Source organism: Garra rufa, chromosome 4 (genome assembly GCF_049309525.1).
Source record: "Garra rufa chromosome 4, GarRuf1.0, whole genome shotgun sequence".
In the NCBI taxonomy this organism is placed as follows: Eukaryota; Metazoa; Chordata; class Actinopteri; order Cypriniformes; family Cyprinidae; genus Garra; species Garra rufa.
Genome location: NC_133364.1, coordinates 28,470,119 through 28,542,207, shown reverse-complemented (window position 1 = coordinate 28,542,207; position 72,089 = coordinate 28,470,119). Strand labels below are relative to the sequence as shown.

Below are 72,089 nucleotides of genomic sequence, written 5' to 3'. Positions count from 1 at the left end.
AAGGCAAAAGTCCATTTGAAAAAGATCTCGTAATGCGCTCAGACCTTGAGCTAAGTTTCAGAACCAATTCGGTTAGAGCAGTTACAGTGTGTCCATTTAAGAATTGATAAAACAAGTTTATCTCATGGCTTGGTTTAGGTTAAATGGGGACTTTCTGTATCTAATGAAGAATTATGCAACAATAAGGCCACATACAAAACAAAATACAAAAAAAAAAAAAAAAAAAAAAAAACTACATACAACATGCAACATATAATGCTATTTTTTCTAATTTAATTCAATAACTTAATTACTTATCTTTATGGCTTATGTTGTATTTATTAGTTCTTATTTAGTCTGACACTAACATGTTTTCAAAAGTTTTCTCTCACCACAAAATATTTATTTTGGTTTCACTTTGTTTTAATGGTCCCTTTAACACATTCTGTTGACTATAGGAAACATTGCACCTATACATCTACTAACTCTTACTAGAATGTTTAGTTGACATGTAATTGCAAAGTTACTTATACTCAAATGTCTGTTGGCAGTTCATCACAATAAAGAGTTAACAGATATTAAGCAGACAGTGTACCAACACTCTAATGAGAGTTTGTTGACGTGTAGGTGCAACATTGCTTATTGTCAACAGAATGTTCAAAAGGGACCACCAAAATAAAGTGTTACCTTTATTTATTTTCTGAAATGACTATGGTAAAAAATTGTCATTTTTGTTTAGGCTTTGCTTTTCTCTCTAATTTAGAATAAATGATAAATATCCCCTTTCTAACTAACTTCTTATTGCTCAAAGCACAAAATGATTTTAAATAATCAAAGTAGACATTAAAAAAACAATCTTTATAACATTACGGCAGAACTCACAATTTCATTTGGGAATGTTTTGATAATGATGATATTGTCAAAAGTTGAACATGGCACTGTCCCAGATACAACTTCTTCATAAATGATTTTTAATAAAAAATAATTAATATTTTCTCTGATACTTTATTATATGTTTTCTTTGATCTGATAGTTTTGCACTGTGATGTAAAGTATATCACCTTCGTGTTTCATGCAGATTTGAAGAGTTTGTCTTTCATCAAAGCTGATTGAACAACGTCAGTCTTTGTCTATTTTTAAGCCAAGCAATTTGGTCTTTATACAGAAGTTATTTGAGCAGTTAATGAGCTGTCGACAGACTGAGCGTTTAAGAGGCTAATGAATATTCATCAGGCAGTGTGCAGAAGCGTGGAACACAAACACTGATTCACTCATGTATGACAGCATAAAAACTGGTGACAAATGGGATGAGAACAGGTGAGATCTTTGTCTCTCCAGTTAAATGGAAATGATGGATGCGACCAGAGAGGTGTGTGGTAAAAATACTTGGGGGGTTTGTTCTATTGGGAGTTATGGGCCTCGCAAGACTCTTAACCTGCTAAACGGTTTAGCAGACTGCAAGATTTTCAATGATATATAAAAAAAAAAAAAAAAAGTATTTTTATCATTGTCATTTTATCATTGCTAAGTTGCTAAATGTTTTAATTAAAGTTAAAATTATTTTTAAATACAGTGGTCTATGTATATAATATAATATACTTTTTGTGTATTTGTATATGAAAGCAGCTACAGTATATGCTTCATTCGTATTATCATGGAGTGATAACGTCTAGGTTACGAAGGTAACCCTCGTTCCCTGAAGGAGGGAACGGAGACGTTACATGGGATCTTGCTTGAGAGACCAATCATCTCTGAGCCTTATTCAAAAGGCCAATGAAAATTGGCGAGTGGACGTGCATGTCGGCCACGCCCCCGTACATACGGGTATATAAGATGGCGGCGCGCACCACTCAGTCAGGCTTTTGCTGAAGAGCCGTGAGAGCCCGGCGTCAGCGCGACGTCAGGTCGTGGCAGGGGAATGTAACGTCTCCCTTCAGGGAATGAGGGTTACCTTCGTAACCTAGACGTTCCCCTTCAGTCGTTCCACTACGACGTTACATGGGAACATTCTATGGAACAGGCCACGAACCTGACGCCGCGTTACGCACAACCCCACGTGCTGGCAGGCGGACGTGTCAGTAGATGGAAATTGTAACGTAACCTTCCCAACGCCCTGAGGCCCAATAAGGGGGCCTTACAGGGATGCCAGTTGTACTGAAGCATGGGTTGGGGGGGCAGAGCACATGGAATTTTTACATGTGGAAATGAGAATAATTCAATATATCCATAAAGCTTTTTAGGGATACACGAGGGAAACAGCGGTCTCCTCCGCTGGAATATTGAAAAGTATAGCCACAACCTGCGGGGCGAAGGAGACCCAGGCAGATCTGCTACACGGTTGAGTTCTCCTGGAATGTGAATGGCACATAGCGATTTCAGCCACGTTTGACTCCAAAGGAGCAGACGGCAGGCGAGTTGTGACAGGCGAGGAGAGCGGAGACCGCCCTGGCGATTGATATACGCCGCCGTCGCCGTGCTTTCGGTACGAACAAGCACGTGTTTCTGGCGCAACATCGGTCGGAAGCGACGAAGGGCCAGAAGCACAGCCAACAACTCGAGGCAATTGATATGCCATTGCAGTCGAGGTCTTGTCCAAGAGCCCGAAACTGCGTGCCCGTTGCATACAGCACCCCAACCCGTGGTAGAGGCATCCGTGTAAACTACAACGTGCCTGGAGACCTGCCCCAAGGGAACTCCGGCCCGAAGGAAGGCGAGGTCTGACCACGGGCTGAATAGGCGGCGACACTGCGGGGAAACGCCAATCCGGAGTGTGCCATGGTGCCATGCCCGTCTCGGGACTCGATCGTGTAGCCAGCGCTGAAGCGGTCTCATATGAAGCAAGCCCAGCGTTGTAACCGTGGCCACAGCTGCCATATGCCCCAGGAGCCTCTGGAAAGTTTTGAGAGGGACCGCTGTCTTGTTTCTGAATAAGTCCAGACATCTCAGCACTGACTGCGCGCGCTCGTTTGTGAGGCGGGCTGTCATAATGATCGAGTCCAGCTCCACACCGAGAAAAGAGATCCTCTGCACTGGGGAGAGTTTGTTCTTCTCTCGGTTGACCTGAAGGCCCAGATGGCGGAGGTGCCGAAGCACCAGGTCCCTCTGTTCGCACAACAGGTCTCGCGAGTGAGCTACAAGAAGCCAGTCGTCGAGATAGTTGAGGATGCAAAAGCCCGACTGCCAAAGAGGGGTCAGGGCTGCCTCCGCGACTTTGGTGAAGACGCGGGGAGAGAGGGACAGGCCAAATGGGAGAACCCTGTACTGATACGCTCGACCTTCGAAGGCAAACCGAAGAAAGGGTCTGTGACGAGGAAGGATCGAGACGTGAAAGTACGCGTCCTTCAGGTCGATGGCTGCAAACCAATCCTGGGGACGAATGCAAGTTAGCATGCGCTTCGTCGTGAGCATCTTGAACGGCAGCCTGAGAAGGGACCGATTCAGAGCTCTGAGGTCCAGGATGGGTCTTAACCCACCGCTCTTTTTGGGCACGATGAAGTAGGGACTGTAGAACCCTGACTTCATCTCGGCTGGAGGGACTGGCTCGATTGCGTCCTATGACCCTAGCGGTATCAAGGGAGCGTTGACCGACGTGACCGCGGTGGGGCAGCCTGGAGGGGGAAGGGGAAGGGGAAGGGGAAGGGGACTGTCCCCAGAGAACGAAGGGGAGAGTCTGGGGGAGAGTCTGGCTGCATGAAGCAGGGCTTACCTTTTTCCCAGGTTCCCACGCTGGCGATATCGGGCTCTGAGCCCGGTTCCGAGGAGTGTAAGTGCTGCTCGAAAGGGGAACTCGGGGCCGAGGCCCCAGAGGTGAGGAAATTAGCTCTTTTTGTGAAAAAGTACACAAAGGCTCCCGGCCCATTGGCAGCATTGAAGTACACAAAGGCTCCCGGCCCTCCACCGGGAGTGGAGACGTTGATATCATTGTCCCCCGAAGAGCAATCTCCATCACCTCTGGTTTGCCCGCATCAGGGACGCTTCGCGGCCTTCTTACGAGTACCCTTGGCGGGTCCCTGAGAGGTGGGCGGCACCGCTCTCCTGCGGCCAGCTCTGCGCCGGGCAGCCAGCCTGGCTTCGTGGACCTCAGCGGGTGTAGGAGCTGGTGTTGTTTTTGGGGCCGCAGGGGGGCGCCCTCGGCGACGGGCAGGCGGAGGCGGGGCCACCGGCGGCGGGATGGAAGCTTTGCGGCGGGGCAGGATATGCTTGATGGCCTCCGTCTGCTTCTGGACTGCCGAGAACTGCTGGGCAAAGTCCTCGACAGTGTCGCCGAACAGGCCGCTCTGGGAGATGGGAGCGTCGAGAAAGCGAGCTTTGTCGGCGTCTGCCATCTGAGCCAGATTAAGCTCCTGAACCACAGCGGTGGACATCACCTGACCAAGTGACCGTGCCGTGACCTTCGTCGCCCACAAAGTCGGTGGCAGCACGGAGTTCCTGCATCATGTCTTGGTCAGGACCACCCTCGTGCAGCTGTTTCAGCGCCTGCGCCTGGTAGACCTGTAAGGTGGCCATGGCGTGCAGGGCGGAGGCAGCCTGTCCAGCGGCGCGATACACGCGGCCCGCGAGAGCGGACGAGCGCTCACACGCCCTGGAGGGTAGATGCAGCCGGTCCCGCCAGGTGGCGGCGCCCCGCGGGCATAAGTGCACCGCGATAGCGCACTCAACCTGGGGGACCGACTCGTATCCCCAGGCTGCCCCGCCATCGAGGGTGGCGAGGGAGGAGGAGCTTGGGCGAAGGCGCGAGGAAAAAGGCGCCCGCCATGTTTTGATCAGCTCCTCATGCACCTCCGGAAAGAATGGAACGGGGGGAGGGCGCGGCGGAACCGCAGGCGCCCCCCTCAGGAACCAATCGCCAAGCCTAGAGGGATCGGCGGGAGGTGCATCCGACACCTCGAGCCCGATCCCCCTGGTGGCACGGAGGAGCATTGTCGACAGCTCAGCATCCATGTCAGACGGGACAGCAACCACAGGGGGGCGCTGGCCCGGCGAGATGTTTGTCTCACCATTGGACTCTCCCTCTGACGCAGCAACAGACATCTCTTCCTCCAGTGGAGCGCCAAAGGAGATGCTCGGTCCGGATACTGGGGAAGCATACTGCTCTGGCCACTCAACGGGGCCACGCTGGGGTGCAGACGGCAGCGGGGCTTTAGAAGCCGGCGGCGCGTTCTGCACCGTAACCTGTAAAACCCCCCCGTTGCCTCGCCACGGCGGCCGAAAAGCATTGTCGGCTTAACGACGAGCCGCGGGGCACGGAGGGGAGTCGTCTCGCAAAAGAGCGGCGGTTCTTCAGCGTGACCATGGTCATGCGCTCGCAATGAACGCACAAACCATCCGTGAACGCTGCCTCAGCATGCTCTAAGCCCAGGCATGTGAGGCAGTGTTCATGTCTGTCCTCGGAGGTGAGGAAACTGCCACATCCAGCAGCGCACGGCTGGAAAACCATTCTGAAAAGAACGTTTCACAGCCGTGAGAAATTGCTCTTTTTGTCCCGGTCTGCCAGGGAGGAACTTCTTACAGGAACGTTTGTTTCTTTGTTAGGTAGGCTCGAGCAGAATGGCTCTGAAAGCAAAAGTCTGACTGAGTGGTGCACGTCCACTCGCCAATTTTCATTGGCCTTTTGAATAAGGCTCAGAGATGATTGGTCTCTCAAGCGAGATCCCATGTAACGTCGTAGTGGAACGACTGAAGGGGAACCACTGGTATGGCACCTGCAAACCGCTTTAAGACTGATGCTGCTTAAAGCTGATTAAAAAGCTACAAACCGAGTGGCAAACACATGAGCTGTATAAACATATGGGAATAAATCTGCACAAAGTGGTGTTGCTGGAAGAATAACATAATATCTTTACTGAATATGTTCTGTGGAGGAGTGTTTCTGGCTTATAAGAAAACCTAAACACCAAAAAGCTTATAAAGCAGCTTTTTTCATTCAAGTCAGAGATTTTGTTGTAAAGCTTAGTTTGGGAACTGAATGGTTTTATAGACTATTCTGTTGTTTTGGTGGTGTGATGGCAGACACAGTGATTACCTTCCCTTGTAGTATGTCACAGGCACACATTATTGCTGAAAAATTGTGCTGAAGATGTTAGGGTGCTATGATCCATTGTCTATGACCAGAATTGAGTGATAATCGTCTCCTAGACTCCATGATATTTCAGCTTAACCAATCGCATAAGCCTATTTTAGGACTTCTGCATCACTCTTATGTCATCATTTGTGTGATAATTTTAAAAGTATCAAGGCACAGTGAAAAATGTGTGCTCCAAAATAAAAACAGCATTGTGTAACATCAGTCGAACAACAAACCTGATACAGTTGAGATAGTGATAGTGAGATAGTGAAGAGATAGAGAAGTGTATACCAAGAAAAAAGGTCCTTGTGGAGCATTTTTCTTGGTTAACCACACAACACAAAGTTATTTATGTATGTGGGTATTTATTTATTTAGCAGTTGTAATCAAATTTTAAGTGTTATATATAGTTTTGATTTCAGTGGTTAGAGTAAGATGAGTTAATATACTTACAATTTAAGAGTTTTTAGAATTTAAAGAAGTGTCACTGTGGATGAAATGTGTTAGCTGTAAATATGAAGCATCTGCAAGGTTAGAGTGTTTAACTGCAACTAACTATTAATTAACTAACCAATTCATCTGTCAATTATTTGTTTAGCTAAATAATTTTTAGCATTTTATAGAAAAATGTCATTGTCCAAAATTATTTTTCAAGCAATGAACACTGTAAAAAAAAGACAGTAAATAAATACATAAGTACATTTTAAAATATAACACACACTACATGCCAGAATGTTTGAGTACACCTAAATTTTTTTTATTCATTAATTGTGTATTCCAGTAATTCCAGTAAAACAAATTAGACCGTGACATTTTATTGAACTTTCTTGCTTTTATGGAACATTTCATTTTAAAAGCATTGCAAAAGCCATTAAACCCTCCCTTTTGGGAACCCAGCATTTGGGAAGGCTTTCCACTTGATGAAGGAACATGGATGAAGGAATTTGCTCTCATTTAGATAAAATTGCTTCAAGGAGGTTAGGCATTAAACACTGCTCCACTACATAATCTAATGGAACTGGCTCCTCCCTTATTTTTTTATTAAATATTAAGCAAATACTAAATATGTATACATTTATAAAACATACTGAATAACAATAATAATTAAAAAAAAATAAAATTCTTATCCTCTATCTATATCCAATTCCACTGCCACTGCCACACAGTGTTGCTCCTAAGCAACAAACATATTTATGCAATTGCTTAAAAACATACTGTATATATAAATTATATTTACTCTTATAGACTCTAAATGTTTTAAAATTTATGTTGCAGAAGTTTACTCACTAACAAACGTGAATCATATTTGTGATGGACGAAAAATCAATAAAACATGCTTTTCTGAGGGCAGTTCTCCAAAACAAAAATGTGCGTCCAGCAAACAGTGCACCGTGCCAGAAAAGGATTTTTAAAAGTGCCAGCTTTGTGAATAAACAATGTCTTAAATTCATCTCTCATCTTTGTGGTCATCTCAGACCCTTTGACCACTCTCAAGTAGTTCCCAAAGGCATGCTTGGGCTGAAACAGCAGGAGCATGTCAATATAAGTGACAGGTGCTCTTTGAGTAACGCAACCAAGGACTGTTCATTGGCAATGTGTATGTCATCATCATCCTTAAGGTGATGCACCTGCTCGGCTTGCCTCATGCAGTCACTCCTGGACAGCTCTCCTTTAATTGCCATCCAGCTGATTGATGGATCACAATGGGAGTGTGTTACAGGCACTGCAGAGAAATTAAAAATGGACGCCCCCATTGTAAACACTGGCGAATGCTGATAATTGGCTCTAAATTAGCTGCAGACAGCAACATTGACAACACTGGGATTGTGATGCATCAGTCTTAACAAAAAAAAAAAAAAAAAAAGACCCATAATACAAACTACCAGCCTAAAGTTTTTCTTTCTTCTCACTGTATATTTCATACATTTCCTAGGCTGGATTTTCCAGTAATGTTGTAAATCACAACTTTAAGATCATAATAAATTGATATTCTGCATTCCAATTAAAAGATGCCCTAAAAGTATGCACTCTTTTTTGTGAAGAAAACTTGTATACTTTTGAGTATGTAGCAGAAGAGTAGGCATGGTTGTGTTTTTTAACAGACCGACTGTCTTCTTAACATCTGCTAACTTTATATTGTGATAGTCGCCCAGCGGACATTCTACTGAATATAAGTAACTTTGCAAGTACTTGTCAACTTATTCTAACCCTAACCCTACCAGTCTTGTCACAAATTGAGTCGTCCTGTCATCATAAACTCTTGCACTACACATCATGGACTTCATTCCCCACAAGCCACTGCACTAATCACTGCATTCACCTGCTCCTTGTTTCTCACTGCACTGATTACCGCTCACACCTGCACCTCATTTCTAGGACTGCATTTAAGCCACTCTCACACTCAGCTTCTTCATGAAGTCTTGTATTGCCCCGGCTGCATTTCTGAGCGTTTCTTCCCGTGTTTGTTTTCCCGTGTTTGATTCCTGGACTCCCTCCCGTGTTTGATTCTCGCTGCCAGCCCCGACCTTTCTGCCTGTGTTTTGACTACGATTTCTGCCTGCCCCTGTGTGTTTGTTTTGTTTTGTCTTATCTAATAAATGCTGCGAATGGATCCGCTCGTCTCCGACCGTCCCTGTGACAGAAGACTTCGCCACTACAAGGATCCAGCAGCTAGTATGGTGTCATCCGGTTCCAGCATGAATTCAACAGTACAGATCATGCGCCTCAAACAAGGTGAGCGGTCTGTTGAGGAGTATGCAATGGACTTTATTGAATTGGCAAATCAGTCTACTATGGATGAGGCTTGCCTGATGATTTTCTTCCGTGGAGGACTCTTAGAGCCATTGGCTTCACTCATGCCCATGTTTGCACCTAACTGGACTTTACAAATTTACATTGACATTGCTCTGCAAATGAGTGGCTCTCCTTTTACTGTGGGAATCAAAGAAGAGGACAACAATGTTCCCACAGTAAACTCCAGCTCAGAGCCACTACGCAAGATGGCTGCCACGCCAGAGTCTGCACACACGATGGCCGCCGATGTTCCTGAGTCCCCGGCCAAGATGGCCGCCGTTTCTGAGTCCCCGGCCAAGATGGCCGCCGTTCCTGAGTTTCCGGCCAAGATGGCCGCCAAGCCTGATTCCCCGGCCAAGATGGCTCCGTCCAGCCTCCCAGAGTCTCCGCTGGTTCCGCCCGGCCATCCAGAGTCTCCGCTGGTGCCGCCCGGCCTCCCAGAGTCTCCGCTGGTGCCGCCCGGCCTCCCAGAGTCTCCGCTGGTTCCGCCCGGCCTCCCAGAGTCTCCGCTGGTTCCGCCCGGCCTCCCAGAGTCTCCGCTGGTTCCGCCCGGCCTCCCAGAGCCTCCGCTGGTTCCGCCCAGCCTCCCAGAGCCTCCGCTGGTTCCGCCCAGCCTTCCAGAGCCTCCGCTGGTTCTGTCCAGCCTTCCTGAGATTCCTGTCTGCCCTGTTCTGGCCACGGAGGCCATGTATGGACTGTCTAATTTCCCACCCACCCTCCCTACTGCTCCAGTCCTACCACCTCTGTCTCCTGACAGTCCCTCGGCTCACCTTCAACCCACCTTCGGTGCAGAGGAGTTGCCGTGGGTCTGCCTGTCTCCATCGGTGTCCTGGCTGGAGGATCCCTCACCATCGCCTCCAGCCTCAGAGTCCTGGACTCCACCTCGGCCCTCCAACCCTGCGGCTCCACCCCGGCTCTCTGCTCCCTCGTCTCCGCTGTCGGCCGTCGGTCCACCAGCTCCACCGGGCTCCATCGTCCCTCCGGCTCCTCCCTGGTCGGTCGTCGCCCCACCTTCACCTCTGGACTCTACTCCTCCGGCTGCGCCTCGTCGCTCCGTCCTACCGGCTCTGTGGACCTCCTCCCTCCCGCGGGCACAGCCTCCGTCCTCTTTCGCTCCGGCTCCGCCGTGTACCTCCGGACCTCCATCTCCGCCTTGGTCGCCAGAGCCTTGGGTTCTGCCTTGGTCCTCCGGATCCTCTGTGTCACCCAGGACCATCAACTCTCCGGTTCCGCCTTGGGCTCCACCGGCTCCACCTCCGTCGGCCGGCCCCATGGAGGAGCCAACCCTTCCTCCACCATGGCTTCTCCCTCCGCCGGTCCCGCCTCAGTCCATAGCTCCATTACCCCCACATGGACCTGGCCCTCCATCCCTCCCCCTGTTCCGCCTCCGCTCCACCACCCTCCGGTTTCATTATGTGGTTAGAGCGTCTGGAAGCCGCTCCTTGGGGGGGGCTCTGTCATGAATTGAGTCGTCCTGTCATCATAAACTCTTGCACTACACATCATGGACTTCATTCCCCACAAGCCACTGCACTAATCACTGCATTCACCTGCTCCTTGTTTCTCACTGCACTGATTACCGCTCACACCTGCACCTCATTTCTAGGACTGCATTTAAGCCACTCTCACACTCAGCTTCTTCGCGAAGTCTTGTATTGCCCCGGCTGCATTTCTGAGCGTTTCTTCCCGTGTTTGTTTTCCCGTGTTTGATTCCTGGACTCCCTCCCGTGTTTGATTCTCGCTGCCAGCCCCGACCTTTCTGCCTGTGTTTTGACTACGATTTCTGCCTGCCCCTGTGTGTTTGTTTTGTTTTGTCTTATCTAATAAATGCTGCGAATGGATCCGCTCGTCTCCGACCGTCCCTGTGACAAGTCTAACCCTCTGAGAGTTAGTAGATATGTAAGTACAGCGTTAACAGAATGTTCAAAAGGAACCATCAAAATAAAGTTATTTTTATTATTATTATTATTATTTATTTATTTTTTATTTATTTATTTTTTTTTAATTTATTTATCTGCAGTAATCAAATGCATTAGTGTTAAGTTTTCCTTCATCTTTAGGAAAAAATGGTCCAAGGCTCTTGGTAATTGATGACCCACCATGCAATATTTTTGCATGTCTAGCGTTCTACTCAATTCTTAGAAAAGAACAGGCATTGGCTGTTGTAAATGTTGCTTGAAAATGTTTAATTCTGCCTATGTTTCATACATAAAAAATGGTTAATCACATTTCTTTACTAAATGAATACTGGATTTTTACAAAATCACATTCTGTATTTAGGGTCACAGGAGTGCTGGAGCTTTTCCAAGCATCTTGAGCCATAGGCAAGGAAGCACCACGAACAGGTGGCCAGTCTATAACAGGGATAACAGAAACGGACAGATACACATTTTCAGTCACTGTTATGGGCAATTTTAGAGTCACAAATTCATATAACTGGAATGTCCTTTGGGGAAAAGTAACTGGAACTATATGTAATTAAAATATTAAATCTTTGATGAATGGGTATGCCAATTTTTCAGATGGGGGAAAAATACTATACTTTCTCAAAAATACTTTGCATTACAGGAACCAGAACCAAATCTGTGTTTAGGTTAATCTATATAATACAATATTAAAATGATAATAATGCATAATGCGTCAAGTAAGGTATCCTGCTAAATATGTGACCCTGGACCACAAAACCAGTCATAAGGTTAAATTTGACAAAACTGAGATGTATACATCATATGAAAGCTCAATAAATAAGCTTTCTATTGGTGTATGGTTTGTTAGGATATGACAATATTTGGCTGAGATACATCTATTTGAAATCAGAAATCTGAGGATGCAAAAAAATCAAAAAGACTGAGAAAATCACCTTTAAAGTTGTCCAAATTAGGTTCTTAACAATGCATATTACAAATCAAAAATTACATTTTGATGTTTACAGTTGGAATTTTACAAAAAATCTTCATGGAACTTAATTTCCTAATGATTTTTGGCATAAAAGAAAAATCAAAAATTTTGACCCATGCAATGTATTTTTGGCTATTGCTACAAATATACCCCAGCGACTTAAGACTGGTTTTGTGGTCCAGGGTCACATATATCAGTAAGTCATGTAGGCACACAAACGGCGCAATTCCAATCACCCACTAACATACCGATGCACTCAAATGACCCTAAAGCCACGAAAGTTTGATTTCACGGTGTCTTTAAATTCTGCGGTGCACAACATTTCTGAAAGGTTGAGCGCACAAAAGGCACAATGAAAGAACTTAAGACTTAAACTCTGACGTCAGACTAAAGGAACATGCGCTGTGACGCATCCACCGGCGAGCGCTTCTCAAACGCGTCTCTTCAGGCGAGTGGAGGCGATGCATGCGTCAGAGCGGAGAGAAAGTGCGCTCGTTAAGAGAAGAATCAAACCCCAGTAACTGCACAGACGGAGGCGGAGATACAGACTCAACATTTTACCAACACCACATGTGTCGCGTTTGATTTTTTTACATGATCGTTCGAATTAATGCGGGAATTACGTCTGTTTGTAAGCTGACCTGTTTCTTCTGATACACAGCAAGGATACAGATGAGAGTGACAGTTCAAGCGATCAGCGCAGTTCTCGAAGTACATAAACCAGAAATGTTGGAAAGGATGACCGCACATCACTCGACTTAGATCCACGCAACAGCTACAGACAAACTGGAAATTGCTACGTTTTTGCAATGGGCGGTGAAAGCTCCAAAATATCAATTATATTATTTTCCTAAAGTTATCATCTCTTGAAAAAGAACGGATTCCTTTCTTCTGAATCTGTGAAAGAAAAGCGCAGCAAAGGTGTTGGTTGTATGGCAATAGAATGGAGATGTGTGGATGCTGAAGGCAGTCAGGATGCTGATGCTGAGAGTTGCGTGGGCTCTAGCGGGAGCGGCGATCTGCTGTTTTCTCATCATTCTTATCCACTCTCGTTTCCTACGAGAAGGTAAATGTGTGCTAATTAATAATATGCCGCATGTTTTTATTTACCTAAACTCGGAAATCGCACCTGTAGGGTCACTTTAGTTTTTTTTTTTTTTTTTTTTTTTTTTTTTTTTTTTGCTTGATGATTAGATTTGGAGGAGTATTGCAGATTTAATTTATTTCATTATTATTTGACAGTGCGCAATCCCACGTCCATATTTCCCTTTAATGTAGAGAATACTATTCGGAAGAAAATATATTAATGATAATCAGCAAAAGAAGGACCCGTAAAGAATACGATTTACCAGATAATATTCGAGCAAAACTGCCGTTTGTCTTATTTGATTGATGGATATTTATGAACTCGTCTTCGAAAGAGAATGTGAGACAGATCGCATGAGATGGAGCTGTTTTATGAGTTAGTGATTTATAGTTATGTTTTTCAATAGATGGCACTACAGTCTATCTAAAGGGTAAAGCTAAGGTCAAAAAGTGATTGTCTCCCATTAGTTTATCTGATCATGCACCTAAATGTAACATTCAGCTAGTATATAAAGTACATTATAAAGTATTCGTAATTCCACAGTGTGATAAATAATATGGCATAGTAATTGTAACCAAAGTTACACTATAATGCAGTCTATGTTTCAACTCATATAGTCTACATTTCTAAAAAGTATAGTGCATTTAAACATGAAATATGGTGTTTATGTTGTAATGTATTATATACACTTTAAAGTTAACTACACTGTTGACAAAAAAAAAAAAAAAAAAAAATTGTCAGGGAATCTAAAATTGTACTCCATGTGGTAATATTTCAGTTCACATCAAAATATTATGTAACATGATTAAATTGACCTGTGTACAAAAGGTTACACCAGCAAAAGTATTTTTTTTTAACATTTAGGCAGCCTAAATGAGCTTCTAATTTTGTAACAGCTAATCATTTTCCCTTTTCATAGTGTATAACTATGAATAAATATATGAATATGTAAATATAATATAAATACATTATATTATGCATAATTACTCACATAAACAGTCTAGGAGATATAAAGCATTTTTCATATTGACAGGCCTAATGTAAATTGTTAACCTAAAGTATTTTCTCTAACAATCTACTATCATATATTTAAATTTAGATCTGTTAAATATGTATTATTTATTATTGTGCATTATGTATCTTTAATTTTTGCAATTTTTGATGTCAATAAACTGATATAAAGTAGACCAGTTTGAAATAAACGCAGTAATGTACTGATTTGCGAACCATGCAGCTGAAGGGGTAATGTGTCAACATGAATGCTGAAAGGTGAGAAATGGGAGCCACACAGACAAGTCAGCTAGATACTGCTGCTTCACCTTTCCACACTGACACAGTAGATATAGGATGTCCTTTTCAAGAGACATCTATCCTGGCTTCTGCTTGTGCCTTAAGGGAAGACAAGAGCGGTTTGTTTATAGATGAGACAGAAGGTCAGCTGGTTTCTCTGCTTAGCTGTGGGGATTGGAGCGTGTTTTCAACCCGCCCATGTACTCCTGATGTAAATATAAAGATCAGTCTAAGAGGGGAAAAAAAACATTCAAGGTGAAGCATAAGTTAACAGTATTAACAAGGGGGTTTGGAGGGTAAAGAAAGAAAAGTCTTCACAGATAAAGAAATACACTGAATGTGTTAATTATGAAAAAAAATAAAAAATTTAGAAATGAGAAATTCTTTGGTTTTGACATCAACACACGAACAGACATGTGCAAACTGCCGTAATGCTGCTAAAATTATTTTTATGCTAAGAGAAATCAGGGTAAAAATGTGCCGATTGTTGTGTGTGTGTGTGTGTGTGTGTGTGTGTGTGTGTGTGTGTGTGTGTGTGTGTGTGTGTGTGTGTGTGTGTGTGTGTGTGTGTGTGACCTTGCAAACTGTGAGGTTATTAAGCATAATTTGTGTAAAATTATGCATGTCAACAAACGTTTAGTGACTTAATTCCATATCTAATGACAACTGCTCTTTCAAAAAAATTGCTTGTGTTTTGTGAAAAAAAAGGACATGAGTATTCTTAAAGGAATAGTTTTGACGCATTCTTGACTGATGCATGGTAAAAATGATGTCAGACTTGGCATGATAAAATTTAAGATTTGAAAGCTTTTTTAGCAAATAATGATCTACATTTAGTTATATATTTCACTAGAAGTTTATAGAAGGCTTAGAATATAGCCTTAGAATATTTGAGTTTAGTATGTTAACAGGAGTGGTTATTACAAACTGTCATCATATATTGAGCTGCATATAATGGTTACCACTCAAGACAAGCACTGAAACCTTCTGGTTTTAAGATGCCTGCTTCATTTCCCTTCCATTAACAGAACACTAACAGAGAAAAAAGTTCTGTGGAATAGAAGCCATGACCCATGACTGGGCTCTGTACATCTTTATCTCATTTTGAGTCAACAATATATCAGAATGTGTCTGATTAAAATTTTGCATTTGAACATTCTCGTTCATTTATTGCTTTGGTTATTTTGAGCTGGGAAACAAAATCAAAGAGATGTGCTTATTGAAACCTCTGCTGAAGTAAATGAGGCACAGAGGTGAGAGCGCATTTGCTTTGGCTGCAAGGTCGTTGCTCAGACTAGGCGGCGAGGTAATTTATACAGGCAAAAAATAAACTCCACTGACCACAGAAATAATGCAGACAAGCACAGGAAGTAATTTATTGTACAGTCCTTTGAAATAAAGTTGAAGTGGTTCTCTTTTTTAATTTGTTAAGAAAACCTTTGAAATGAGAGTCACCAGCATTCGTTTTAGTGCTCTACTGTGAATTATTGTTGGTATGTCTTACAAGAAATATGATAATTACAGACATAAAAAATGTACATCTCTTCTCGGTTTGGTAACTCACACTCAGACATTAGGTTAATCGACTATGCTCTTTTAGCCAGAATTATGTTTTACACATTATGATAACTGAAGTTGTGCTGGTGTAAAAAATAGCAGCAGAAATGTAATTATCTTTGTGCTGATATTCAGTGCAATTGTTAATGTTTGCCTTATTATTACAGAGCTACCTGAAATACTTGTTTCTAATTGGTCGATCAGAGCATCAGATAATTCCTATAATTGCAATGTTTTATATGAGGTCTCTGGTACCACTCTTCAGACTTGTGTCTCTCTCTCTTGCGTCTATTATCGGCTTTAGTGAAAATGAAGTATATAGTAATACTTAAGTATTGACATTACTGTAATACTGCAGCAGATTTCAGCTTTTTGCTTTGCAGATTGTTTTGTAGGTTGTAACAGACTAGTTTTGTTGTTGTTGTTTTTAGTGGAAGCTTTAAGATAATATACAAGTAAAATTAGAAAATAGTTTTAACTCAAATCAATATTTCATGTCCACATATTTATATACCTATTTGGTAAGCAGTTGGGCAGAACAAGCAGAACAATGCACAGTCAGCCAGTAATTATCACACAATAAAATCCAACAGGATGATCTGAATGTTGCTGATTCAAGCCCCATAAGGAACTATGAACTATCACCATTTCCCTTGAAACAGCACTTAGCGCTAGTATGACTGTTCTTTTTGCTATTCAATGTGAATTGCTTAAAATAAAAATGTTTTACTACTGTAAATTATTTTTGCCTTACAATCATTCTCTTTATTTGTACAACGGTTTCACTCTTTTGACCTCCATCTTTTAAAGTACACTCACCATCTTTATTTTATACTGAGTATATTGTAAATTCAAATAGATAAATAGTTATCTATTTTAAAGCCAGAACACAAATTCTGTATAACATTCCCACTTTTTAAACCAAGCCTGGCAGCATGATCTAAAAAAAGCAACAGTTTGGGAGGATTTGGTGATCTGAAATCCCTAGTGCTGTTTGTTTGCTGTGATGATGTACTGATTGCATAATTGTAGTGAACATACTGGTGAACAGTAGTGCAATTAGCAAGTGTTGGTTGTCTGGCTGGCAGATGGCAGGCTTATTCATCTAGCGGCCTTTTCTGAAGGTGCTTAACTGATAGTGTGGAAAAATTTAGCAATTTTGCCCTGGAGTGGCACGTCGGTCTGAAGTGGCACTTCAGTACTACTCTGCACTTAACACGCTGGTAATACCCTGCAGTGAGAACTTATGAATAGAGCAACCATCATTGTGGCATAAAAACTTTTTGTCAAACCCCAAACAAGATAGAAATAGAAATGTGTCAAACAAGTGAGATTAATCGTATTAATCGTATTTACAAAGGCGACGACTTGGTTGCTTCTGTGGCCAATGCCTGGCTGAAATTAATAAAAATGTATCCTGGACAGGGCAGTTTTATTTAACTCTTTTTGTTCAAAATTACTATATGGCTTAAAATTAACCCCAAATATGTTGAAAATGTATTCTTAGTATTGTTATTTTTTTATAGAGACATCAGTAACAATCAAAAGGTGAACATTTATTAATAAGCATTTCTATAAATGTTTATAATTTAATTATTAGTTCTTTTACTTATTAATAAATGCTAATTTCCAAACTATTTTGAGTTCATTTTAAGCAATAAATATAGTCATCTTTGAATAATAGTTGAGTTAAATGAAACTACCCCAGCAGGTTGGTCAAACATTTAACCCAGCTGCTGGAAGAAAACAAACAAACAAACAAACAAACAATCGCTGGGATTTGTCCATATGTAACCCAGCTTGGGTTGTTTTTATCCCAGCATTTTTTACAGTGTAAGAATAAACCTTAAAATATTACTAATTTAGCCAGTTTATAAGGTGATAAGCGTTTATCAAAACTAGATTTCCCATCATGTTCTGTGACGGAATCAAAATTATAAAATGTCAGTCACTTAAAAATGTGTCAATCACGTAAACAAAATTGCTTAAACACACCATCACGTTGTACAGTAGTTTCCCAGGAGGACTGGTAGGCAGCAGAACCCTTGCTCATCCTACTGCTAATGTCCCTTCACGGCAAGGCTGGTTCTAAAGGGGTGCTTGAGCATCCTAAGCACTCTCAAACAAAGTAAGAGTGCTCTCAGTTGAAACTGTAATAGCATTTATTGACAGAGCAGATTTCTTTGACTGTATCTGCAGCCAACAGACATGCAAAAAAAAAATAAAAAAATCCCTCATCAACATTAGTAATTGAGCATGATCTTGCAAATCAGTCTATTAATTTACATGAATTATGAGTATTCTCCTTTCATGCATCCAACATAAGCATGATAACATTTGATTTATGACCTCGCTCATGGAGAATTTGTGGCAGAATTATCTCAGTCCACTGCTACTGCCTCTGATTGTGGCACTGGAATAAATCAGGCTGTAAATACTGGTCTAGGACCAGTTTCCCATAGCTCAACCTTAATTATCAGCCAAGTGGGTACCACTTTAGATTAGGGAACATATATTCACAATTAAGAGTTTTCCTTAAATAAACTCCTAATTACTGCTTATTGATAGTCAGTAAGACAATTTATGTAGTAGTTATGTTGCATGGAGTAGGGTTAAGGGATCTAGAATAGCCCATTAGAACGTTACGCGGGTGCAAAATAAGGCATTTAGTATGTGCTGTAAATGTACTAAGAAACAACCAATATGCTAAGCATATACAACATACAGAAGTTACGACTTAGAAATTACATGAGGTCTTTCTGTGTGGAATTTGTAGGCCGCTTCTGTGTTAGTGAGGGTTTCCCTTGAAACAGGTGAATTTAAGACTTTAAGTACACCCAGATAAGTTGAATTTACTTAAAAAACATGAGGAAACTGGTTGTACTAAAAAAAATAAGTAATGTGAACTATGTGAAATAATTTTATTTACCTAAAAAATGTTTAGTCATATTAATTACAAAGTTCAGTTCATTTAACTTAAAATGTTTTGTAATATCAATTTGCAGTTAGTATAGCTACTCACTGACTCCCAGAGTGCATTGCGGCATGAATAAATTATGCAGTTGCTTTGTTTTACTGTTGTTGTTTTTATTTGCCAATTTTATTTGCTGTCTTGTGTCAGTAGCACAACAAAAAGAGCAAATAAAATGGTTGTTGTTACAGTTAATAAAAATAACTTTGTTATGGTTGTTGTTACCATTGTTGTGATTCGCGTGCTGAATGTTAAAATCTGTGTGTGACTCAAGCATATTATCGCAAATATTAAAGAACTGTATCAACCCAATTAAAAATTTCTCAAGGTGTTTATAAAGCACATTAAATAGATAAAGGTTCATTAGTAAACATGCAAAATACAACTAATGAGATATATAAATATATCTAATGATTTAATTAGAAGATAAATCACTTTTTAGAAGCAATCCACTTTATCTTTCTTTCATTGAAATCAAAGAACTCACGTCATGAGACATTTCTGCATCAATAGACAGAAAGTTATAACAAAATAAACAAAGTTCCAAGTGCCCAACCAAAGGGAACACTAATCACTATAATGGTAAGTTATTTTATTTTATTTTTTTAAATCAACCAATTTATGAAGTCAGCTTATGTGATGTTTTCTCAAATATTTCAGCTGTATTGAAAGTTCAACATTCAAGATGACTTTGGGAAACTAGTGAAAGAAAGATAACTGCAAAAGTCTATTAAGAATTGCCCTACCTCAAAAACCTTTCTTTTCTTCTTCTTCAAACATATTAGTGCACTGCTGCCTCTCACTGGTTTATTAATGTTGTTGGATCTTTTTTTTTTTTTTTTTTGGCTACTTGAATATTTTAAGTAAGCTTTACTCTAAGCTGTAAGTAAATTGTTTTTGAAAGTAGCTGTAAGTTAATAAAAACCTAGTAAGTATAGCAACTAAGTAAAGATAACTAACTATGTCTAAGTAAAACTATTGGGTTTTACAAAGTAATGTGGATAATCCAAATTTAGGCAAGTCTGTTTCAGCTTTTTTCTTGCTTGTAAAATAGGGTCCAGTCCAGTTCCTGTTTTAACAAGATACATTCTTAAAGAGCTTCCTCTAGTTCCTTGTACATGCTATACTATCCAGTTTGCTTGTTGAAGCCATTGCTTCCCTTGAAGTTTAAAAATCTATAAGTTCATGCCCCAACTGCTGGGTTAACATATTTGTTACGCATAAAGTTGTTTGTGCAAGCAGTATCTGATGAGGCACTTCCCACTGATTCATTGATTGATGGATGGATGCATTTCAGATAATATTCTATTAAGTGTCACACACTGAAAATACCTTATTTTTATTCATGTTCATTTTATGTTAGATAACAGTTCATATAACATATCCAGTCATTTCCTCTATAAATACAGGAAATACAATGGCTATAATGATTTTTTTTTTTAAATGAAAGATTAAGTGTGCTCTATTCATAAAACGTACTTTAAAATGAAAATTGTCCTTGTGATGCTTACTTAAGGTCTGCCATATAAGTGCCATAAAGCTTTTTTTTTTCCCTCTGTAGAATAATAGAGACATTATTCATTGTAACTTTGACTGTCTTAGTCATTGTCATTGTGGGCCATTTGTGTCGAAAAGCAATGGCGGAGTGATTACTATCGCCTGATTCGTAGCAAAACAACATCCACTTTGTCTTCCATCGCGCCATGATTGGTATTCTTATTTTCAATTGAAAATGGAATTAAAGGCATTGCTGTTTAATGAATACCTTATAATGCAGGATGTCACATTCCTTTAGCCTTGCATCCTTGAATAAATTGCATGCAACTAACAATTTTCTCTTGAAGCAGCAGAATTTTTCCCTCCCTTTTTTTATGAGCCATGAATAAAAAGGAGGAAACGCAATAAGGCTTTCTCTAAAGAATGTTTTCATTTACCCTCTTATTTTATTTAAGTAATGATAGTCTTGGATGCTGTTGTCCTACAAATGTTAGTCATATAGGACGGCAGTAAACTATCATTGTAAACTCAAACACTCGTATTAGACTGTAATCAGTATCCTTCTAACAAATAAAAGCAAGCTCAAATGAGATTCTGCTGGTGTTTCACTGTGCAAGAGATAATCATGTTCTTTGTAATTTGAGAAAGTTCTTTGGTCACTTGAGAAAAATTGTGGTCGTCCCTTGGCTATAAAGGCTCTTAGTCTCTCTAGTTACCTGCAGACAGTGAAGCACACAATTCTACAGTACTAGTTAAGCTTTACATATAATAAAAATTAGGCTATGCTTTAATTAATTACTTTAGCAGTGTCAAGACACATCCTTAAAATCCACATTCATCCTTAAAATCTATGTCAAGCTCATCAACAGATGATAAACAAAACTATCCCTTACCTAAATGTCATTCAGAAAGTAAGTGGGTGATGCCTCCATAAAACTAGCTTGCCGCTGGCAAGCGTTCAGTGATTTGACAGCAGCTTACGTTCTCACTGGAATTGCTGGATCTGGAGGAAGATGAGGACAGACTTTCCACTGGCATCATGCCAATTAATTTGTCTCTCAAACGACTTTCATTTATTGGAACACTTCATAACTCCCTTTATAATCATCTACATATAATTTTATAATACCTTTTATGACTGTCAATGGCGGACAAATCTATGAACGCTTAATATAAATAATTAGGATTTTTCTACAGATCTGAGAATATTTATCAAAGGTCAAAGGCCTTTGTTTTTATACACACACAGTGACAAACAATGTAGTAGTGCTAGCTAGTGCTAATTTTTAGATTTTATAGTTTGAAATGAAATATTAATGTGTTGCGTACAGCACAGTGTATGTATATATATTTAATATCCAGTAGTATATGAAGCAAGTTTATGTTAACAAATTTGTATTTTGCGACATGTTAAGTGTAACCAAATAATGATTAGTGAAGAAAACAACAACAACAACAACAACAATAATAATAATAATGATGTGTGTTTTATTTTTATTTTTTTTATTTATTTTTTTTTACTCTCTATTGTATACTGCACATTTTGGCAAATGTAGTGGATCTTCCCCTACAAAGACTTTGCATTCTGTGTACAATATATACTGTATAAAATACAAAACATATACGTAATACAGAAACAACACTGTAGTATGGTTATACTGTATGTGATTCTGAACATAGCCTATGAAACTGGCTGCTGGTTTCCTTGTTTTACACTTAGAACGAGATGAAAAATTGTATATGGCCAGAAGTTTGGCTTTTTGTGGCCCACCTTCTGTTTCAGATTTTTTTTTTTTTTTTTGTGAAATAATAAATGTTCATTTATTTTGCATGGGCCTACATTAGAAAGTTCCTAAAATAACATTATATTTAATTTTATTCAGTCCCCTAGTCCACTTATTCAAAGTACATAGATTTTTAATGATAATTAAAAGATTTTTCACACACTACCACAACTGGGATATGAATCACAGAAATATGTTATAGCACAGGCAAAAAGAGAAAGTGGAAAAATTTTAATAATGATATTTATTCAGCAAATGAAATTGCCAGGCTTGCAAAATTTGCCTGCTGAACAGACAATAAATTATACCTTTGGTGGCTCCATGAGCCCAAGAATAATATCACAACCAATGAGATGTGAGGAAGTGCTAGAGCTGGCTCATGTTCACATCAGAATAGGCGCTGGGGAGGAGAGATACATGGAGGTCCTGTCAGAGAACTTTGATTTAAACATACATTACACCACACACACACGCACACCAAACACACACCTGTATCTCAGCATTCATATGTATCAGCTTAGTTTCCACATCTTACATTCATAGATGAATAGACACTGCAGTAATGCCCAGAGGAAAATTCTAGAAATTCATGTGCTCTATGCTGACACACACATTTGTTTCACATGCACATCTGTACATAATAGCAACACAGGGCTCTGTCAAGCAATGTGAGATATTCTATGGCCACAGATTCAAAGATTGCATTAGTAAAGGCATTACTGACCGTATTTTGCTATGTGTAAGAGGTGGAGCAAGTAAGAAAATTACTATTACTATTACTATTACTATTACTATTACTATTAATCATCTCTTGCTTGTGAACTAATTATGAGCCAAGGGAGTGATTAAAGTTGTGTTGGTTTCAAAACTGTAGTTTAAAATTCTATATAAAATATATATAGAAAATGTATCGTTAGTGATAGTGTTTGGTGCTAAGAAATGTCTAAATATTGAAGTTGAAAACCTTAACATATACTGTAATTACAGTATTTTTAATTTCTTTACGATAAATTTCCCATGTTCCTCACATTTGTATACACACTAAACCCGGATAAGTTGATAAGTTAGTTGCCCTAAACAATTTAAATAATGTGAACTTAAAAAATCAGTTTATTTACCTTAAAATGTTTAGTCATATTAATTACAAAGTTCAGTTCATTTAACTTAAAATGTTTTGTAATATCAATTTGCAGTTATAGCTACTCACTGACTCCCAGAGTGCATTGCGGCATGAATAAATTATGCAATTGCTTTGTTTTACTGTTGTTGTTTTTATTTGCCAATTTTATTTGCTGTCTTGTGTCAGTAGCACAACAAAAAGAGCAAATAAAATGGCTGTTGTTACAATTAATACAAATAAACAAAAGTGAATTGTTACCATTGTTGTGATTCGCGTGCTGAGTGATAAAGTCTGTGTCTGACTCGAGCATATTACCGCAAATATTGAAGGACTGTATCAACCCAATTAAAAGTTTCTCAAGGTGTTTATAAAGTACAATAAATTAGTGAAGAATCACTAGTAAACATGCAAAATACAACTAGTGAGATATATAATTACATTTAATGATTTAATTAGAAAACACATCTACTTATTAGTTTAGTTTCCTTTAAATCTATTAACTCTGATTTAATCATGCATGTCTGCATCAATAGAAAGAAAGTTCCAAGTGCCCAACCAAAGGAAACACTAATCACTATAATGGTAAGTTTAATTATTATTATTTTTTTAAATCAACCAATTTATGGAGTCAGCTTATGTGATGTTCTCTGAAATATTTCAGTTGTATTGAAAGTTCAACATTCAAGATGACTGCAAAAGTCTATTAAGAATTGCCCCACCTCAAAAACCTTTCTTTTCTTCTTCTTCTGTTGTTGGTTCCTTTGTGGCTACTTGAATATTTTAAGTAAGCTTTACTCTAAGCTGTAAGTAAATTGTTTTACTTGCCTTGAAAGTAGCTGTAACTTAATAAAACCTAGTAAGTATAGCAACTAAGTAAAGATAACTAACTATGTCTAAGTAAACTATTGGGTTTCACAGTGTATTGATGCAAAAGGTTTCTCATTCAGAAGACCAGTCAAATAACATTTGATGTTTAATGGTTATAACGTTTTGGACAAATTAATGTACATGCAATGCAAAAATCTTAAGTAAGACTTAGACTTGATTTAGGGGTTAAATTTGACCCAGACTTGTCTTTTCTGAGATAAGAAAACCACAAGCTTGTATTAGGCGGATTAATTGTGTTGACTAATTGAGGAAACAAAAACCCATCACTGTGCGCTACAGCATGCAAAACTGCGAGGGCTGCGGCTGGTGACGAGCTGTCCAGACGGTAATGAAATAATTGGCACCACTGGTTACACACAGCTTGAATACATTGAGAAGCTTTAATGTTTTTTTCAACATTTACTAATCATTAATATTAAAAGTTGTAGCCGTTAACATTTGTGAGCTAACAAAAATATGAACAGCTGTATTTTCGTTAACTAACGTTAACAAACATTAATGTTAACTAAAGGAAGTTTATTGTAAAGCATTACCTCTATCTGAGAAAATGGGGCTTTGCAGATGATTTCATAATCAAGTATCTCTGTCAATTCATGTTCAAAGGAGAATAAACATAGAGGATGATGGAAATTTGCGTAGCAGCAAATATGCAGTTTGTTCTGGAAAACAGTACAATGTTTGTGTTCTTTCTACAAAAGACGAATCTATTTAGCAAATAAAACACTGTACCAATACTAATATGATGCTTTAAACTTGCTTGGATCATACGTTTCTGATCTATAAAGTCCATCACCCAGGGCTCTGGTTTCATTTATAGACATTCTGGATTCATTGCTAAGACTTAGTTTCATTTGGGATATCCAATATGTTTTTTTTTAAAGAGTTGACTGATTAATATTTGTTTCATTATTATCAAATTCAACTCCACAAACATGCACATTTTACTATTATGTCTTTAAACATAACATTGTGGGTGGGACTAACAGAAACTGACAAAAAATCATATTGACAAGCATATGGTATTGCATGTAAAAGAAAAAGAAAAATTAAGAAACTGCCTGTAATTGATCATGAAATCTTACATCTAATAAATTTTAAACTAAATATATAAAGTTATAGTGAAATAAAACTTTTATTATTATTATTATCGTTTAATAAATAACATCTCTTTGGAAAATTACCAGCTTCTCATCGGGTGCACTACAGTTAAAAGTTAAATCTGAACAGATTTTTGAACATGACTTTGTAATAGTCACAGGGAAAAACTGACCATCACACTCTAAACGACTGAGGATCAAACACTACTAGACTTTAAAGTTGTTTTCTGATCACAACAAACTCACCCACAGCTAAAATCAGCTGAAAATATCAAACATGTTTGATATCCTCCAACTGGACAGAATCATAGTCTATGTGATTTTCTATAAAATTTGTCAACTCAAATTTTCAGACTGGTTCTGACTTTTTGCAACTAGCGCCAACTTCTCCAGGCAGTAAATCTGCATAAAACTGGGGCAAAAATTGTGTAGTGTATTCTAGCCTTAAGGTAACAAGATGATTTGAATATTTCTTCAACTGTGGTACCTTGTACAAAATGCACTTCCTTCCATCAGTGTATACATGCATCATTGGAGAATCCTGTCTTTTTTTTCTCTGAATCAACAAATGCTATTTCCACCTCATTTTCACAAGTCTGGTCTGTGTCTGTGTTTGAGGACTCTTATTTTGTAGTTTTTGTCTCCCTTTGTTGACTGTCTCCCTGCCACTCTGCTCCCTTGTTTGTTTCTATGGACACTAATTTGACCACACCCACTCCTTGTTAGTTTCCACGGTTTCTAATTAGACCTTCCCCCTGCTCTGTGTATAAATAGTCTTTGTGTTTCCTCTGTAGTTTGTCGGTTGTTAAATGTGTAATGGTTGTTTTTCACCCCTGTCTGTGTTCCTGCATTCTCTGGAGTTGATTGTATCTTCACGGATTCTAAATAAACTACTGCATCTAGATCCTCATTCGCCTAGTCTCTTCCAGCAACGTTACAGAACAACCGACCATTATGGATCTAGCAGGAAGGTTTTCTAACCCAGTAAGATTGCTATGCTCCATTTTTCAGAATGGCCGTCTCATTGAGTACTATGTGGAGGAGTTTATCACATACTGTCATCTGGCACCGTGTGATGAGATCACACTGAAGGAATGTTTCTGGAGTGGACTCGACCCTGAGATCAGTTACAACCTACCTGAATAGGACCCCAGTTGGACACTCGCACAATTCATTGATTTTGTCATGTCATGTTGCAAATCTCCATTCACCGTAAGTGAGGTTGAGCCGGTCCATAAGATGACCTCCTCCCAGAGCTACAGCACAAAGATGGCCGCCACACCAGAGCCTGCTGCAAAGATGGCCGCCACGCCAGAACCTGCTGCAAAGATGGCCGCCACGCCAGAGCCTGCTGCAAAGATGGCCGCCACGCCAGAGCCTGCTACTAAGATGGCCGCCACGCCAGAGTCTGTCGCAAAGATGGCCGCCACCACGCCAAAGCCTGCACCCAAGATGACCGCCATGCCGAGATTGTTAATGAAATGGTAGCTGCAGCATCACACCCATACATTTTCGTGGCTCATCAGAGGCTAATGTCCAGCTTGGAGGATCCACCACTGCTGTCAGCACGAATAGCTGGTCTCTTATTATCAACGTCAGCCAAACCAGCACCTGCTAACGCTCCATCAGCCAAGCCAGTACCTGCTACTGCCACATCAGCTGAGTCAGCGCTCGCTCATGTCAGGTCAGCCATACCACAACCTGTTAAGTCAAGTCCCGTCACAGCTGCTGTTCCTGTTAAGTCAAGTCACGTCATCGCTGCTGTTCCTGTTAAGTCAAGTCACGTCACAGCTGCTGCTCCTGCAAAGTCACATCATTTCTCAGCCGAGGTCCCTGTACCAAGTCAAGTCAAAGGAGTTCTTTCAAGGCTAAGTTCAGTTGCAGCTGTTCCTTCAGAGTCAAGTCATGCAGCACTTCCTAAGTCAAACCATACAGCACTTCCAGAGTCAAGTCATGCAGCACTAGAGTCTATCCTAGACCCAGCTTCACTTCCTGAACCAAATCAGGGTCCCGAGTCACTTTCTGAGTCAGGTCAAGTTTCTGCTTTATATCCTGAGTCTAGCCAAGACACCGCCTTACATCCTGAGGCAAAACAAGAAATAACAGTACACCCTCAGTCGAGCCAAGACAATCCAACCCTTTCAAATTCTAAGCAAGTTACTGTAGTACTTTCAGAGTCACATCAAGACATAACAGTGCCTTCTGAATCATACCCTATTGCAGCTGCTCCAGCAAGGTCAAGTCAAGCCGCAGCTCTTTTAGTTAAGTCAGGCCAAACCACATCTGTTTTAGTAAAGTCAAGCCTCAGCTGTTTCAGTAAGGTTAAATCAAGCCATGTCCCAACTGAATCAGCAGGACCAAGTCACGTTACAGCCGCCCATTCAATGCCTAGTCAAGTCACAGCTGTATCAACCACGCCAAGTCAGGTCACAGTCATCCCTTCAAGCTCAAGCGAGATCACACCCGAGCGTCTAGACCTGACGCTTCTTAGCCTCACACCCTCAAGCATTATGGCCATTGCTCTTTTAAGTGTGTGGGCTGTACATTGCTCTTCAAGGGCCTTGCCTGTCCACGAATCCACTGCGCCAACACCTCTTATCGAGGCGGCGTTCACGGCGGAACTCCCTGAAGGGGCAGCTCCCTTTACAGATCCAACAGAAGGGGTGACGTCCATTTGTGAGCCTACGGTCCGTTCAAACACTGTCAGTGTTACTTCTCTGCCTGCACCACCAAGAATCCCTGTCTGCTCTGTTCCAGCCAAGGAGGCCATTTCTGAGTTTCCCGTCTGTCCTGTAATGGCAATGGAGGCCATTCCTGAGAGCCCTGTCTGTTCTGTTACGACTAAGGAGGTCGATCCTGAGATTCCTATCTGTCCTGTCACGGCTGTGGAGGCCGTTCCTGAGACTCCTGTCTGCCCTGTAAAGACTAGGGAGGTCGTTCCTGAGATTCCCGTCTGCCCTGTCACGGCTAAGGAGGCCGTTCCTGAGACTCCTGTCTGTCCTGTTACGACCATGGAGGCCCTTGCTGAGTCTCTGTCTGGTTCCAAGTCTGCTCCAGAGCTCCCCTTGGTGGGAGAAGTGGCGCCAATGCCTCCGGAGGTGTCAGCATGGGCTGTAGATCCTCCTTTGGAGGTGGCGATTCCCTCTAAACTCTCTGCTTCTCTCCTTATTCTATCTGCCTCCTCTGTCCTTGCTTCCCCAGGTCCCAGACCATAACGTGGGTTCCTGTTCAGCCCCGGAAGGTCGCTCCGCCTCCTGCTCCGCCCAGGAGGGCTTCTAAGCCTTCTGCTCCGCCCCGGAGGGCTCCTAAGCCTCCTGCTCCGCCCCGGAGGGCTGCTCCGCTTCCGGCTCCTAAGCCCCTTGCTCTGCGCCAGTGGGCTGCTCCGCCCCCTGCTCCGCCCTGGGGGGCTTCTAAGCCTCTTGCTCTGCCCCGGAGGGCTCCTAAGCCTTCTGCTCCGCCCCGGAGGGTTGCTCCGCTTCCGGCTCCGCCCTGGAGGGCTCCTAAGCCCCTTGCTCTGCGCCAGTGGGCTGCTCCGCCCCCTGATCCGCCCTGGAGGGCTTCTAAGCCTCCTGCTCTGCCTCAGAGGGCTACTCCGCCTCCTGCTCTGCCCTGGAGGGTTCCTGAGCTTCCTGCGCCGCCTCCGGCCCTGCTCTGGAGGGCTGTTGCCCAACCGGTTCTGCCTCAGTCTCCTGGTCCCCCCACCGCCCCCTGGACTGTTTTTTTTGTGTTGTTGGGGGGGGGGGGGTCTGTGTCTGTGTTTGAGGACTCTTATTTTGTAGTTTTTGTCTCCCTTTGTTGACTGTCTCCCTGCCACTCTGCTCCCTTGTTTGTTTCTATGGACAATCATTTGACCACACCCACTCCTTGTTAGTTTCCACGGTTTCTAATTAGACCTTCCCCCTGCTCTGTGTATAAATAGTCTTTGTGTTTCCTCTGTAGTTTGTCGGTTGTTAAATGTGTAATGGTTGTTTTTTCACCCTTGTCTGTGTTCCTGCTTTCTCTGGAGTTGATTGTATCTCCACGGATTCTAAATAAATTACTGCATCTAGAGCCTCATTCGCCTAGTCTCTTCCAGCAACGTTACACTCATCTTAAAATAGGTGTTATTCATGCTTGATATCATTCTGTGGTGAACTATCACAGTAGTGGAAATTACATGTTAAAGAATAAAAAGGCTGCCTTTGTATTTGTCTAAGCCAAATGCAAAAGTTAATATATTATGTATCTGAAAAACACAATTAAATAATAGTTTTACATATTTAGCTATCATTTTCTTTCTGAATGTACTGTCACATTTCAAAATTGTTATGTAAATATGTATATAAATCACATAAATATTAAAATGGTTAATGTATATTTAATTTCTGTATGATTAGTTTTAATCAACCCCTGGGACGTAAAAGTGCATGCAATTGAAGAAATACTATTTTGCTGATTTTTCCTTTTTTCTTTTTACCGTTTTGCTTTTTTTAAAGACGGATATTGCTGTTTCTTTTTGGGAAGTTGCCATGGAGACAGTAACCCATGAAAAGGTAATTGAAGGAGAGCATAGGTCGTGCTTTACTCTGTGTGAAAAGGGCAACAGAAAGAGAGAGAGATACAGTGACGGGGTGGGGGGGATTTAAGACTAGATAAAGGAAAATGAAAAAGAGAAAGTGAGATTTTCTCACGGGTTTCTCCGTTGCTCTCAGAGGAAATGTTGGATAGTTTAATGTGAAAACAGTCTTTAATTACTGACCACACAGTGTCATTACTAACAGCGGGGGACCAGTAGCCAGTTATTTGTGAATGTGAGTTTCAAAATAATTAACTGTCTTCCTGTTTACTAAGCGGCAATGCTAGTGAAACAGACAAGCTTCTGGGAGTGCGCCACAATAGAGAGACTGTTAATTATGAAGCAGACATGATCTGGGTGTAGCAGACCAGCGTGAATTTGAATACTGCAAAACCTGACAAGACATCCTTGGTGGGAAGCTCCTATAAAGCAAAGGTTAATGAAGGGCCACAATGATGAGAAAAGAAGGGAATGATAATTATTAGTGGTGCTTGCTAAGGCTTATGGTCATAGATGTGTAGCGATTTGAACAAACACATAACCATTTATTAAACTTCTGCATGTAACTCGTGTTACTGACATGAATGATACATCAAACTGAACTGTGCAGCTTGAAGCTTGTTGTTTCTCAGGCCTTGTACATTTCTTATATTAAGACAAATAGACGGGAATGTTGTGATGAGTCAGTGGAAACATAAAGACAGAGTGGTAAAATGCTCAAAACACCATATAGACAGAAAGAGAGAGATAGATGAGATGGATTGATGTACTGAGCTTTCTCATTGATTACTTTATAAATACACATGCATGTTTCCGTTTGACTCACAATAGCATCTGCATTATATATGGCACCATACTGAGCTAGCTGAGTCATTTAAACTTACTGTCATGTAAGGGAAAAAAATCTGAAAAGAAAAAATATATATCTGAAAGAAAGAAAAAAGAAAGAAAACATTTTCCATGGTTGTTTTCCTGCACATTTACTCAATTTAAGGCTTCACCAGAATCCCCCCTTTTCTCTTACTTATTATTATTATTATTATTATTATTATTATTATTATTATTATTATTATACAATTCTCACGATTAACTAACTAGCATGCCTATTACTAGCTCATTGACTGTTTATTATTACATATATAATGAGCATATGATATATCCCTTACTCCTACACCATACCTACATTTAACAACTACTAACTATTAATAAGTAGTAAATTAGAAGTTTATTGAGGCAAAAAAGGACCTCAAAATAAAGTGTAAGTGAATAAACATATTTTTTAATAATTTGCATTAGCCTTTAAATGCTAAAAAAGCCATTAAAAATGCTAAAAAAGTAAATGCTTCATTATTATTTAATGATACCTAATGCATTAACTAATGTTAAGAAACTGAATTATATGCAAAGTGTTTTTACACATTTAGAACATTTAATTAACTAGCATAAATTAACAATAGAAAATAAATGAACAAGAACCTAGAAAAGGTTCATACAGGTACACTCAAAAAAATGATTCTTTAAACTAACTCAATTCAATTATGGACAGTGGTTCCAAACAACCAAATTGTTTATTATTAACATATAAGGATTTTTTTCAATCTTTTCAAAATTATTCTGTTAAGACAACACAATTGAATTAGGAAAATCAATGTGAAATAGTAATGTCCAACCAAATCAATGTAATCAATGTCCTTTAACTTAAAACCATTAAGTTTAGTCAGCTTGTTTTGGTTTACTAAAAAATAGGCCAAAGAGCTCATAATTTATTCATGTCGCAATGCATGATGGGAGTCATGGATGAGTTCTGATTGGCTACAACTCACCGTTGGTCACCGTTGTTGTGATTCTCACACTGATTCTTCATGTCTGTGTGTCTAAAAGCAAAAAAGCTTTTTTTTTCTTTCTTCATCTGTCTCATAAAGCCAAAACTGACAGATCTTTTGTTCACAGTTCTCTTGAAATCTGTAAGGAAAACCTAAGTCAAGTACTTAAGTCACTATATGATGATAGCTATTTTAAGTACAGTCAATGCTACTTGATGACTTTTGTTCTTGGCTTGTCTAGCTGTTATAACTCAGTAAAAGCAGCCAAACAAAATCTAACATTGAAGATTTAAGGGTCAAGAGCCCAACTAATGCAAACATTGACCACTATAATGGTTGCTTAATTTTTTTTTCCCTCTTTTGGTGATTCTGCTTATTAACATCAGGTGTCTGTAATAATGATCAATCATGACGACGTGTCTTCATCAAATACTTTAGAAATTGTCACATCCCATTTTTGAATGGTGAAATTAAACCCTTTGCGTTACTTTAACAATTCATAATTAAGTAAAGTGGATAATTAAACAGCTTAAGTTATTTAAGCACAATGCAATAGTGTTTTGGCGGACAACAAAATATATATATGTTGTTTTAAAATAAAATATTTAAATAAAACCAACAATGGCACAAAACCATTTTTTTGAGTGTACCTCCTAAGGACTTACAAGGCACCATAATATCATGTCTGATCACCTAGAACAATTTCAAGCTTTAGTTACAGGCCCGTAGCCAGCCTAGCAGAAGGGGGGGGTTCTTTTTTTTTTTTTTCAAAAAGTGGACCTTTTTCAGTTCCCACCCATTTTGTATTTAATTATGAGGTTCAAATAGCCTACTTCATTTTGGTGACTTCTCATGCACGTTTGTGCTGGATTAGCATGTCTATTGGTATCTTAATAAGCATGATTTTTGATGCACCAAACATATTTACTACAATTGAGGTCAAACTTACCAAGATCATGTACTACCTTATTCAGTAAATATACACAAATACCTAAAGCAATTAATAAATAGCCACAAGAGACACTGTTAATGCAATAAATGCACAGATCCTTTATACTGACACACTTCCAATTGAGTTTATGTTTGTAAGATTTAAATAAAAAACTTGGCTTGAGCCAAAACATCAGGGGGTAATGGTGCTGCATGGTTGAGGGCTCACATCATGGTCATGTAGAATTTAGAGAGATAATGGTGGGTGAATGTGTATCCCTCTAGGGGGGTCCGGGGTCATGCCCCCCTGGAGAAAATTTTATACATTTTAAAGGTAAATCCATTCATTTGGTGCATTTTGAGAGTTCAAAAATAAGAGCAACAACTATGTTCAGTGTGCAAATTGAACAAGAATAATAAAAAAGTTGATGACAATTTAAAAAGGGTCCAGAACTGTCTTTAGTCAGAAAGTACCGTGTTCTTCCTTGACCCATGCTACACCACTGCACTGAGTTTTCTGGACCCCTTTCAACCTCTGGGCCCTGTGCAGTGTCCTCCTTTTCAAAACACAAATATCAAGAAAGGAGTTTTATTTATTTATTTAGGTCTACATGGTATCTGCAGAATTTTTAAATAAAAATTATGGCTTTTTGTTTCCTATTTTAAGACCTGCAGAAATAGAATTAATATTGAATGAGCGGGATAAAGCAATGTCAGGTAAAATATTAAACCTCTATCATGATTTACAGCTCAGATAATGTTCATAAAAAACAATAACATCTGTAAAAATTGTAACAAGCTCATTTTTGTATGGTGAACCCTTGCTAGTAGCATACATTATAACTAGTAAAAACACACACATAGGCCTATAGCACCTTAACACCATGGTATAAAAATTAACTACATATTTTCTATGTATTTGTATAAGAACAGTTGTCTAAATACATTCAGTATAAATGCACAAATGCTATAGATACTATAATTATATTACATTACTTTACAGTTAATACGTGTCTACATTAAAGGGATAGTTCGAGCATTTAAGACATTAAGTTGTATTCAATCCTTATCAGCACTATAGTGTATACACACTGACCCACACTGCGTTCACCTCCCTGGTCAGAGTTCTGGCCGCTGGAAGTTTTTCAAGAAAGTATACAGTCACGGTTAGTTTCCGGGGCCTCAAAACTGTGCGTTTTTACGTGAAAAAAATATATGCGTTTCAAAGCTTGATTAATTTACATCACAAAAAACACTCCTGACAAAAATCATACCTCGGTTTTAATCGGCACTATATTCTTTCCGTTTCCATCAATCCGCGCTGCTGTCAGTTCGCACGTTCCGATCAGCTGTTCCATTACACACTCAAATGACAACAACGTAAAAAGTAGAAAATTAACAATGGTGCGAACTTGTAAATTCCCAGGTTGTGACCACAAGAATGTGCAGGGATAGCCGTTCAGATTCCATCATTTTCCTGTTTCGGATATAGTTATGAGACAGCTTTGGCTGGTTGCCATCGGCTACTCTGCGGGAGCTAAAATATCCAGTATCAAGGATTTTCGTGTGTGCAATGCTCACTTCAGCGAAGACGATTACATCCCCAACCAAGGAGGAAAATTCAAAAAACGGATTTTAAAGATTTCTGCTGTACCAGTACCACGGGTAAGCTCTATTTACTAACTTTATGTCGCATACGACAGGTTTATTTTGAAACTAACGTCGGTTTTTAGGCTAACGTTACACTGAGAATATTCTAACCGGGGCAGTGATAGCATCGACAATAATCGACTGTCTATGTGGTGAGAAAATCGGCAAATGTCATAACTAATGAATTTAATATAAACACAACAAAATATGATCCTTTGCTATATTTGTTTTTGTCTGTAACTATGCGGAACGTGTGTCGTTATCATCGTGTTTATAAGTGTGCTTGAAGGTAGGTCTAAACCAGGTATCTCCAACTCCGGTCATCGTGAGCTACATTCCTGCAGCTCGATGTTTTCCTATGACAGGACACCTTTCTCAAATGAGACATTCTGTACAAGCCTGCTAATTACCCGTTGATTTGAGTCAGGTGTGTTGCATCAGAGAAAAACTAAAGCCAGCAAGACAGTAGCTCACGAGGACTGGAGATCCCATGTCTAAACTGTACAGTAAACAATCTGATGTTTAGACTCCTGTGGAAATCACGTGAAACGAGGTCTAATATAAAAATATATATATCGTCTGTTCCGTCTGACATTGTGCTAGAATTGGTTTCATCATCAGAAGTTTCGTAGTCAGACATGTTGTCAGCGAGTCGCGCTATCAACAGCTGAAAGGAATGTGCGAACTGACAGCAGCGCGGATTGATGGAAACGGAAAGAATATAGTGCCGATTAAAACTGAGGTATGATTTTTGTCAGGAGTGTTTTTTGTGATGTAAATTAATCAAGCTTTGAAACGCATATATTTTTTTCACGTAAAAACGCACAGTTTTGAGGCCCCGGAAACTAACCGTGACTGTATACTTTCTTGAAAAACTTCCAGCGGCCAGAACTCTGACCAGGGAGGTGAACGCAGTGTGGGTCAGTGTGTATACACTATATTGCTGATAAGGATTGAATACAACTTCATGTCTTAAATGCTCGAACTATCCCTTTAATATAATATAATATTGCGCATTTCTGCCACAATACCATGGTGCAGTTAGTGTAAAATAAATAGGCTACATGGTAAATGATTCTGACTGTATCGTCACGCACAGTGTTTCTTCTGTTTGTCGCGCTGTTTCGCCTGTTTAAGTCGCAAAGTCATTTGTGTTCTTTACTAAATTCAAGCGCTTCATTGTGGATCTTACAGTGCTGTTTAGTGCTCGCTAGTAAACGCGTCTGCTCTAGTGAATTTGCATTTATCTGAGCGGATAAACGGTCCGTGTGGCACGCTTTAAATGACTAGCGCATTTAATCCATAATGCGATTCTTGTCTTTCCTTGCCCAAATTTATGACATCTTTAATAATTAAAGCTTTTACACTAATTAAGGTATATACTTTGCATGGCTTTAAATGTCGTTATTTAAAAGAACACTTGTTTATAAAAAAAATAAAAAAATAAAAAAATAAATAAATTATGGACCTTTGGCAATATGGGGTGGTTCGTTCGAACCACCCGAACCCCCCACCCCCCCTGGCTACGGGCCTGAGTTAATAACCAAGCAAATATTTAACGACCACAATGCTTAATTGATAGATACATAATAATAAAATAATAATAATTAACAAACAAGCAAGTCCTTTTATTTACACTTTTCAATCACGTCATATGTATTTTTTCTTCTTTCCGATAAAACCAAACCACATACACAGAATTGTGGAATCTTTGGCAATAAAGTATATATAATTTACTGCCAAATGTATATATAAATATAATGTATATATAAAAATATACACATGCTGCCTTCACATTTCAGAATCAAGTAATTTCAATAGACAGGATGTAGGTTAACTTACGTCTCACCATGTCCCCGGACAAAACAACAAAAGTTGAACACCCAGCTATGACTAAGAACAGTTTTGAAAGCTAACCTAATTCACACTGTCTATTTTTATATCTTCTTTTCTCACCTGCACTATCAACACAGACGAGTACACAACAATCAGTGTCTAAATGTTAGTTTCAGTCACACAAACTGAACAGATGATAAAGTTTGATGCAGGGTTTTGAATGTCTATTTGCCACATTTTAGTGAGAGAATAGATGGGGGGAGATAGACTCTCAAGCTGTCAAACTCTACAAAAGCTCAAAAGTGAAGGAGAGAAAGTTAAAGCGCTGGTGTTGTACTTGACTGGAGGAGAAAAACAATGTCAGGCAATGTGTGTTTTTAAGGGAGTATAACAGGCATCGACTAACCTTGGAGTACAAAAAGTTGCATTGAAATCACAAGCAATGTGCTTTAAACTTGATAGACTTAAAAACATTGATCTTATGGATCTTCTATTTTATCACGTTAACTGCTCAGAAAGGCACATTTAAAAAAAAAATTCAAAAATTATGACACCAATTATGACCTATTTCCACATAACTTATTTATTTAAACTTAAATTAGATTAATTGTAATGATGAAATTCATGCTAATTTAATGAGATGATACCAATTTCATTTGACATTCTGTGAATGTTCGCTGAACATAATTAATTCTTGTTGATCCAACCAGTGCTGTTGCTGTTCAGACTAGTGCCCTTGTGCAGAGTTGCATGAGTTTTCTGAGTTTGCATTTTTATAAAAATGGAAAGACCTGTTAGAGTTTTAGTGTTTAATGTTTAGTTATTTTGAACATTTAAAAGAGATTAGTTTAAAGAGAACTAATAACCAACATAGCACTTGTTCACATGCTAAGTATAACTTTTGTATTATGTAAGTATTGATCAAGTAAAAATGTTCTTATTACTGTTATTAACACAGTTAAAACTCATTGAGAACAATGTAGTTTTAATTTATGTAGCCATAGCCTAACCTACACTAGCCTAATCTACACTTCATCACAATGGTAACCTCAACCTCGCCTGGTTATTGTACTTTAAAACCACAGTAAATATGTTTTATGCTTTGCATATTTCACAAATTTTGTATATATTTTTTCTCAAAAAATCAAAAACAATGTAAGTGGACTTGCCTATGCAAAAGTCTGTGAGTGGTTGCCAGTGGACTGAGTGGAGTGATTTTTAGTGCATTGCTATGTGGATGCTATGGGGTTCTAGTTGTTTGTTAAGTTGTTCCTTGCTGGCCCAAATCAAAAGAAACCACCCTGAAGCCTCTCATAAGTAAAAGCACACCTTTCCTCAACAAGCCACATTATTTGACACATCACGTCTGTACACTGTAAAAAACAACCTATAGAATCTACTCAATAAAATGGGGTAAACTGATGTAACAATTTGCACTGTTTGTTTGGGTAGATTTTATCCTATATATCTGAGTAAAGAATACCTGAATTGATTAGCTAAGACAAACAAAAAAAGTAGGTAAAGTCTACACAGCAAAAAGCCCAGTATTAAATGAACTCTCCCAATAGTTTGAGTCCATACTCAAGAGTATTAAAATGAACACTGAAGCAGTGTTAGAGTTATTGAGGTAATTAAGTTATTCATTGAGTGATTATTGACCATTATTAAAGACCTGATGTTAAAAAGCAGAATCACCAAAAGGAGAAAATCTAATTTTGTAAGTCACCATTATAGTGGTCAGTGTTAGCATTAGTTTAGCTCTTTACCAATAACTTCTTAACATTACGTTTTGTTTGGGTGTTATAATTGAGTTATAACGGTCAGACAATCCAGAAGAAGTTAGATTATATGGTGTTGAACATGCTTTGACAAAGTCATAATGTAGTGACCTGAATAACTGAGTTATATTTTATGTATTAATTACACTGTATTAATCAGACAGGTGTTATTGAAGCTTATTTTAACAAAAAAGTATACACATTTTTTAGATATAGACACACAGACATCACCAATCAGCATGAGAATCACAACCATGGTGACCATCAAAAATGTATGTTGTAGCCAATCAAAACTCATCCGTGTCTCCCATCATGCATTGCGGCATGAATAAATTATGAGCTGATGATTTCCGTGATGTTTAGAGTTGATCTGTTTCTGAATATGCTGTTTGTCACCATTGTTGAGATTCATATGCTGATTCCTGATGTCTGTGTGTGCCTAAAAGGTCAACTTTTAGAAGTTTTTGATCAGAGGAGCTTGTAAAAAGGCCAATCAAAAAAATTAAATAAAAAAGGCTTTATTATTTTTAGCTGCTGTGAAATCCCAAAGCAGTTATAATAAATAAAGGATATAGAACTAAAAGACTACACTCTAAACGCTTTCAGTGGCTCAAATTAAGCTTATTTTAAAGCAGAATTATCACCACTGCATGAGTTTTGCTCTTTAGCTTGTCTGGCTAGTTTAACTAAACAGCTAAACTTAATGCTAAAAAGCTACAGGTCAAGAGCCCAACTAATGCTAACACTGACCACTATAATGGTGACATAAAAATTGTGGTGTCTTCAATCATTTTCAATCATCACTCAATGAATCACTTAATTACCTGATTAGCTTTGACACTGCTTCAGTGTTGATTTTAACACTCTGAGTATGGACTCAAATAAACTCCCGGGAGAGTTCATTTAATATTGCGCTTTTTGCTGTGTAGACTTTACCTACTTTTTTTTTGTTTTTCTTAGCTGATAAATTCAGGTATTCTTTACTCAGATATATAGGATAGAATCTACCCAAACAAACTGTGTAAATTGTTTCCTGAGTTTACCCCATTTTATTGAGTAGATTCTTAAATTCAGGTATTCTTTACTCAGATATATAGGATAGAATCTACCCAAACAAACTGAGTGCAAATTGTTACATCAGTTTACCCCATTTTATTGAGTAGATTCTTAAATTCAGGTATTCTTTACTCAGATATATAGGATAGAATCTACCCAAACAAACTGAGTGCAAATTGTTACATCAGTTTACCCCATTTTATTGAGTAGATTCTATAGGTTGTTTTTTACAGTGTAGCACTAACAGTGTGGGACAAGTTACAGACCAAAGTTTAATATCTAGAAGGGAAATTCCATGAACTGCTCTGCCATTTTTGAACGCATTTTGTCAGAGCAAAAACCCACAGTTCAGTTTAACAGGTGCAGTGTTGAAATGTTCAGTGCAGAAATTGCACTGCAAAAACCAAACCAAAAACCAACCATCCACCACGAAAACCAAACAGCACAATAAATAGAATTTGCTATATAGAACAGTGATGTTTGAGTGTACTTTCTAGAGAATTGTAGCTCAGTGATAACATCATGTTACCACATTTAAAAAAACTAATATTTCAAATTAGAATATCATTGGTTCAGTTATTGTGTATGTACATTTCTTTATTAAAGTACACTGTAAACTGGTAACATCCACAACCACCTAAATTAACCTATAATAATGACTTTTGTTGGTATAAATTACTCATTTCCGAGATAAATAAAGTAATACAATTAATCACTATAATCTACATTCGCTAGCATGCTTTTGAGGAACTTTTTTCAAAGTAGACAACACACTCCACCTGAGGTCTGGAACATTATGTGTAGCTTGTTTTCACGGTTCTGGCAGCTTGTATTCTACCTTTTAATTATGTCCTATGCACAACCATAAATCTGCATCAACAGAGCCACTAACTCAATGCATATTCATGATAAGGACTAAATATTCATGAGCAAATGGCTGTCTGAACCTGTGCATAACCATAATTATGAAATACAATCACATGCCAAAGTAATATAGATATATGGTGCTGAATGAATTATATGACCCCACCCCACTGCTGACTCACCATATGCAAGAATACAGTCACTATAGAATGAGCTGTCTTCCAGTACTGTGGCTGGATGCATTTACATTTATTTATTTAGCAGATGGTGTTTATTCAAATGTATAATAGATTTTATTTGGTGTACACATCCATGCAGCATTGACTGATTATTTAAGTTTTTTTGTTATTATTCTTACTTTTTTATTTAATTCATATTATCATAATTGTTTGAAATGAACATGCAGTGTTAAAAATTAATGAGTTAACTAAAAATTCACCATTTCACAACCCCATAATTTCATTAGTTGATCTGTGCACTGTGGTGTTTGAGTCTTGATGGATTTAGAAGTGATTGTCAATGAATCTCAGACAATGATCTGATAGCATGATCTGACAATTTTCTAATGTTTGTGTCACTTTTAGCAATGGATCCATCATGTCTTGTTGAAACTTTCTGTCCAGTACAGTTACAGTTATTTTGAGAAATCTACAACTAGTTCACTAGAACTACATCATTAACTATCTACACCATCATTCACTTAAGGCAATGTAAAATTAGACCTGTTAACCCCCACCTCCTTAGAGAAACCTGGAACACAGTCCTTTTGACTTTCGAAAATCTATGTAAATGGAACTTACAACTAAAAATTAAAATTGAAAATCAGCTAGTGGGATGGCAACCTTAGGAGGTAATGAGCTACTCAGCAGAACAGTGATTAAAGCAGTATTACAAATGCTGCAGCATGCTTTGCACGTCATACAGACGTGCACCATTAACAGTGCAGTCATGGTTATTAAAGTTCCCATGAATTAGGTTGATGAGCATTTTCCTTTATGTGATGACATATACATCATTTGGGTTTTTTTTTTTTGTCTAAATATATAGGGTGACCATACGTGCCACGTGACCATATGTGTATTTCAATATTGTCTAAAATATCCAGGTTTTGGCTTTAATTGCACAGATCGATCGGTGTATGACATCAGTGAGAACTATAGAGAGCAGACCTCTCCTTATCCTTATGTCATACAGAGATCAGTCTGTGCAGCGCTGCTTGAAGATGAACACACCTTACTTAACTTACTTAAATTAACTTTACCGCGCAATTAGTTTGGGTCCATACAACGAGACTAAAACAAGCTCAGTTAAACAAAAATATTAAGTTGATTTAACAAAATATTATTTTTTTAAATTTAAGTTATTTTAGTCTTTTTGTATAGACCTGGGCTGCATTTCCCAAAAACATCTTAGGGTTAAGTACATCGTAGACCAGGGGTGCCCAACCCTGTTCCTGGAGATCTACCTTCCTGCAGAGTTCAGCTCCAACCCTGATTAAACACAACTGAACCAACTAATTAGGATCTGAAGGAGCACTTGATAATTACAGACACGTGTGTTTAATCAAGGTTGGAACTGAAGGAGAGTAGATCTCCAGGAACAGGGTTGGGCACATTGAAACTAATGGAGCTACAATCAACTTAGGCTAACAATGCTTATAGCCATGAGCTATTTGAGTGGAAAAGCCTTCCTTAATTTAAGTTCAGTTAATTTAAGTTCACTAAACAAACTATTTTGTTTATTTGGATGTTAGAGTTAATAAAACCACATGTTATAATAAAACCACATATCATTTTATTTAACATTTTAGCATGTTAATGACAAGCCTGGATAATAATATGTACTATAAAGAATCAACAAAGAAAGCTAAACTCAAAACTGGCATTAACACAGTTATTGTTCATTAAGTAAATCATTACTAAACCGCCAGCACCCTAAGCATGAGCGCTACTCTTCTGCACAGTGGTAACCTCAAAACTTTTTGAAATCTCCAAACCTCTTCTGAATCTCCAAAATGTAGTTTTCTTTAATTAAAAACACTTAAAATGGCAAATGCTTCCCATGCAAAGCATGCACATACAGTCAAGCTCAAAATTATTCATACCCTGGCAAATTCTGACTTAAAGTTACTTTTATTCAACCAGCAAGTTTTTTTTTTTTTTTTTTTTTTTGACCGGAAATGACACAGGCTTCTCCCAAAATATAATAAGATGATGTACAAGAGGCATCATTGTGGAAAAAAAAAATATTTCTCAGCTTTTATTTACATTTGAACAAAAAGTGCCATGTCTAAAATTATTCATACCCTTCTCAATAACAACAGAAAAGCCTTTATTGGCTATTACACCAATCAAACGCTTCCTATAATTGCTGACCAGCTTTTTGCATGTCTCCACTGGCATTTTTGCCCATTCATCTTTAGCGATGAGCTCCAACTCTTTCAGGTTGGAGGGTCTCCTTGCCATCACCCTGATCTTTAGCTCCCTCCACAGATTCTCAATCGGATTTAAGTCAGAACTCTGGCTAGGCCACTGCAAAACGTTAATGTTTTTGTCTGCTAACCATTTCTTCACCACCTTTGCTGTGTGTGTTGGGTCGTTGTCATGCTGAAATGTCCACTGGTGCCCAAGGCCAAGTTTCTCTGCAAACTGCCTGATGTTGTTGTTGAGAATTTTGATGTATTGCTCCTTTTTCATGGTGCCGTTTACCGTGATTAGGTTCCCTGGTCCACCGGCTGAAAAACACCCCCAAAACATTAGGTTCCCACCAACATGTTTGACAGTGGGTATGGTGTTCTTAGGGTTGAAGGCTTCTCCTTTTCTACGCTAAATGAAGGCTAAACAATTCAATTTTTATTCCTTCTGACCATAAAACAGAAAACCAGAAGTCTTCTTCTTTGTCCAGATAAGCATTTGCAAGGGCAAGCAGGCTTTTGTGTGCCTTATCTGGAGAAGTGGTGTCCTCTTTGGTCTGCGTCCATGGAACCCAGCGGTGTGCAGTGTCCATTGGACTGTTTGCCTTGAGATGTTTGGCCACCAGCAGAGCCCAGATTCATCAGAATGGCCTTGGTGGTGATCCTTGGATTCTTTTTTACCTCTCTGACTATCCTCCTGGCCAGCACAGGTGTCACTTTTGGCTTTCGACCATGTCCTCTGAGATTTTTCACAGTGCGGAATGTCTTTTATTGTTTATTAATACTTTGCACTGTAGCCACTGGAACTTCAAAACATTTAGATATGGCCTTATACCCCTTTCCTGACTTGTGAGCAGCCACAATGTGCAGCCGCAGGTCCTCAGTGAGCTTCTTTGTCTTAGCCATGACTGTTCACAAACCAACAGCAGAGAGCTTCTGTTTTTCACCTGTTGAGTTGATTAAAACAGCTGTTCCCAATGAATCAGGGTAATTTGGATGCTTTAGAACAGCTTGGACTATTTGCAATGGTATAGAACTTTGGATTTTCCCATAGACTGTGACAGGTTGCAATGGGTATGAATCATTTTGAACATGCCACTTTTTGTTCAAATGTAAATAAAAGCTGAGAAATATATTTTCCACAATGATGCCTCTTGTACATCATCTTATTATCTTTTGGGAGAAGCCTGTGTCATTTTCGGTCAAAACAAAAGTTGCTGGTTGAATAAGAGTAACTTTAAGTCAGAATTTGCCAGAGGTATGAATAATTTCGGGCTTGACTGTATTTTTTATTTTTTTATTTTTTTGGTGCACGTGTATTTGCATCACTTTGACCATTCTTTGCAGATCCCACTTTCTCACGTGCCGTGATTGGTCAGTTGTGTACCATGCCTGCAAGTTATTGATCAAACTACTGTTCTATCATTACAAGTATGAAAACAGGAAAACAAAACCAAAACATTGATATTTTAGGCAATATAGAAATCCTGGTCAGGACATGTCTGGGAAAAATGTCACATATGGTCACCCTAAAATATATAGAAATCACACAATAGGTGCTATTAATAAATGATGGTGTATTTATTTGTATTTAATTGTTCACAATTTTTCCAGGGCACTGATTCGTCGAGTTCAGCACTAGCATACGCACAGCTGACATGTTAGCCTGTTCTAATTTATCCACATTGTGTACAAAAGACGCTGACAGTCAAAATGCACCTTTGGAGAAACAAAAATCATATTAAGATAATTATTGTTTATCACCCAGCCCTAGTGTATCATTCCAAGCTTTAAAACATGTAAATAAACAATGAAATATAATAAAAAATAATAGAAAATATGTATGAATCAGTGCATTAGTTGATAGTACTCTTGACAAGCTGAGATACTATTTGATTTGTGCTCATTTTTTTCAGAGAGTTTACACTAATTTACTTGGTGAATTGCTTAGTGATTTTGGAGGTTTTGTATAATAAAACCGGAATGGGATGGGCATTTGGATGACCGATGTGGTGACACTGAACACGCTTTAAGGGTTAAGGGAGTCAGGGTTTAACTGCAGTTATGCCAGCACCTCATGTTGCATTTTTACAACCTACATTAGTTGTGCAAACAGTTATGAGATTCCTGCATTTCAAAATCAGTGCGCTGTTGATGTTATAAGTTGGCTGACGTGCTGGACGGAACAAGACGAGATTAACAATAAACACTATATTTAATATACTCTTCAGATAAACAAGCAGGAACAATCAAGAGAATCCACACACGTAACATTCAACAATTAACATCACATAAAGACCGACAGAGAACTCAGGAAACAAACAGACTTATAAAGACAGACTAATAATTAAACACAGGTGACGGGGATGATGACAAACGAGGACTAAACCAAATGATCACAAAATGACAGGGGGAAACCAGATGGGAGAAACCAAAGACCAAAACAGACAGAACTATGACAGCTGAACTATGAGAATTAGGTTTTCAGTGCCTGGCTCACATAGTAATTAAGCCATAAAAGAGAATTTTAAAATAGCTTCCTTCTCACTGTTTTGAACAAGTACTGGAAGGTCATTTTTGTTTGTCTGAGCTCTGAATAAGCAGATTGAGGAGGACAAAAATGGGACACCACAGATGGGAAGAGTTTGCTGATATTGCTGAAGTGGTAAGGAACAATCAGGCAGTATGTCTTGTGTCTTCAGCTCAGTGTGCTGCTCATTGTTATTATAGTCAGCATCGTTGATGAGGGCTGCTTTGAGAAACTGATTGCAGTAGCAAAGAGGGACTGGGGTCAGTTAAGGAAATATATAGTGACTGTTATAAAGTAGAAAACTTAATCATATCAAATCATATGATAGCTTAAGGAATATAACAAAATGTAAGTTTATAATTCTCAAATCTTATTCTCAATTGGTTATAAAACAAACAAAAACAATTCTAATGCAACGTGTCTCTTTGCATTCATAATTTGTGACAAAATAAAAGATTTGGATTTGATCTCCATCAAATATTTTTTTTTTATTATTATTTCCATTTTTATTTAATTTTAATTATTTAAATCAAGTTAATGTGTGGTGGGATCAGCTTTGTTAGCATCTGTTAGTATCTTTCTCTGCCAAATGCATAAATGTTAATGTAAATCGGAAACCTTTGGCCATTTTTTTTTTTCTGGCAAAATCACTCAAGCTGCATCAAGTTGGATGGGAACAATTTGTGGATTGTCATTTTAAGTCATTCTACAGATGCTCAATTGGATTAAGGTCTGGGCTGTAAATCGACCACTCTAGGAAATGTACTTTGTTGGTTTTAAGCTACCATATTGAGGGTTTTGTGGTATATTTCAGGTCACTGTTGAAGATAAATCATCATTCAACTGACTTTTAAGTCCCAGTGCTCTTGTGAATTCCAGCACATTTTCCTCCAGGATTTTTCTGTTTTTAGATCTGTTCGTTTGTAGTTATGTTAGATTTGTGCCAAATACAGAGCTTACTATTTTTTAAATTGCACTGAGAGCTTTCTTCCATGTAAGCCAGATAAATGTAGCCCGTGTGTGTGTATGTGTGTATGTGTGTACCTGGTATTCATCACGTTGTGGGGACCAAATGTCCCCACAATGCTTATAAATCATGCACAATGAGTTTTTTTGAGGAAGTAAAAGTATGCACAATCTCCTGTGAGGGCTATGTTTAGGTATAGGGTAGGTGTAGGGCGATAGAAAATACGGTTTGTACAGTATGAAAACCATTACGCCTATGGAATGTCCCCATAAAACATGTAAACCCAACACGTGTGTGTGTGTGTGTGTGTGTGTGTGTGTGTGTGTGTGTGTGTGTGTGTGTGTGTGTGTGTGTGTGTGTGTGTGTGTGTTTACCGTACAGTTTTTCCTACATACATATTGCCTTTGGACAAGCCGAAATTACCATTTCAAATTTTTGTTCACATTCAATTGCGACAGTGAGTGTTTGCTATCAATACATTTTTGAAAGTTAAGTGTCCTTCAGACTCAAAAAAAATAAATAAAATAAAATAAAATAATTTAGAATGTCATCACTTTGGGTGTAAATAGCAAAAATGATCTTTTTTAATTCTTAGTTTTCTTTGGTATTGGATTGTAATTTGCACTGTAAGACATAAACAACAATTTAATGTTTTGTCATATGAGCTTTCGACTTCCTAAGCTGTTCTTAAGCTACACGCTGATTTAGATATTTATATTAGTTTAGAGATTGTTAGATGAGATTTGTACAGTTGGCTAAAGCATTCAAGATATTGCTGCCCCTTCAGCTGACCCGGTTAAGGTCACATAGGGTAATGGACTTTAAGTAAGGATTAAAGGGTCAGTTATATGATGTAACAAATTAGGAACACAAACTGGTGAGAGATTTATAGTGCTTTCTATGACTCTTGATTGAAACTGAATTTACATTCTGATGAGTCCTCTGCACAATCTGACTTTGTTGAAGCCTGGAATTAAGCTGCCCTGAAAAATGCTTTAACTGAAAAATGGGTGTTTACTAGGGATGTAACGGTATCAAAACTTCACGGTACGGTAATACCTCTGTATGAATGACACGGTACGGTATTTATTGAATCATTTACAGGAAAAACAAAACTAATGAAGAGACTCGAAAAAAGTGCCAGAAGTGTTTATTAAACAGTTTACATGAACACTGAACATATCAATGGCATACAAATTAGCCATCTATCTGTAAACTTTGAAACAGAAACTTAAATATTTCAATTTTAGTAACAAAAAAAATATTAAAGCATGTAAAAAACAGTCAAATCAGTTTAGCTGAATGAGTTGTCTGCTTGAAGTAAGACTTTTTTTCTTACCCCAATGGCAGATTATTTAGCTTGTTTTAAACAAAAACTCCCTTAATTTTGACTTGCTTTTACTAAAAACAAGAAAATAATTTTTACTTGTCTAGAAAATCCTTGATTTAAGAATTTTTAGATATTTTGGCTGGAAACAAGACAAAATTCTAAGTAAGAAAAGCATTTTTATTTTTTATTTTTTTGCAGTGCAGTAGGCTCTCATGCCTTTCTTTCGCATTAAATCTTTCTTAAAAACAATCCTTTAAAGAACTTTTCTACCTGGACAAGTGCATCTATTATGTTGCCTAGTTTAGCCTCTTTAAAACGGCACCTTTCCTTATTTTAAACCTAGCCAAAAAGCCACGTGTTGACAGTGAAATTTATATGCATTTATAGTACATTCCGTGTCAGTCCATGTTAATTTTTACAGCGAACAACGTACTGTAACATTAATTCAGCGCATACAGCGCAGCAAAAAATAGACTCGGTGCCGAAACGACCGCTGCACCGCTTCTAGGACGTACTACCGGACAGCAACCGCGTGCAGTGTGAACGCTCTAATCCGTTAACATGGGTGTTGAAAAGATTACGTGACGCATACGCACTTCAGATGGAGCAGGTTCGACCATTACAATCTCTTTTCCTTGCTGCTACAGTCTGTAGCGACAAGAGACCGCAAAGGATGATGGCCACGCCTGGGCTGATGGGAAATGTAGTTCCCGCTACCTCCCGTTCGCTCCATTTGCCTGAGCAAACTTTTCTCAGAAGACCTATTGTTTTAACGAGTCATGCGACCACGGTAGTATCGAAACAATGTGTTATTGCGGTATGACGGTATTTACAATACCGTTACATCCCTAGTGTTTACTGTTGACTTGACCTGACATTCCTTTGGGTGGTTCCCACTTGGTTAAAATCATATTCCAGGCCCACTGAGGGGACAAAAATCTGATCCCCTAAAAGCTTTAACATCCATTGTAGACCCATTCATTGTATTTTGTTTTGCTAGGTTTCACAAATGTACTGCCTTTTAGCACAATGCTTCTCACCCAAAACCCCACAAATTCTCACACACTCCTTAGTCGTACATACCAGTCACATTAAGATCATGAGGGATTTAAACGCAGCAAGACTTGGTGCGATGCGAATGAAGAGGTAGTGAGATAGAGGGAAGTCTAGAGAGGACCTGGAGGAAGTAGCGGATGAGAGGATGTGTGGTGTCTTTATCCTGCATCAGACCCCGCCAGCTGAGATTAAAGACAGACCATCTCAAGGCGGCATTCACGCTCTGAAGGCGAAATGTCCTCTTCACTGAATGCTGATGAAGCACAATGAATGGCTTCATGGACCCGAATCTGCTCACATATTATAGACCCTGTGATCCCACACAAACCCCCCGAAAGAACCTAAGGGTTGAGACCAGGTTCCACGTTAGGAAGGGTTGTGTGATTGTTCTTTAATTGTAGGCATCACAAAAATCACCATTAAAAATGATCTATACGACTTGACCAGTTTATGTCATTTTATTATTTATTTATTTTATATCACCATTCCTGAGAGATTATTATGAATGTGCACATTCAGACAAGAGAGATGTAAGATGTGTTTTGAAGTTCTGAATCACTGATTTGATTAAAATTTCATATACAAAGTATTTGTAAATCATTTATGTGATTAGACAGATGAATGCCATTGGAGAGATTAACAGTGGATAATTTGTGATTTTAAATCATGAATTATCCAAGTAAATTAAATATTACAGAATAATATATAAAATATAAAAATATATATTTTAAAAAAGTGGGGTCAAATTTCTAGCATATTTTCATTGTAGGAATATGTTGAGATTAGTTTAAATAGAAAACAAACATTTTAGTGGCATTTGTTATTGAAATACTGTATGCTTTCTGTAGCAGATGCAACATTTCCTACAGCAAAAGCCCCGACAGTGAAACTGAAGCTGGCAAGCGGGTTGGCAGCAGTCGGATGTTGCAGAAATTAGGTGATGTGCTGTGCTGAAACGCTGTGCTGGGGTTCACCCCCGATTACGCTTGTTAAGGGCATCATTTAAAACTACCCTGCCGGCTAGAAGTAAGAGAAGACCAAGAGTCACACGTTGTGTTTGTGAAGGCTATTTGGAAGCACAGCTTGCTTAATTGAGTGTCTTTACATTGATTTTAGTTCACATGGAGCTTCAGAACGATTGCAGTCACTAAAACACAGAGGAAGTTGGAACTCAAGCAACACTATTCAGACATTTTTAGCAACACTACACATTATGAAGTCAAAGTGCAACACAACTAAATCAAACAATGTTTTTTTTTAGAGATGATGTCATAGTCAAATGGGTAATTGTTGTGGAAGGTGATGTCATAATGAATAAATAGTCTAAAAACTCTATAATAATGTTTTGATTTCAAGAGACACAAAATAAAATTATGAGAAGAGCAAATTATAAAACTGCAAAACCTATTTAGTTAAGTCTGACGTCACACATCACCGCTTCCATGTCCAAACGCTCTATCAGATGCCAGGAGAAAAAAACAAACAGTGCTAGTATACACTTACAATGTGATATAATTCTACCAAAAAAAAATTATAATCCTCCACTTTAAGTTTATACCGTAACCCCAGATAACCAGCAATTGAAAATATAAATAAATAAATATAACAATTATTTGTGTTTGGGACACTGTGAGCACAGAGACTGTAGTGTACACCGCAAGTTTGAAAGGTTTAGCTTAAATGTTTAATATGAATAAACAGTGCTCATAAACGGATGTTGAAATAGCATTCTAAAGGGAATAAAGTTGAGGCTTGGACCCGGAAACAGCGTTCGTTGGATGCGCATTACGTCATCACTTAACAAGTAGATATCCTCAAAAGGAGTGAGGGTTTGCCTTGTTTGTGGCTAATAGTATCTGTTTATTGCCAAGGGTATAAACAGGCCATCAACAAGATTAATTTGGAAGACATTTAAATAATTTGGAAAACATTTGTTTACCACCGTAGATCAACATCATAATTATAAGCTGAAAGGTAGTGTATAGTATAGTGCTGAATGCTTTTCTGGTTATTCTGTTGTGTTAAATTGGCAGATGAGTTGAGAAAGTCATGACTGACCTCTGGAATCAATGACTACTGAAAGAAATCCCTATTCAGTTGAAGTCTCTGGATCCTTTATTCGCTATAAAAGTCTGTGATGAGATCTGTAAACTGGCAACCATCCCCCCATTTTGTAGAATGCTGGTAACACTTTTGGTTACCATTGACTTCCATTTCTGAAAATAAGAATAAGAAAGTCATACATTTTTGGGTGAGTATGTGAATATTCTGGTAAAATGGGCATACAGTTCAAACAGATTTGCATTGAAGGAGGGATATTTAGAAATCAGAATAACTTAGATACCATTTCCACATGATTGTATTTGGTCATGACACTTCCCTCTTATAAACTCCCCTGTAACCTACAGAGACACAGATATGAGCTTTCAGTAGTCAAAAATACACTTTACAAAAATGATTCTAAATATTACTTATTTTTCTATAAGGCTCCATACAAAATAATTTTCCTTATCAAGGGCCTGGAGCACTGCATTGAAATGCTGTTGGAACGAATGATTGCATCTCAAAGCATGTGTCAAATCAGTCAAATGGAATGTATAGACATTTTAAGAAATAAATAATTTACCTGTTGTTAATGTGTTGACAGATTGAGAAGTTAGATGGTCGAGCTCCAGAAATTCAGAAATAGGATTACTTTGACAGTTACACATGTGAAAAACAAAAAGTTGGGAATGAAGGACCCTAAACTTTAACACATAGAATCATTTTAGCAAAAAGGGGTTTTGATTGGGTGGGCAAAACAGATATTTGTGTGAGCTCATCCCACCCCTGCCCATGTTTAGATCTGGCCAGTCAGAATTTAAATGCATGCTTACCAGCCGTGAGATTTTAAAATGACAAATCCTTGTGTTTCTTTCATTTCTCTCTGCTTCCCTTTTCTAGTAAATGGATGAATAACGTGTTTTTTTTTTTTCTAAACGTCTGAGCAATTATAGAGGCATCTGCATAAGTGACTTCCAGCAATTCAGCATTTCACTTTTTTAAACACTAAAGCACTCCAGTTATAAATAAAGCTCAGATTCAGCCCATGTCTGCCATTAACACAAACTTTTTAGACGTTTCAGTACCACAAAGACTGAAGGAACTATGTAAATGCATTGACACTGACACCCATACCATCACTAATCTACAAGAGCCTTCAAGCTTTAAAAAAACACAAAATCAATTACAGTTTTACTTTAGCTGTTTATGCTGCTTTTGAACATTTGTCTAATGTATGTAAAAGTGATCTTATAATCTTGGGAAAAGAGATGGAGCTTAGAGAAATGTGAGAAATGTTTATGGAATTATATTATGTATTACAGTTTTTTTTTTGTTTTTTTTTTTTTAATACATGCCTTGATCAAAACTGAAGTCATATTGTCAAGCTGTGAATATTTTCATTGCTTTCACACAAAATGCATTCAATAATCACATCTTTCAAAATGCATAAACTCGTCATTCATGTACCACAACTTTTTTAAAACGGTTAAAAACACATTAAAAATGGGTGCATTCATACAGTAATTATAGTGAAATATACAGACAATCATATCATTTACAGTAAATAAGTAGAAGAGTACTAGAAGTTAAGAGAGAAGAAGGGAGGGATGACTTGAACCCTCAAAGTACTGTATGTACAATATATGCCATTATATTTAACATGTTGTTAAAGTTGTTGCTTTTATACTGTCATAGTTATGTCAGTTTATGCCTTTGGTTTCTCCCATTGTCTCCCCCTGTGGATCTGTGTCATTTTGGTTTAGCCCCATCATCTGTGTCATCACTGTCACCTGTGTTTAGTAATTAGTCTGTCTTTATAAGTCTGTTTGGTTCTTGAGTTCAATGTCGGTCTTTAATCGTTCTATGTGTTCGTGTGTGGATGTTCCTGCTTGTTCCTGCCTGTGATTCTAAGTATATATTAAAAGATAGTGTTTATTGTAATCTTGTTTCTCGTCTCGTCCGTCCAGCACGTAACCTTATTACAGAAAGACCGACCTTCAAAAGTTTACCCGGCACTTTCCCCTGCGTTTATTTTCCGTCTTTTTTCCTCAGTGTTTTGTTTTTTAGTTTTTATTATGGACCCTACTGTTCGTCTCATCCTCCTGAGGCAGGAGGAACGCTCTCTTGAGGACCATACACGTGAGTTCATCTCCCTGGCAGAACATTCCCACTTCCCGGATAGCAGCCTATGCATCTACTATCACGTAGGACTGAATTCCACCACCAAGGCGCTGCTATCCGGGGAGGGTCCTCAAGAGAGCCTGCCGGACTACATCGAGTGGGTGTTGGCGTCCTGCCACTCTTCCTGGACTGTCGGCGTCATCGAAGAGGACGTCAACCCCACTCACGACCCAGAACCCAGCCAAACATCACCCCGACATGCGGAGTTACAGCCTGAGCCCACCGCAGATGGAGTGCCAGAGCCGAGAGCGACAGAGCCTGACCCATCTGACCAGGTGTGAGAGCCGGCATCAACATCCGCGACGGTGGAGTATGACGTGGAGCAAGAGAGGGCTACAGAGAGCCCTGCCCACTGCACCACCGCTGAGGGTGAGCTTGGATCCAACTCTGGGGATTTAATAGACTTCTTCTCGGATCTTGCCCAAGACAACTCATATGACTTAATTGACTTTTTCTCTGAGCCACTGACCTGCATAGACTTCCCTCCCACCCGCCCTCGTCTGTCTGAATCTGCCTGGTCCCCGCTGGTTCCACCCAGCCGTCCTGAGTTCCCGCTGGTTCCGCCCAGCCGTCCTGAGTTCCCGCTGGTTCCGCCCAGTCATCCTGAGTCCCCGCTGGTTCCGCCCAGCCGCCCAAAGTCTCCCAGGTCAGCAGTCAGTCCCCCAGCTCACCCTCAGCCCACCACCTGTGCAGTGGGCTCGCCGCGGGACTGCCAGCTTCCATCGGCGTCTCGGCTGGAGGATTCCTCAGCTCCGCCTCCAGCCTCCGAGTCCTGGACTCCGCCTCGGCCCTTCGACCCCGCGGTTCCACCACGGCTCTCGACGCCCTCCTCTTCACCGTCGCCCATCGATCCACCAGCTCCACCGGGCTCCATCGTCTTTCCGGCTCCGCCCTGGTCAGTCGTCACCCCATCGGCTCCTCAGGACTCTGCTCCTCCGGCTGTGCCTCGTCGCGCCGTCCCACCGGCTCCTTGGGACTCCTCCTTCCTGCGGGCACAGCCTCCATCCTCTGTCGCTCTGGCTCCGCCGCGGATCTCCGGGACTCCGCCTCCGCCTCGGGCGCCAGAGCCTGTTCCACCTTGGCCCTCCGGATCCTCGGCGTCACCCCGGATCATCGGCTCTCCGTCTCCGCCTCGGGCTCCTCCTCCATCTGCTCCGCCTCTGTCGGTCGGCCCCATGGAGTCGGCACGCCTTCGTCCACCATGGTTCCTCCCTCCGTCGGCTCCACAGTGGGCCGTCATCATGGCTGCGGTCTGGGTCGGTTCCTCCTGCCTTATGCCCCACCCATGTCCTCCCTGGCTCCTCCCTCCGTCGTCGCCCCTCTGGACTGTCTTGTCTAACCCTTGGACTCTTGTTTTGGTCCCCCTCCCGGGGTTGCGTCCTCCACCTAAGCCTCCTCCATGGACTCTGTTTTTCAGTTTTGCTGCCCCTCTAGTCTGTTTTCTGTTTCTGTTTTGTACGGCGCGAGGACGCGCCTTTGCGGAGGGGGGCGTAATGTCATAGTTATGTCAGTTTATGCCTTTGGTTTCTCCCATTGTCTCCCCCTGTGGATCTGTGTGGCCGCAGGACAGCCTCTCCTCAGAGGGCCGTAGCAGACCAGGAGTTGGTCAGCCTTCCTCTACAGGGCAGTTCTGTGGACGTATGTGTCCAGTGCTCACACTGGACACACACAGTTAAGCTTCTGCTGGCCGGGTTCCCGAAAGGGAGGAGGATGAAACACCTGCAGTACAACAGGCCGTGGTGCAACGGCGGGGACCTTAGGGAGGTATCCCACTCTGGGATACAGAAAAGCTTTGGCCATGCCAGGTGCAAACTCAAGAAACGAGGGAGCCACTGAGAGGGCTTGAAGGTCCCCAACCCTCTTAAGAGATGTGATGGCTAGCAACAGGGAAGTCTTAAGAGTAAGAAGACGATCTGAGATATCTTCCAGAGGTTCAAAGGGAGGCTTGGAAAGAGCCTCAAGCACCACAGCCAAGTCCCACGTGGGGACGCAAGAGCGTACTGGAGGCCTCAACCTCAGTGCACCGCGGAGGAAACGTGTAACTAGAGGGTGTCTTCCCACAGACAGGCCACCAAGAGGGGCGTGGTAAGCAGCTATGGCCGCCACGTAGACCTTCAAGGTGGAGTGGGTCAACCTGGCGGAAAGACGGGCCTGTAAGAACTCCAGCACTGTACCAACTGGGCAGTTAACTGGGTCAAACTGGCGGTCTCCGCACTAAGAAGTGAAGAGTTTCCAATTCAAGGCGTACAGTTTCCTTGTGGAGGGAGCTCTGGACTGGAGGATGGTCTCAACAACCTCGGTTGAGAGACCGGAAGCTATGAGTTGTGCCCCCTCAGGGGCCACACCCACAACTTCCATAGCTCCGGGCGGGGGTGGAGGATATGACCCCCCGCCTGTGAGAGGAGATCCCTCCTGACAGGAATCTCCCAGGGGGAGCCGTCTAGGAGGGAAATCAGGTCCGAGAACCATACTCGGCCCGGCCAGAGCGGGGCGACTAGCAGAAGTCGGATCCCGTCCCGGCGCACTCTCACCAGAACTCCCAGGAGCAGAGCAATCGGGGGGAAGGCGTACAGACGCAGCCTCGGCCACGTCTGTGCCATAGCGTCCAGCCCAAGAGGAGCTGGATGACGCTGGGAAAACCACAGGGGACATTGCGTGTTCTTTTGTGTCACGAAGAGGTCCAAACAAGGGGCGCGAACGCAGACCTCCTTGGTGGTTGATATAAGAGACCGCCGCTATGTTGTCGGTGCGCACCAACACATGGTGGCCTCTCAGGTCTGGGAGGAAGTGCCTGAAACACGGCTAACATCTCCAGGCAATTGATGTGCCACATGAGATGCTGGCCCCTCCACAGACCCTGGGCTGGTGAGGGACACGTCCGTCACAAGCGTGACACGGTGACCCGGAGCTCCCAACACCGGGCCCAGATTCAAAAACCAAGAATCCCTCCACATGTCCAAGGCACGAAAGCATCGTCGCGCAACCTTGATCATGCGAAATGGGTTTCCCCTCGGGGAGAACCCCTTGGTTTTGAGCCACCACTGTAGGGGTCTCATGTACAGCAGGCCAAAAGGAATCACGTTGGACGCAACTGCCATCAGACCCAGCAGTTTCTGAAACTGCTTGACAGTGAGTGACCAGCCTTCCTTCACTCTCGCGACTGCTTTGAGAATCGACTCTACACGAGCGGGGGACAGCCGTGCCCGCATCGCGGAGGAATCCCAAATTACACAGAGATAAGTGGTTCTCTGAGACGGAGACAGCACACTTTTCTTGGCGTTTAGTCTTAACCCCAGCTCTTTCATGTGTGACAGAACAGCATCTCGAATCACCCGCTCAAACTGAGCCAAAATCAGCCAGTCGTTGATGTAGTTGAGTATGCGGATGCCCTGGAGTCGCAACGGAGCCAGAGCTGCATCCACACACTTCGTGAAAGTGCGGGGTGAGAGTGCAAGGCCGAAAGGAAGAACCCGATATTGGTATGCTTCGCCCCTGAAAGCAAACATCAGGAACTTCCTGTGTTGAGGAAGGATGGAGACATGAAAGTAAGCATCTTTCAGGTCTATTGTCACAAACCAGTCCTCGGACTGAATCTGTGAGACAACCTGCTTGACAGTCAGCATCCTGAACTTGAGATGCATGACTGACCGGTTTAGAACTCACAAGTCTAAGATGGGCCTGAGGCCCCCATCCTTCTTTGGAACTATGAAGTACCCGGACTCTTGCTCTTGAGGAGGGACCACCTCGATGGCCTCCTTCCCCAGAAGAGTGTTTACTTCTTGTTCCAGGACCAAAGCCTGCTGAGGGCCCACAATAGTGGGAAATACTCCTCTGAAACAGGGAGGAGGAGCACCGAACTGGATACGGTAACCTCTCTCTACAGTATGCAGGACCCATGAAGAGACATTCGGCAGAAGTTTCCACGCTGCCAGAAAGTCTACTAAGGGAATCAGCCTCTCGAGGCTGACCTCTGGTGTTGGAGAGACAGCTGGCCTGGGGTCCTGAAGCGGCGTACCAGCAGGAAAACACCCAGTCAGCTGTAGAAGAGACCCCCTTGGGGGTAGCGAGCTTCCCGGTACTGAAGAAGAACTGTGCTCGCTGGGGTCTGCTGCGCCCTGAAGCACCATGGGTGGCAGGGTTGGAAAGACACACCCCTGGGGACACCGAGGAGAGACAGGACCATATGATGAGGTGTTAACCGCTCCTCCCCGGAGGGGACTGTCCCCAACGGCCCTCCACAAAAGTCAGGGCCGTTTAGCCGAGCCCTTCTTGGCCTGAAGAACAACCCTCAGATCGGTCTTCGGCTTTGAAGGGCCCGACTTAGAGCGTCGCTCTGCTTTTGAGCGTCCCTTGAGTTGGAGTGCGGCGAGGGAGGAACCGCTGGAACGCCGCCGCTTGGCGGTCTCCTTGGTGGCGCGGAGAGACAGATCAGCGGTCCTCCGGAGCTCGGCGATGTCATAGGCCAAGCCCCTTCGCCCTCATCCAACTCTTTGAGCAGGTCGGCTTGGTACGCCTGTAACACCGCCATGGTGTGCAGACACGCACCAGCCTGACCTGCCGCCACATAGCCTTTGCCCACCAGAGCTGAGGTGGTTTTGAGAGCTCTGGAGGGCAATGCTGGAGCCTTCAACGACGATGCCGCCTCGGGGGACAGATAGCCCGCAAGCGTCTGCTCAACCCGGGGCATCGCTGTGTAAGCACGCTCTGACAGCCCCGCCACGTTGGAATACAGTGCAGCGGAGGGGCTGTAGAGCCGCGCAGAAAAGGGTTTTCCCCAGGACCTCGACACCTCGGTGTGAAGGTCCAGGAAAAATGGAAGGCTCCTGCGTGAAGGTGGTGGCCGAGACCGCAGGAAGCGCTCGTCTAACTTGCTTCGCTGCGGTTCAGCCTGTTTCTCGGCCGGCCACTCTAAATTTATTGTGGCTACGGCACGAGTGACCACCTCCAAAAGCTCCTCGTACTGGGGAGAGTGAGGGGGTGAATCCTCACCGACGCCCTCTACATCAACCTCCTCGAAGGAAGATAAGAGGAGCGCCGCGCCCTCTCCCCGGGGGAAAGAAACCGCAGAACGGGCTTCCGAACCCAGAGAGTGGGCGATGTATCTAACAGGTGAGGCTGGAGATAGGGACTCGCCCTTCTCCACGCCCCCTGTTAGATCCATTTGCGAGCCCCACGAGTGCAGCCGCCGCTCCGCCTCGGCAGAAGCGGGGCCAGACCCGCGAGGGACGCTGATGAAAGCCCCCTCCTCAAAGAGGGCTTTCCGGGAGCAGAGCGCACGCAACGGCATGCGCTCACACTGCACGCAACCAGCCCCCTCGAGAGCTGATGCGGCATGTGCTGCTCCCAGACAGACAACACACAGTGTGTGTCCTCACCCGTAATAAAACGAGGGCAAGGAGGAACACACGGCCTGTGATGCCGCTGCTTATAAACTTTTTCACCCTTCTTAGACATATTACACAGACAGACAATCTCTCTCAAATAAAAGGTGTGCAAACTGGCACGAAAAACAGAGAGACAGACATAGAGCGCTTGCTGAATGGCAGAAAGCTAGCGCTGCTCTCACCGTACGTGCTTTTAAGCTTCCTGGTCGGTGACGTCATCACCTACGTGACGTCTCGCGATTCCATTGGACTGATTACACACGTGATTCAGAGCGTGGTCACGCTGGAGGCTTTCCCAAAGCGTTTCGACGCAGCATAAGTTCCTGGAAGGGAAGTGTATACAAATTTTTGTGGAAAAGCATATTTAAAGGTGTCAAGTCATGTGTTTTGGTTTGAGGTTTTGGAAGTGAGATTACCAGCTTGGCCTAGATTCATGTTGATAATTCAGACTATATGAAGAGTTTTGAAAAAGTGGCTTCAGTATTAGCTGATGGTTGTACAAAAAAAAAAAAAAAAAACCCTGCTAAGATTTCACACAGAACTAATTATCTTAACTGAATGTGCATTGCAGTGGAGAGCAAAAATGCATTTACATCAGTGTTATTATATGACATATGCACTGGATGGAGAAATATCAAACGAATTAAAGGGGTCATATGATGTTGCTAAAAAGAGCATTATTTTTCAAAATACTGTAAATACTGCTCCTCTTTGCCCCGCCTTTCTGAAACGCTTTAATTTTTACAAAACTCATCTGATTGGCCAGTGATTTGCCAAATACCTCAAGCATGTGATGGAAATGTTATGCCCCTTTAACATGCCTCGGCGCGACAATAAAGAAACAATAAAATACATTATAAATGAGGCATTTGTTGCATCCAGTGGGGACATAACTACTGGTTATAATAAGTCATACTGTCTTTTTACGTGTTGCGTTGGGCCACGTAAACATAACACCATGTCTGCATTTGTGATCGTAGAACGAGAAACAACAAGCACTACTCTACACTGATCAAAACACGCATTTAAATAGTCAGTACTGAATTCTTTAAACATGAATATGTACTTACAGGCCGTCAGTCAGAAGCACAGACTATTCATGCAACATTGGATTTGCCCCAATTAATAGCCTTAACCCTTTGTGTACAGTTGGCATTGTAAGCTGCTCTCCCAGGTTCAGGAAACAGTCCTCCGTGAAATGTGCATCACCCACTCGCATGTTTGTGTTGTACTATTCTGGAACAGTGTTGTAAATATAATTTGCGTCTCCACAACATGGCGGCTGCAACACTAATAGAGCCAGTAAAATTTACGCCTTCTTTCTTTCCATATACATTTGGGTGGTATTATGCTAATCTATTCACCCTGTGACATGGACAGGTGGGGACGTGTTTGAAAGAGCCGTTTTAGGGAGGTGTGGCTGAGTCTTAACTTTTATAATAAATATCTCTTTGGTTTTGAGACTTTAAGCTTTGCAACTTTACAGATCTTATCTATGCAGCTTGTAACACTCCAAAGACAGGAAAACATGAAACCGCATTATACATTGGGGCAAATAAGTATTTGATGAGTATTTGTCAAGTTTTCCAACTTACAAAGAATGGAGAGATCTGTAATTTTCATCGTAGGTACACCTCAACTGTGAGAGACAGAATCTTAAAAAAAAAAAAAAATCCAGAAAATTGTATGATTTTTATGATTTTCATTTTATTGCATGAAATAAGTATTTGATACAACAGAAAAATATAACTTAATATTTGGTACAGAAACCTTTGTTTACAATTACAGAGGTCAAAAGTTTCCTGTAGTTCTCGACCAGGTTTGCACACACTGCAGCAGGGATTTTGGCCCACTCCATACAGGTCTTCTCAAGATCTTTCAGGTATTGGGGCTGTCGCTGGGCAACACGGAGTTTCAGCTCCCTCCATAGATTTTCTATTGGGTTCAGGTCTAGGCCACTCCAGGACCTTGAAGTGCTTCTTACGGAGCCACTCCTTATTTGCCCTGGCTGTGTGTTTGGGGTCATTGTCATGCTGAAAGACCCAGCCACGACCCATCTTCAATGCTCTTACTGAGGGAAGGAGTTTGTTGCCCAAAATCTTGCAATACATGGCCCCATCCATCCTCCCCTCAATACAGTGCAGTCGTCCGGTCCCCCTTGCAGAAAATCACGTCCAAAGCATGATGTTTCCACCCCCATGCTTCACGGTTGGGAAGGTGTTCGTGGGATTGTACTCATCCTTCTTTTTCCTCCAAACATGACGAGTGGAGTTTATGCCAAAAAGTTATATTTTGGTCTCATCTGACCACATGACCTTCTTCCATGCCTCCTCTGGATCATCCAGATGGTCTTTGGCAAACTTCAGACAGGCCTGGACATGTGCTGGCTTGAACAGGGGGACCTTGAGCGTGCTGCAGGATTTTAATCCAAGACGGTGTAGTGTGTTACTAATGGTAACCATTGAGACTGTGGTCCCAGCTCTCTTCAGGTCATTGAACAGGTCCTAGTTCTAGGCTGATCCCTCACCTTTCTCATGATCATTGATACTCCACGAGGCAAAATATTCCATGGAGCCCCAGTCCGAGGGAGATTGACAGTCATCTTGAATTTCTTCCATTTTCTAATAATTGCACCAACAGTTGTTGCCCTCTCACCAAGCTGTTTGCCTGTTGTCCTGTAGCCCATCCCAGGCTTGTGCAGGTCTACAATTTTGTCCCTAGTGTCCTTGCTCTTTGGTCTTGCCATAGTGGAGAGGTTGGAGTTTGATTGATTGAGTGTGTGGACAGGTGTCTTTTATACAGGTAACGAGTTCAAACAGGTGCAATTAATACAGGTAATGAGTGGAGGATAGGAGGGCTTCTTAAAGACAAACTAACAGGTCTGTGAGAGCTTGCTGGTCGGTAGGTGATCAAATACTTTTTTATGTATATAATATATATTTAATATATAATATTATTAAATTATAATATTTATTATATAATATATAATATATATATATATATATATAATATATATATATCCTAGATTTGTAAATGCATGTTGTGATTTGTTGTTGCAGTGACATAAAAAAAATACCTTAATAATAGATTAATAATTGCAGTTTTACGCTGTTTTTGATTGATACTTGCATAAGAAAATACAAGAATTTTTTTAACAAACATTGCAAACACATTTCAACACACATGGCAGCTAGTGAAAACTGTAGTATGTTTTCATAGTACATCAAGCTCTTCATGCTAAAGATCAGGACATTTTGAAGGTTTTAAAGATGCATGGAATAGCAGATCAATTATAATATTATTCTAATATAATATTTTAACACCAGTGCAGCACAGGATAAATAACAAAATGTAGTCTACACTGGGACAAAAAACAGAATAATGTTATTCAATGCATAAATGCTGATAAAGGAATTGCTGACAAAAAGGAGATTTCAAAGTGCTTCATTTCATTTCTTAGTGTCTTACTCTATGCTTTTGGCAATGTAAGGGGAAGATTTTTTTGCAGTTCCTATTGGGGATTTTCAGATCTGGCAGACAAATGCAATCTCTGCAGAAATGTTAAAGAGAAAGATGGATTTCCCGCTGCTACGCACATATGACATATCATTATCCAACATCATCCAGAAGCATGGAGGAGGGGTGAAATATAAATGAAAAGAAAGTTGATGAAATCTAGAAGAAAATAAAGAACATCGCCTGGTCTTTCATAGGTCATGTTTACTCTAAAGTTTCATGCTTTTTTAATTGTTTAAGGGAAATGAAAAACAAGGGAAGGAAGGAAACTTACACAACCACAAATTTGCATTTCACACAGCTCACTTGTGCACAGAAGGTGTGCAATTAACAGAGGAAATAAATAAATAACATTTATTAATTCACATTTCAGGCTTCTAATTGGCTCTATTTATTTTAATTACTGTACCATGTGTACTGAAAAATTAATCCCATCTTTTTTTCTTTTCTTTTTTCTTTTTTTTCTAAAGAAGTTGTGATACCCACATATCAGAATATAAGAGGTAGTGGATTGCTAGGGATTCTGGGCCACCGAATTTGCAAAAGGGTCCCCCTCAAAATCATGTTCCTGTAAGGGGGCTTTATAAACAGAACATCAGCCAAATTATGAAATAACAGGAAGTTGTTTTTCTCACCACCTGCAGAGCTTAACAAGTCTCATCTAGACAGCAAACAGTGACAAATTGATTTTTACATAATCCAACTCACACACTCTGCAATCTTCAAGCTAAAGGTTGTATACATTTTGTGAAAACACAAACATCTTGTTAAGCTTGATGTTGTTTAACCTTTACCCACACACACATACAGTATGGCTATGTATCTTAAGATTCTCCATTAGCCTGGATGTGACCTGTGTGTTAGTTAATTAACCCTGTTCTACCTCCACACACTTACTCTGGGTCAGTTTAAATCACAGTTCTGAATCACTGCCAATCAGAATCCTCAGGCTTGGAGCAGGAAGCAGATTCATGTAAATCACACTTTGTGTGAAAAGGAATACAAGTTGTAGGAGCTTTACTGCCTCTAGTTTTCATTTCAACTGGAAACTGCAGTGATTCGTACATATAGGTGTTTTTTTTTTAGTTCTGCAGAAATGTATATAGAGGCACGTATTGCCAATGAGCCTATGCTGCCTAAATCCCTAATCCTACCCAATACCAGAACTTAATAACTACCTTACTAACTATTAATAATCAGCAAATTAGGTGTTTATTGAGGCAAAAATCATAGCTAACGGTTTGGTAATAACAAAAATTGGATCTAAAAGTGTGACCACTAGGGGTCTTAGAAAAAAAATTCCACACATCCAATAATTAAACACTGATAACAGTAGATGGGTGAATGTGTTTTGCGTCATAACTGTCACGGTATGTTGTGGAATTCTACTGTTGTAGATTTTCTTTTTTCATATGATGGCAGCTTTCACTAAATGAAATGTTCAGTGTTTGTGTGTTTATTTATTTATTTAAAGCTGCAATATGTAACTTTTGCGCTCTAGGGGTTAATAAACAAAAATGCATGTGTCTTGTGGAAGAACACTGTAGTCGGAGCTACTTCTCTTTGTTTATGTCTATAATGAATCACGCAGGTACTACGTTACTCAGCAGTTCCTACCAGAACTAGTCTGAAATATAAAAACTTATTATAGACAAAAATACGTTTTGGAAAATGAATTAGTGATGTACTCGCTTATTATATAAATTTTGTACATTTTGAAAACAATAAAAAGTTACTCTGCTGCCCACATTATACTGTATAACTCTTACTACAGTTGTGTCAAAGTTTTGAGAATGACACAAATATTAGTTTTCACAAAGTTTGCTGCTAAACTGCTTTTAGATCTTTGTTTCAGTTGTTTCTGTGATATACTGAAATATAATTACAAGCACTTCATATGTTTCAAAGGCTTTTATCGACAATTACATGACATTTATGCAAAGAGTCAGTATTTGCACTGTTGGCCCTTCTTGTTCAGGACCTCTGCAATTCGACTGGGCATGCTCTCAATCAACTTCTGGGCCAAATCCTGACTGATAGCAACCCATTCTTTCATAATCACTTCTTGGAGTTTGTCAGAATTAGTGGGTTTTTGTTTGTCCACCCGCCTCTTGAGGATTGACCACAAGTTCTCAATGGGATTAAGATCTGGGGAGTTTCCAGACCATGGACCCAAAATTTCAACGTTTTGGTCCCCGAGCCACTTAGTTATCACTTTTGCCTTATGGCACGGTGCTCCATCGTGTTGGAAAATGCATTGTTCTTAACCAAAATGTTGTTGGATTGTTGGAAGAAGTTGCTGTTGGAGGGTGTTTTGGTACCATTCTTTATTCATGGCTGTGTTTTTGGGCAAAATTGTGAGTGAGCCCACTCCCTTGGATGAGAAGCAACCCCACACATGAATGGTCTCTGGATGCTTTACTGTTGGCATGACACAGGACTGATGGTAGCGCTCACCTTTTCTTCTCCGGACAAGCCTTTTTCCAGATGCCCCAAACAATTGGAAAGAGGCTTCATTGGAGAAAATGACTTTGCCCCAGTCCTCAGCAGTCCATTCACCATACTTTTTGCAGAAGATCAATCTGTCCCTCATGTTTTTTTTTGGAGAGAAGTGGCTTCTGCCCTTCTTGACACCAGGCCATCTTCCAAAAGTCTTCGCCTCACTGTGCGTGCAGATGCGCTCACACCTGCCTGCTGCCATTCCTGAGCAAGCTCTGCACTGGTGGCACTCCGATCCCGCAGCTGAATCCTCTTTAGGAGACGATCCTGGTGCTTGCTGGACTTTCTTGGAAGTCCTGAAGCCTTCTTAACAAGAATTGAACCTCTTTCCTTGAAGTTCTTGATGATCCTATAAATTGTTGATTTAGGTGCAATCTTAGTAGCCACAATATCCTTGCCTGTGAAGCCATTTTTATGCAACGCAATGATGGCTGCACGTGTTTCTTTGCAGGTCACCATGGTTAACAATGGAAGAACAATGATTTCAAGCATCACCCTCCTTTTAACATGTCAAGTCTGCCATTCTAACCCAATCAGCCTGACATAATGATCTCCAGCCTTGTGCTCGTCAACATTCTCACCTGAGTTAACAAGATGATTACTGAAATGATCTCAGCAGGTCCTTTAATTACAGCAATGAAATGCAGTGGATTGGGGATTAAGTTCATTTTCATGGCAAACAAGGACTATGCAATTCATCTGATCACTCTTCATAACATTCTGGAGTATATGCAAATTGCTATTATAAAAGCTTAAGCACAACTTTTCCAATTTCCAATATTTATGTAATTCTCAAAACTTTTGGCGACTGTACATGATTATTGTCTCATTTGTTAGTATTTTATTTTTAAGATAATCATGTATCAGGCTGATACCTAAACAAAGCATAACTAAGAACCTCATTCTCTCGTGTTCTGTAAAAAAAACACCCTTGTTAAGCTATAAAAAAAAATCACTGATACACTCTTAAAAAGGATGTGTTAAAAACAACACAACCTGTGTTGTTTCTTAACACACCTTTGTGTCTAGTTAAGGACAACACATTTTGTGTTAGTTTTAACTCAACAAGGTGTGTTATTCCTGCTAACACAGAAAATGTGTTGATTTTTTTCTACACACTATGTGTTATAAATACACAATTTTTGTCAAGTATGTGTTATTTTTGAATAATTCTTGTATGCAATAAAGACACAGCAAACTAACGTATAGTTTATACACCATTTATTAAACCCAATTTAAAGTTTGTACTTTAAATTGAAAATTGAATTTGAAAACCTCTAAAGCATTAATTGTTTTATTTACATATTTTCATCAGCATACAAGTGATGTGAGGGTCGGTGAGATGAAGTCTCTCGTTTGTCTCCTGTCTCGTCAGTAACTGCCACAAGCGCTTCAGGAGTGTCTTCCATTCAAAGCTGCAAGAGTAAAATAAAGACACTTTTGTTATTTATAGGCTACACATAACGAATATTGTAAAATAGCGATGGCTAAAAAGGCAAGAAAAGCTTAAGCATCAGAGATTATGTAAGCGTCTTAGGGCAATTTGCACAATACGTGGCATCACGAAGCTGTTCATTTTCAAGTCAAGTCAAGTCACCTTTATTTATATAGCGCTTTTAACAATTACAGATTGTGTCAAAGCAACTGCACAGTATTTAAACAGCACAATAGTGTGTAAGTAACGCATTATTGTAAATAATCAATTTTCAGTTAAAGGCAGTTCATCAATGAATTCAGTGATATCATCATCCAGTTCAGTTCAAATAGTATACGATATCGCTGGAAAGTGTCCCCAACTTAGCAGGTGACAGAAATGGAGAAAAAAACCTAGGGAGAAACCAGGCTCAGTCAGGGGACCAGTTCTCCTCTGGCCAGACAAAACCAGCAGTTTGTACCAATGTCTGACTGAAGAGAACTCGTCAGGATCCCGTGGTGTGGCACCGATGACCATCTAGGTTGGCTGACATCCACGGCTATTGAAGTCATCTCCAGGTGGTGATCCATGATCTAAGCTGGGTACAGACTGGATCCGGGGGACTGCAGTGACCATCTGATCTGGATACAGGCTGAATCTGGTGGCTACGGTGACCTCGGAATAAGAATGAAACAGACTAATATTAGCGTAGATGCCATTCTTTTTACGATGCAACGAGTGCATCAGATGTTATGGGAGGTGTTTTCGGTTCCGGTTGACCTAATTAATGCAGCCTAACAATCCTTTAACGGATTTGAGTTATAGGAATGTGTTAATGTTTTATGTGTAAGCCAGGTTAAAGAGATGTGTCTTTAATCTAGATTTAAACTGACAGATTGTGTCTGCCTCCCGAACAGTGTTAGGTAGATTGTTCCAGAGTTTAGGCGCTAGATAAGAAAATGATCTGCCGCCCGCAGTTGATTTTGATATTCTAGGTATTATCAAATTTCCAGAATTTTGAGAACGCAGCAGACGTGAGGGACTATAATGCGATAGAAGCTCGCTCAAGTACTGAGGAGCTAAACCATTGAGGGCTTTATAAGTAATTAGTAAGATTTTAAAATCTATACGATGTTTTATAGGGAGCCAATGCAGTGCTGACAGAACCGGGCTAATATGGTCATACTTTCTAGTTCTAGTAAGAACTCTAGCTGCAGCATTTTGGACCAGCTGGAGTTTATTTATTAAGCGTGCAGAACAACCACCCAATAAAGCATTACAATAATCTACCCTTGAGGTCATGAACGCATGAATTGATGTTTCAGCATGTGACATTGATAGCATAGGTCGTAATTTCGATATATTTTTAAGATGGAAAAATGCGGTTTTGCAAATGCTAGAAATGTGGCTGTCAAAGGAGAGATTGCTATCGAATAGGACGCCTAGATTAGAAAATGCTAGAAAAGAGAGAGTCCATAGTTTCTATTACATCTTCAAGTTTTTCTGAGCTATTGGATATGCTGAGGAATTCAGATAAGTCAGGAAGATTACTTACAAAGCAGTCTTTTGTAGTAGAAGTGATGGTTCTACCGTACTTGTAGCAAGGAGTTGAATTTACAATTTTAGCTATCTGGAGTATACAAGAGACTAGATAATGATCTGAGATATCATCGCTTTGCTGCAGAATTTCAACACCATTAACATTTATTGCATGTGACAGTATTAAGAGTATGATTTCGGCAATGAGTAGGACCTGACGTGTTGTTTAACCCCAATAGAGTTCAAAATATCTATAAATGCTGTTCCTAATGCATCTTTTTCATTATCAACATGGATGTTAAAATCACCCACTATTAAGACTTTATTAAGACTGCGGCCAACACTAACTCGTATAGAAAATCAGCAAATTCTTTAATAAAGTCTGTATGGTGCCCTGGTGGCCTGTATACAGTAGCCAGTACAAATGTCACGGGGGATTTATCATTAGTACTTGTTTCTCTGGATAATGCTATATGAAGCGCCATTACTTCAAACGAGTTATATTTGAAGCCCGTTCTCTGAGAGACATTGAGGATATTGCTATAAATAGTAGAAACACCTCCCCCTTTACCTTTTAGACGCGGTTCATGTTTATAACAGTAATCTTGGGAGGTGGACTCGTTTCAAAGAGAAAGACATGATGAACGACATGGATTTCATGTGAAGCACTACAACGTGTAAGTGATTAATTAAAAGCGATTCTGTTCGCAAAAAATCTTAACAAAAGAAACCATAAAGATTGTTAAAATAAGTTCCCACAGCCGAGATGTGCAGCAGGCGCGCATTCGTGAGGTAGTTTTCCGGCTACCACGTATCTGTGCCAAATGCCCCTCGACTGTCTACAAATGATCACAAAAGACATTTTAAAAACGTATAATGGCAAATACAAACATTTCTCTTACCTTCACACATCGAAGTTATGTCCTGACGATGAAAACTTGAAGCGCCAGGAAATTTGCTTGTGTCAGAAGAATAACGGCTCAATCAAGTGACGCAAGCAGCATTGTGATTGGCTGATATTTAACAGATATTGTGTTAGACACACTGTGTTGGATATTTTCTTTTTAGTTTTTAACACACATTTAACACAAAATAACACAAAATGTGCTAAAATAGACATAACACAAACAATGTGTTAAAAATGAACACATTATTTTTGAGAGTGTATGATCACTTTTCCCAGTGTTCCACTCTAAACTCTTCTTCCATCTTTGGTTTTGTCCTGCAGGTCAACTTGCAGCAGGTACCTGTGAGATAGTCACTCTAGACAGAGACAGCAGTCAGCCACGCAGGACCATTGCCAGACAGACGGCCCGCTGTGCATGTAAGAAAGGACAGATTGCCGGGACAACGAGAGCCAGGCCGGCCTGCGTGGACGGTAAGATCAAATTTGGGGAAACTGTCAACCAAAAGTACCAGCCTTTTTTGTCCTACCTCTAATGGTTGGTCTATAATGTTGGCCAAAATTGCTACCAGCTTTTCTTGTATTTATAACAATAATGTGCAATATTAGATCAGATGATTGCATGATAAATATCTGTTAAAGGTCCCATATTGTACACATTTCTGGAGGTTTATTTTAGTTGTTGATGTCCTTAAGAATATATATTTGCGGTATAAGTGCCAAAATCCATCTCAATATATTTTTACAGTTCCTTTTTTAGGAGCTCTGTCAAAAACAGGTCGATTTTGGTCCATCTAATTAATATTCATGAGCCTCTCTTCTGATTGGCCTGTTGTTTTCTGAGTGACGCACAGCCAGGCCAACCACAGTTAACTATGGTCATGTATGCTTTAGCCGAGCCCAGAGCCATAGAGAGAGCCTAGCCTTCTGATACTCAACAGGATATTTCAGAATGATCATTAATGTTTTTTCTTTTTCAAACACCGAATGCAGTAAGCTACATAACTGTTGCTTTAGTAAAGCCCCTTTCACAATGCGCGCTGATTCTGGAAAATTACGGGAACGAGCGCTGTGTGAACAAAAGCCAGAACCATAAAGGCAGTGTTGTAGTGATGATGCACGTTATCATGCGACTCTTCACAACGAAAAAATACGTACAAAGTGGAATGAAGCGGCGATCGGGCAGAGCCAGCTCCTCACTATCAGCGCTGAAGCACAGTTTGTTCAGGTTAGTTTCAGTTTAGTGAAACGTACGCGTTGCATTACATCTCACATCCAAACATCACATGTCTTTATGGGTTGTGTGTAAAGCACGCACAGATTCCGGAAAACAACTGTGAATGAACCAAATCAAACAACTCCTGAACAAATCATGGGACATTATCCGTGTATTTACCGGAATCGCTGCGTGAAAGAGGCTGAAGTTGACGTGCCAGTGGTCTCTTATATTCACGTTGTTCTGAAGCCTGTGCAATGATGTAGTTTCGACATCTATCAACTGAACAGGGTTTTCTTGACTTGTGTTTCGTGTTGTTGTTGCTTAGCAATGTTATGGACACGATATTGTCTGGGTTTGACAAAAGGAGGGTGGGACGTGATTGGTGCTCGGGGTGGTGACTGAAGGCGGTGACTGAGTAGATCGGACGTCACATCTTTGCGGAAGTCACAGTGGCTCGTGAAAATGAACAGCTACTTTAAGCAGGCTGTGTGCAGTTTACTGTGGATTGACTGTTTTGAAACTCATATGGTAGTTACATAGCCCCTAGACCTCAGTTATCATGAAAAAAGCCAGGAAATTTCGATTTTGACAATATGGGACCTTTAAAAGCATGCTTCTAGTAAGTGTCTTGGAAGAGACAGTGTTTGTAAAGCGCATAAAAGGCCCCAGTGCAGATAAAAATCCCTCAGACATAAAAGCACTGGGCAAAAGTGCCTCAGACATAAAATAATTAAATGAAACAACACTAAACAAAACTTCAGAAAAGTGTAATTCATAAAGAGCTGCATCCAGAGTGCTTCCCTGGCTGGCCCGAGAAGCTGGGATAGGCTACAGGATCCCTGAGACGTTTAAAAAAAAGTATGCTTATACAGAGATTACAAGAAACTAAATACAATATGCTGCAATAATCAACAGAAGTGCTTAAAATGTAATAATAATTAAAAAAAAAACGTTATTTCTATAATTAAGTTAAATTTAAAGTTTTTTTTTTTCTGCACTGGCACATGAAGAAGTGTATGTGTGTAAAAACATACAAGCTATGTGCCTATGTATGAATGTATTATGCCACATTGTTGCGATATAATATTTTAAATAAAAAATAATATAAAGAGAAATAATATCAAAATTCACAAGTAAAACCCATCGTTGATCTGACTATCTCAGAAATGTTGACCACTAAGACAGACCAACCTAAAAATTTAACTTTTTTTTTTTTCATCCTAACAACATACTGGGTAGTTTGAAATGGAGTAGAGAGAGCACCATTGGCAATATCAAATATTTATCCCCGTTAATGTCCATTGGGCTCATGGCCCTGGATAAGAACATTTGTTCTTAAACGTTTTCCTGTTTAAAAGCATCCTTTAAAATTAAACTTTATATTAAATGACATATTTCTGGGTTTCATCTGATGCCATTTCATCCGATGCCTTTATATCTGAGGTTGTTTCTCCTAAATATACAAGACCTAACACCTGACATTTTTCCAGGAGCCTGAAGGTCTGAGGATGTCCTAATATGTGAACCATATATGTGGCTTGTTGAGGCAACATACATTCACTTTTTTTTAGTAATCAGAAATATGCTTTTTGATAAAAACTAATTTAAAAAAAAGCTATTTTATTTATTAATTTATTTAGTTAATTTGGTAACCACCTAGAAGATCTAGACATGTCAGTTTTAATTATATAGTGTTTCTTAAAATATATATTGTTTTGAAACATTTGTACAGAAAATAGTGCCTTACATGTTCAATATTGTTCCAGAAAAGTTCACAAAAGCAGGACACAGTCCACCAGAGGGGATGGGAAAGGAGAGAGAAAAGTGAGAGGTAGAAAGGAGACAAATGAAATTTCAATCAGTTTAATCGGCTGGAGTCCTCAAGGTCTCAGCACAATTGTCATATGTGATGAGGCATGCTGTGTCCTTCAGTCTGTGGAGGTCACTCCATCCACAGGATAATCCACAGACCGGGTTGGAAATTGATGACCATTTCTTTAAGGTTTATTCATACAGAATGTGAGTGGCATAGATTTTCAAAGGGAACCTATTCTGTTCACATTGGGCAAAAAACATTCACATACTGAAAACCAAACAAATTTTCTGTTGAAGGCGTGTTTGTAGAACAGCAACATCTATTGTATAAGGTGAATTCAGTCTCCAAAAATATTTGCATTGATCACAAAACTAGAACTGTTTCTATCCCTAGTTTTGATATATTAAATTTCAGCTTAATAGATAAATGAATTGGTCCTCAGAAAAAGGGGGAAAATGGAAATAATGATAGGAGCACTATGTGGCAGAACTGAGAGTGAAAATCAATGGAACAATTAAGTATATTATTACATGTTTTACTCATTTACTTGCTTTCAGTAGTGTTTTGGGATGTCCTATTTTAAAACATTAGAACTTGTTGCTTAGAAGGCTATTTCTGTGCTTTCATTGTTTTGTGCTGCATTCTGAGCAGTCCGCAAGAAAAACTTGTAATCGACTCATTGGTTGTCCACTTAGAGGACATTGTCACCATTGTTGACTTATAAGTTGCATTAATATAGATACCGCTATCAGTAATTTCATGCCTTCTGGTTCATCTTCATGTGGAACAATGTTTCAGTCTGGAAATATTGACCTGTATTAATATGAAGAGGAAAGAAAAAAAAAGTCACCCTGAGCAGTATGAAATTATATTTCAAGCAAGTATCTCTCATTGAGCTCTTGTTGAATATGTGTTGGATATTTGTGTAGATCAAAGCTCTGGCAAGAAAATTGTGGAGGATTCTGGGACTGTGACTGGGACTTGACTTCTGGGACTTGACTGTGGTTTGTAGTAAAACACAAACTGCATGTGTGTGTGTGTGTGTGTGTGTGTGTGTGTGTGTGTGTGTGTGTGTATGTATGTATGTATGTATGTATGTGTGTATATATATATATATATATATATATATATATATATATATATATATATATATATAGTGTGTGTGTATTTAGGGATTTGTATGGTCTCAACTATTCTGTTTTCTGCAGTCATAGAACAGGAAAAAAATCAGTTTTAAATTATATGTCTTAGAGCCAGATTTACTAACAGCTTTTCAGTGCAAACCCTCTTTTGCCGTTAAAAAACGACTGTCAGGATTTACTAAAGACACGTAGGGCACACGGTGCTGGGTAACATAGCTGTGTGCACAATGTCAATGACAATGGTAAAATAAGCTCCATCTTGAGGTACCCAGGATATCTGCAGAACCAAGAACCGTAGCCTTCTCAGTCAACGTTTTCCAGGACACCATTGTTGCAAAATATGTGATGGCCTAGGGCCTCCACAGTCAATTCTGTGATGAAATCACTAGGTGTGACCAGGGACGGCGTGGCATTGAGAGCGAAAGTTGCTTGCCAAATGGGAGAAGACGCGGAGTCTTTGACATGGCACAGTTACTGCTCTGCCATCCTTTAATGGTGCTAGACATTCTGGGACATACTGGGCCACCCATAATGAGTTTGAAAGAGTGATAGGGTCTGCTGTTGGCTACAGTGACCCAAGCCCAGGGAAAAGTGGACAGAGTCTATAAGGTGTGTTGAT

The 72,089-nt window shown here is 40.1% G+C and overlaps 1 protein-coding gene across 1 annotated transcript; it reads left to right on the top strand.

Moving 5' to 3' along the window:
• Positions 1 to 12,197: 12,197 nt before the first annotated feature.
• Positions 12,198 to 67,829, top strand: tafa5a (TAFA chemokine like family member 5a). Its single transcript, XM_073837821.1, has 2 exons — positions 12,198 to 12,800; positions 67,618 to 67,829. Exons 1-2 carry the CDS (start codon positions 12,692 to 12,694, stop codon positions 67,827 to 67,829), a joined length of 321 nt encoding a protein of 106 aa, XP_073693922.1. The 5' UTR covers positions 12,198 to 12,691.
• Positions 67,830 to 72,089: the final 4,260 nt, after the last annotated feature.

Bases quoted from the DNA above. Each gene is read 5' to 3' on its own strand.
- tafa5a (XM_073837821.1), top strand. From the start codon at position 12,692: ATGCTGAAGGCAGTCAGGATGCTGATGCTGAGAGTTGCGTGGGCTCTA. The intron at 12,801-67,617 runs GTAAATGTGTGC...TTTGTCCTGCAG, and splicing joins CTCTCGTTTCCTACGAGAAG to GTCAACTTGCAGCAGGTACC.